This window comes from Bos taurus, chromosome 25 (genome assembly GCF_002263795.3).
Source record: "Bos taurus isolate L1 Dominette 01449 registration number 42190680 breed Hereford chromosome 25, ARS-UCD2.0, whole genome shotgun sequence".
In the NCBI taxonomy this organism is placed as follows: domain Eukaryota; kingdom Metazoa; phylum Chordata; class Mammalia; order Artiodactyla; family Bovidae; genus Bos; species Bos taurus.
Genome location: NC_037352.1, coordinates 42,237,127 through 42,309,215, shown reverse-complemented (window position 1 = coordinate 42,309,215; position 72,089 = coordinate 42,237,127). Strand labels below are relative to the sequence as shown.

Sequence of the window (72,089 nt, the reverse complement as noted above, 5' to 3'; positions counted from 1 at the left end):
CCAAGCTGTGCCCTGGAATGAGGACCGTGGTGCTTTGCTTTTTATTTTATTTATTTATTTTTTTAAGATGCCACGTGTAAGTGAGCTCACCCTTTTTCTGTGCACCTATAAGACTAGTGCAGGTCTTAGAAGGTCCTGGATCTGTTACCCTCTCAACATTCATGTGGAATCTTGGGCTGCTGTGTGAGAATGATCATTCAGTGGATGGTAAACTCGGTAAGATGGGAATGTGATCTCCTCCCAACGCCTGTCTTGGGGCAGATTCTCCCAGCTCTGGTGTCTGGCTCTGGGGCACTTCCACTCCACATCAGTAAAGTGTGTGGTCATTCAGTAATCACTCTGTTTCCAACAATCATGATAATGGACATCACCTTTGATAAATGCTTCATTAATTAGAGCAACTGCTGTTTGGCAACACAAGTCCAGACCTGAATCTCTCACTTTGAAATATCAAACATCCGGCAAGAAAACAACTCCCTAGGAGACTTTCCCCCAGATTTTAGTCACAGAGTCAGCAAACCATGAAAACTTCACATGTTCTATAGGCCTTTACAGAAGGTTGCTTTTACATTAATTAAACCACAGGAGTGGGTTTGAACCAGCCCTAATCCTAGATGATGCAGAACTGACTTCTGTAACTCAGGGAACATTAATTGTGCTCTTGGAGTCTATGGACAGATAGGAATGAGAATTCACTTGTATAAAAAGCCACATGCAAAGATCTTAACCCTTTCTCAAATTTTAATTGCAGGCATGGCTGGCAGAGTCTTGCCCCATATACTCCCCATTTCAGAGATTGTTAAAAGCTTTGATAAAGTGAAATTCCCATGGGGAGGACCCCTTGTGTTTCTAGAGTACAAGTTTCAACCTGCTTGATTAGTGCCCCCAGAGGGACCTGGGGTGAGGGAATTAAAGCCAGTTGATCATCAATCCCTTTCCAGTGTCAGTATTTACCTGAAGATAGAGACTGCCATAAGTTACCTTCTCCATTGTCCAAGCATGGCTAGTTCCTAGACCTTCAGAGATAACACTTGGTTCTTTGGCTACAGTGCTTTAGTACCCAGGAAACTATGGCCAAGTGCATGACTATGTGATTGTGGTGGCTGTTCTCTGACCTGTGTAACTGGAGAAAGATCACAGACATTATGCAGATTGTTTTATGTGTGTACCAAGCAGCTGTCACTTTTAACTCTTTCATCCACAGCCTAATCTTGAATCTCAAGTTCAGTACAACTAATGTTCAACCAAATATCTAGGAGCAAATGGAACAGGCTGGGGGTAAGCCTAGAGATTAATACATGTCAGAGCTGATGAACATTAGCGATTACCTCATCCAGTCTCTAAATCCTCCAATGATGTGTGGCATCTCCAGATCATCGCAGAGCAAGGCCCCTCCCAGCACACCCCCATCACTCATCCTTCAACCATCCAATCAACAGTGACTGAAAATCAACTCATGTCAGGAGCCAGGAGAGAACCTTGAGCAAGACACAGCCCTGCCCTCACAGAGTTTTCAGTCCAGCAGAGGTTACATAAGAACTGGCAATCTGATGAATGTTACAGAGGGTGAATGCAGGTGCTCTGGGAGCTGATGGAAGGGTTAGGGAAGACTCCCCTGAACAAGGAGTATTGGACATCAAGATGAAATGATGGGGAGCTGGTGAATCAGGGGTAGGGAGAAGAGCTCCCCAGGTGGGAGGAACAGCGTATATAAAGCAATGACTCAGGGGGAAACATATGGTGCCAGGCTCTAAAAGAAGTCCAGGGTGGCAGGGAGATTAGAGTGAGAAGAAACACCAAGGTCACTCATGGAAGGTCCTGGAATCTTGGGCCTGGTGGTAGTGAGAAACTACTGAAGGTTTTAAGGAGGATTTGGGTTTTTATTTTTTTAGTTACATTTTCTGCTGTAGGAAGGATAGGTTGGAAGGAATGCAGAGAGACTCTTTGAGGGCAGGGGGCAGGCAGAGATGAAAACTTTGACAAATCCAGGCAGAAAAGGGTGGGAGATTCAATTAAGGGGTGACATTTGAGACAGAAAGTAGAGTGAACATCACTCTAAGAGCTCGATTCAGCTTGACCATTCTCCTGGGAGGTTTTCCTGGTGGCTCAGATGGTACAGAATCCACCTGCAATGAGGGAGACCTGGGTTCGATCCCTGGGTTGGGAAGATCTCCTGGAGGAGGGCATGGCAGCCCACTCCAGTGTTCTTGGCAGGAGAATCCCCACGAACAGAAGAGCCTGCAGGGCTACAGTCCATGGGGTCACAAAGAGACACAACTTAGCAACTGAGTAGCAACTGAGTACACAGGCTCAGTGTTCACTCTGGCTGAGATCACTGAGAACAATGTAACCAGTTTTACATCTGCCTACAGAAGGTTTGTTTCAAGAACACAATTCACAATGTAATGTGAATTAACTTCACATTAATTTGTAATGTGAACAAAATTCACAATGTTTCTAAAGTATAGCTCTCAGCATATGTGTTAAAACAAACAAACAAAAAAAACCTACCATATTTCTACAGTGGAGGTGGGCAAACTTCTATAAAGATCCAGAGAGTAAGTATTTGAGCTTTGCCATATGACATCTGTTGCATCCTCTCAGTTCAGTCATTGTATCCAAGAAGCACCACAGATAAAAAGTACATTAAAGAGCCTGTTTCAAGAAAACACTACTTATAGACCAGGAAATCTGGATGAATATGAGTATAATGAATATAATTTTCATGGTGCAAATATTATCTTTAAGAATTACTTTCAACCATTTAAAGATATAAAAACCATTTAAAACCATATAAAGATATAAAAACCATATAAAAACAGCACAATCTGGGAGTGGAATTTGGTCCATGGGGCGTAAGATGCAATGGGCTATTCTATCCATTTATAGTGGACTCTCCCACCCGTAGGGACCGCCATTCCAAAACAGAGTGACTGAGCTATGTGCTGTGACTATGAAAGCTACACTCAAAACACAAAACCCAAATTACCAAAAGCTGCCTGAGGTGTGAGGGGTTCAAGTCCTATCCACCCTTCGCCCGGATGCTCCCCCACCCCACCCCCCCACCTCCTGCTCATGCATGGCCTCCTTGTTACTGCCAAAATCTTGCCTTTCTCTGCCCACCAATGCCCAATTAAAATATACGGAGACGGGATTTTGGAGGAAGTAGACGGCTTTACTCCTCAGCTGGCCGAGGGGGCACACAGCAGGCTAGCACCCCAGGAACAGTGCCCTGTCCCCACCCGGGGGACCTGAGAGACTCTACACAGCCTGGGTCTCCTGGGTCCCTCAGCCTGCCACCTTCCTTCCGAAATGCAAACAGCCCAAGGGGTGACTTGCTACAAGAGGGTTCAGGGAGAGCAAAAACGCGGTACAGGATGAAGATTACGTAGAATTAGGGGACTTCTGGTTACACACGCTACAGGTTAGTAACACTTCAAGTAAAACTAGGATCGAATAACTCTGACGACCGGTCATGTTTCTTCTCTAGTCTTCGCTGTTTACTTTCCTCGTTCTCAGGAGAGGAAACACTTCGTTTCTGTTTTTGCTGCAACAACCTCATCTGTGCGTCCCCAGCCTCCAGCAGGAGGTGAAGCTGCCCTGTCCGGTACCCCCTTTCCTGCTGCGCGCTGGCGCCCATCGAGTTTTGAGCAGCAGTTACTTGCTGGGCACAGTTCCTCACCCATCAAGTCGTCAGTACCTGCTGAGGCTCCCAGAGGGACAGAAGCCGCCTTTCCAGCCCCAGCCCTGGAGCTGGAGTCCAGCCCTGAGAGTCTGACTCTGACGGCTGATGACCAGCCCAGGCGGACAGTGTTCTGTGGTCCGCGCACCCACAGGGGGTCCCGTCCCCGCAGGAACTCCGGGCCCCTGGCCGCCGCTGGAACCCGGGAGCTGGGTGCGCCCCGAGAAGCCGGGAGGCGGCGAGGAGAGAGCGGGGCGGTCTCTGAGCCCCGGAGACGGTTCCGATCCCCCGCGGGCCGGAGATGCTTAGGACCTGGGACTCCGCCGGCGGCACAGCGGCCCCTCCGCTGGGCTAAGGGCTTCCAACCGACAGGGCTCGTCCCCGCGGGGAGAAACTGCACCCGCTCCGCGCACGCGGCCACCGACGGAGCCGCTCGTCCCCGCCCGCTCGCCTCCCCGGGCCCGACCCCAGGCCTCCGGCCGCTGCGGGGACCGGAAGCGGAGGACCGGGAGAAGGGGCGCGCGCGGCACACCCGAGCTCGGTCACGGGGCCCAGGGCTCAGACGTGCGGGCGCCCGGGCCCCTCTCCAGCAGAGGACCGGAGCGGGAAGCTCCGGGACTGGGGATCACCGACGGGGCGGGGCGGAAGGAGTCTCCCGGGGCTCCGGGCTCAGCAGCGCTGCTCTTTCTCAAGTGCTTCTTGATCTCAGCGGTCCGAACCGCCCTCTGCAGTCCTGCCACGCTGCTGTTACTACGTTGTGCTTTTGTGTTGAATGGACGCTGTAGATCAGGACATCACGGGGGAACTAGGAGTTAGAAAGGGTGGGCACTTGCACAAATAGGTGGTGAGAAGACGCGGCATCTCAGGGACCCCCACACCCGCAGCCACACCCTGCCCACCCAGCTCCCACCCTAATGTCTGGGGCTGCTCCTGCCTGAACCCTGCAGAGGCCTAGCTGTCCCTTGGATTCTGTGCCTGTGTTCACCGGGACCTCTTCCAGCTCAGCCCTGTCTGTGCAGACCCCACCCACCCTCCCCGACCTCAGGCTTCAGGAAACGACCCTGACAATCTGATCGTTGTTTCTCGCTGGTAAAAAATTAGGAAAGCATTCTTCTAGGCCTGTTTATTGTGACCCACATTATGACCCAATTGTTTTATTAGCTGTATATCATATTTTAGTAGGTGATTATACTCTGAGCTGTTCCCTGGTGGCTTAGAGAATAAAGCATCTGCCCACAATGCGGGAGACCCGGGTTCGATCCCTGGGTAGGGACAATCCCCTGGAGAAGGAAATGGCAACCCACTCCAGTACTCTTGCTTGGAAAATCCCATGGACGGAGGAGCCTGATAGGCTATAGTCCATGGGGTCGCAAACAGACACGACTGAGCGACTTCACTTCACTTCACTATACTCTGAGCTGTTGTGAAGGTACTTTGCAATTGTTTAAAGTAATTTTCTTTCAAGTTGTGCAGAAAGAGTAGTGTGATCAACAGTTTTCCTCCCTCCACAAGACGTCCGGGTCCTAATCCCCAGAACCTGTGACTGTTAACCCACACGGCAAAAGGGACTTGTGTGGGTGTGGTTAAAGAAAGGATCTACACCCGGAGGCTCTCTGGGTTACTGGTGAGGGTGCAATGTAGTCCCAAGAGTCCTCAGAAGTCAGAGAGGGAGTCAGGAGGGTCACAACTGGTGAAGGAGATGTGACAACATGAGCCACAGTGGGGCTGAAGTGGCTCCTGGGCCCACAAGCGAGCAGTGAAGCAACCCCTAGAAAGAACACCCCCAGATCCTCCAGAAGGAACACAGCCCCGCTGACACCTCGATGTCTGCACAGCGAGATTCACAATGGACTTCTCCAGATGGATAAGAAAGTGAACTTGTGCTTATTTGTTATACCAGCAGTAAAAAATGAATACAGGTAGGGAAATGTCGGAGAAGGCAATGGCACCCCATTCCAGTTCTCTTGTTTGGAAAATCCCATGGACGGAGGAGCCTGGTGGGCTGCAGTCCATGGGGTCACGAAGAGTAGGACAGGACTGAGTGACTGCCCTTTCACTTTTCACTTTCATGCATTGGAGAAGGAAATGGCAACCCACTCCAGCGTTCTTGCCTGGAGAATCCCAGGGGCGGGGGAGCCTGGTGGGCTGTCGTCTATGGGGTCACACGGAATCAGACAGGACTGAAGCGACTTTGCAGCAGCAGCAGGGAAATGCATCTTTTTTAAAGATACATGGGTCCCTACTGGTAGGAAGAATTTCTTTAAAATTTAAAATGTTTTCTTTAAAAAATGTATCTTTTTAAAAGATATGTGGCCCCCCTACTGGTAGGAAGAATGTCTTTGTATCAGGGAGTTAGAATGAGGAAAGGTAATTCAATAATATGTATCCTCTGAAAAGCAATTCAGAAGCCACTCTCCTGAGAAAGAGGGAAGGGAGGATGTGGGTAGATATGAAAGGCCCTCCCTGGGGGCAGAAAGGGACTGCTGGCAGAGAAGCCTCAGGGAAACAGCTGGGAGGGCTGTGTGCTCATGATCTTACTTAGATCTGGAGATGCTCTGGAGACAGCTGAGCTGAGAGAGGGTGATGCACAAGGGGGCTCCTGGGGCCTTGTATCTGCATCTTGACCACCAGGTGAGCGCTGTCCCTCAAAGATGAGCATCCAGAACCGGGGGTTGGGGGCCAGGGGTCGCCACTGGAGGGAAAGAGTAACCAGGGGAAAAATGACCTTATATCACAACGTGCCCCGTGTAAACTTAGCTTTGCATCTTTCTCTTTCTTCTGACACCTATCCGAAAGTGACAGCAATATGTTACCAAATGCTGAGGTAAGAAGCCAGTCATTCTCAGTGCACAAGCCTGAAGTAAACTATGCTTGTGTGAGTCGGGGTGAACACGAGCTGGCTCTGAGTCACACAAACATCCACATCCTATCGCTACCCCTGTCTACTTGTGTGACTTTGGACAGGACACCTAATGTCTTTAATCACCTGTTTCTTTACTTCTAGAGTAGAAATGACAATCCTATTTCATCAGAGAGCTGTGTGGAAAATTACATGAGATAAGACATGCATTGGCACTTAGATGAGTGTAGCTCAGTTCAGTTCAGTCACGCAGTCATGTCCAACTCTCTGTGACCCCATGGACACCAGGCCTCCCTGTCCATCACCAACTCTCGGAGCTTACACAAACTCATGTCCATCAAGCTGGTGATGCCATCCAGCCATCCCATCCTCTGTCACCCCCTTCTCCTGCTTTCAGTCTTTCTCAGCATCAGGGTCTTTTCCAGTGAGTCAGTTCTTCACATCTGTGAGGTTAGCTAGCATAGTGAGGGTAGCTAGCGATCCCCCCAGATCCCAGGGAATGACTCGTGATGCTGAGCATATGGGAATCATGCTTAGCATCCTCTGGATTCTGATCCTGCTTTGGATTCTTTCCATCCATCTGGCCTGTTTCCACTTCTGCATCCCCCTTGGTTCAAAAGACCTTATTACTCTCAACTTTAAAAATCTACTTTTCACTGTACAAGGTTGGAGGAGTTGGTGAGAAGCAGCCTGTCTCTGTGCCCACTCTGAGCCCTTTGAGTTCAGGAAACAAGGTTCTGAAGCAGCTGAGAAAACTCAGACTTTGATACTTTTAGAAACCCAGCCAAGATTAGAGCAAGTGAGAGTGACCACGATTCAAATGCAGAGGCGTCCTGTCCCTGGGTCTCAGACCCACAGGAGGTCCACTTCCCATTCTACTCAGATTGCCTCAGCAATTGCTTTTGTGTTTCTTTTGAAGTGACTTTATAGATTTCTTGGGCTTCCCTGCAGGCTCAGCTGTAATAAATCTGCCTGCAGTGCAGGAGATATGGGTTCCAGCCCTGAGTCAGGAAGATGCCCTGGAGAAGGAAATGGCAACCCACTTCAGTATTCTTGCCTGGGAAATCCATGGACAGAGGAGCCTAGCGGGCTACAGTCCATGGGTTCACAAAGAGTCAGACACAACTTACTGGCAAAACCACCACCACATTATTATCAAAGCAATCTATACTTTATTGTAGCAAACTTTGAAAAATATTGATAACTAGGAAAGAAGACATATAAATTTACCTCTATACAATTCAGAAAATCTACCCATCAGAGATGATCTTGCTTCATATTTTGGTTTGTTTCCTTTCCAATTTAAACATTTCTATGGTGTGAAAGTTGCTATACTTTTTTTAACCACATCCTTATACTGAGAGTAAAGATTACTTCTCATTTTAGAGTGCATATTCTAAGTCAAAATATTTACCTAATTACTTGGTATAAATTCCCAGAAGTAAGACTTAAATTTTCCATGCCAAACATAAATCATTTTTACCGCTCTTTGATCTGTATGTACTGTTGAAGGACCAAACAAGAAGGAATGTTGAATACTTAGATCTGCTGAGGATGATAGCTGCAATCTTTGTTAAGTGTGTATGCTATTATTTTATGAGGCACTTGTCTCTATTTAATAGAAGACAAAATAATATCTCAGCCTTAATTTGTTGAGGGAAGTTGACTTCTTTTTTTTCTGTCTTCTAACAAGCATTTGTATTTCTTTATATGAACATTTCAGTTTATGGATCTTGCCAAACTTTTTGCTAGATTACTTGTTTTATTACACACTTACAGGAGCTATGTATTGGTAATGTCAGACTTTTGTCAAGTGTATTATAGTCTTGAGTTTGTAACTTTCCTTTTCCTTTTTGACATGTAAGTGTTTAGCAATGTTGTAGTAAAACCCACGAAAACTTCTCTATGTAGTTTGGCCTTCAATGTAATGCTTATATATTAGTTTGCTGGGGCTGCCATGACAAAATCGCACATCCCCAGAAGCTTGAATGGCAGACATTTGTTTTCTTACAGCCCCAGAGGCTGGACACCCAAGATCATAGTGTGGTTGGGGTTGATTCTCCCAAGGACTTGGTCCTTGACTGGCAGACAATGGCTTTCTCTGGGTCCTCACTTGCCCCTTCCTCTGTGTGCACCCTTCCTGGGGTTTCTTTCTGTGTTCAATTTCCTTTTCTTACATGCACAAGAGTCATACTGGATTAGGGCACAACTTAAAGGCCTCAATTTATTTATCTCTTTAAAAACTCTGTCTGCAGATACAGTCACATTCTGAGTCCCTGCAGGTTAGCACTTCAACACATCTACCTGGGGGGACACAACCCAGTCCATCAGAGTTTATCAAGGTCTTCCCCATCTCAAGACTGCATACATGTTTATACTTTATTCTTAAGGTTTATGTTATCAAATTTTATATTAAATGCCACTTGGAATGTATTTTGATATGTGGCACAAATCTTACTGAGAAATAGATTCTACAAAGAAAAGCTTGTAGGTAATATAAGTACATAATTTGCAGAATAATAGTAAAGCAAATTCTCATGTTCTCAACACCCACTCTCATTTAAAAAGATTCTAATTTTTCTGTATATCTCAATTCTACATCATTCTCTGCCTTTTATTTGAGATTTGCACATGCATATGAGTTCCTAAACAGTAGACGGGTTTTTCCTCTTTTGTCCCTTTATGTGAGTAGAATCACAGTGATTATCCTTTTGTGACATAGTACTTATTTTGTGTGTGGTATCGGTTTCTGAGGTTCATTCATTCATATGCATGCCATTGAATTACTTTTACTGCTATATAGTAGTCCATACTTTAAATGTACCAAATCTACCCATTCTATTGTTGCTGGATGTTGGAGCTGTTTACAGCTCTTTGCTGTTAAGAATATCATTCACATGTATCTACTTTACGAGCTGGATGGGAATTAATGAAACCTTGGGTGTGCACTTGTGCAGCTGTGCTGTGTTACTACAGTTGCCATTCCGGTTAACATGGAATGACAGCTTCTTCTGTTCCGCATCTGAGCCAGCCTTTTCATAGTCACTCACAAATGTTTGCTCAACTGTGAGCTGTGAGATGGTGTTTTGTTGCAATTTTAACTAGTATTTAATTTATCACAAACGAAATTGATCACATTTTAAGTGTTCATTGGATTTCCATGTTTCACCTTCCGTGCAATGCCTGTTAATGTGTTTTTGACATCTACTTTAAAAAAATATTTATTGGTGAAAGATCTTTACACTCGTTGCACATGTCACTTCCCACTCCCTGGCTTTTGCTTTCCTCATTTTATGATGTCTTTTGATGAGCAGCAGTTGTTACTTGTAACATGATCATATTTATCTATCTTTTGCATACCCATTTGTCTGGCTTTTAAAGAAGTTCTTCATCCCCCAGACATCATAATAGCATTCTGTTAGGTATGCTCCAAAAGGTTTCATGCTTTTTGTCTTTCACACTTAATGTTTAATGTATTAATACCTTCAATTTAAGTTTCAACTTACCTGCAGTTTATATTCATGTCTTGTCTCTGAAGAAAAACAGCTTCTTTTCCAGCAAAGCCTGTGGAGAGAAGATAGCACCCTACCCTCTCCCCACATCTCCCTTCACCCACAGCCCCATCCCTAGAGTCTGTCAGAGATGCAAGAAATAAGAGAGAGAGAGAGAGAGCAGGACAAGTGGAAGAGAAGGATGGAGCTGATGCCTTCCATGTGTGGTGTGGGATCTCTTCCCCAGGAGGGAGCATTTAAGTAAAGGCCTGAAGCCTGGGGAAGAATCAGCTGTCTGTCGCTGGAAGAGAAGCGTGTTTCAGGGGAATCAGAGAGAAGGGAAATGCTCTGTGCCTGGAGGGGGTGTGGGGATTTCAAAGAACAGCCCGGGGTGCCATGTGGTCCAGCACCTGAGAGGAGAAGGCGGGTGGGGGGGGAGGGGGATGAGGTTCATTTTCACAAACGTTCCTGTTCACACTAGCTGCCTCCACCTCCACGTGAAAAAGTCTCACTTTTAAAGACTCACCTGAACCTCCCCTCCTCTATGAGACTGTCAGGGCCCCCAGACTCCTGGACGGAGCGACTGGACTCTCCACTGCCCTGTGATGGGGGTTACTTTCTGTATTACCAGCAGAGAATGAGCTTCTCAAAGAGAGATTTTGTTCTTCATCACTAGTGATAAAATTGTCCAGTAAATATAGGATGAATTTACAAATGAATCCAAGAAGGAATGATGCTAACATTTTCTTCCATCTTCACCTTGGCCCATTCGAATCTGGGTATAGTAGGAACCCTGGGCTTCTGTTAAAAAGAATCTAGTAACGGTCAGGTCCATCTTTAACCTTGTAGGTAGGTCCTAGAAATGAGACTCAGGCGAAAGCTTCCTGCCGCCCCCCCTCACTGAGAGTTGGTGAGCAGTCAGCCCTTCTCTCTCTGTTCCACCCAGTGGGTGACAAGGTCTGCAGGCTCCATGGGCCGATCTTCCACCTGGCTTGGCTCTCCTTGGCCATCCCAGATTCACAAGTGCCCACCTAGTACAGGGACCAAGAAGCTGATGTCATTACCTGCTGTGAGTCACAGCCCTGGGACCCTGGCTGATTCGCATTTGCTTCTGGTGACAGGGGCTCCCGCCTGTCCCTGAACAGAGGGGCTGGCCATGCTGCCCTGGTCAGCTTCCCGCACAGACAGCCTCCTGTCGTTTCACCTTGACTCTGCCTGTCCCTTTGCCTTATTGGGACGTCCTGCCTGTCACAGCCACTGCTGTTCCCCACCCTGAATGAGGAAGTAGGTAAGTTCTTATGACCCCAAGAATCCCCGGGTGGTGAGTTATGTGGCCAGCCCTGGCCTTCGCACCCCAGGATGATCAGTGACCTGGCCCGCACTGAATGCAGTTGATTCATTCTGCCTGAGAGGAGGAGGAGAGGGTGGACTTGGGGTGGGTCCTAGAGGTATTTACTGAGTCAGAGATGCTGAGATCAGGCCTGGTTTTCCTGATGGGGAGTCTGAATCATCATTGAAAGATGGCAGCCTTCCCCAGCAGTCTGGGGGCTCAGGAAGCCCGGCCAGCCTTTGGGCCCTCTGCTGCCCCCGAGTGAGCCCACACACCGCTGCTCCAGGGTCCATGGGCTGCTCTCCTCTTGGGGTTTTCTGGTGGTTTTTGTTCATTGCTCCCCTCACATCTCCGTGGACTATTCAGCACAAGTGATGTGTGCCTGTTCCCTGAGACACTGAACACACTGGGAATTCCTCCTTTTCTGTGACCTGGAGTTTTGTAAGCATCCTAAATATCTAACAGAATCAGGTGCAGAATGTCAGAAGAAGAATGAACATAAAGAGAAATTGTCTTTTTTTTTTTTTTCTGGACTCAGTCTTCTAAAAATTCAGCTAATTAATTACTTCCTTTGGCTGCACGGGGCCGTCACTGCCACACACCGCTTTCTGTACTTGGGGCCTTCGTGCTGCAGAGGCTGCTCCTCACTGTGGCGCTTGGGCTTCTCACTATGGCGGCTTCTCCTGTTGTGGAGCACCTGCTTCAGGGTGTGCACGCTTCAGTACTCGGGGTGCACAGGCTTAGTTGCTCTGTGGCATGTGGGACCTTCCCAGACCAGAAGTCAAACCTGTGTCCCCTCCACTGCACCTCCAGGGAAGTCCCTGGACTCAATCTTTTTGAAAGAACTGAATTTAGTTTCAGAAGGGAAGTATAGAAGTGGAAAACGAGGCCAATGGTGGTTGGGGAATCTTTCAAGAACTATTCTAAAGGAAGTCCTAGGATGGCTGGAAAGAGCACCCATGGTAAAACAAACAAACAAAAAAAGAAACCAGACCCAGAATTAGAGCTGCTGGGGGAGAGGATGGGGCAGTGCTGGGCCTCTGGAGACCCTCTTCTCTTTCACATCAGCTGCTGCCCACAGACATCTTTAGGATAATAACCCAGAGGGGAGGGAGGCTTGGCAGAAGATTAGTTGGGGAGAGAACCCAAGTTCTCAGCACATTAGCGACAGCTTCTCGTTCTCCTGTGGCCATTAAATCATCTGAGGTATTTATTTCCAGGGCAAACTTATGGTTGAGGCCTGAACTCTCTTATGAAGACAAGAGAGTAGGTGGGACTTGTACTCAGAGGAAGCACACCCTTCTGGGTAAATGGGAAACCTGGAGATGAGCAGGGTGAAATGAAACAAATGATTATATTTCTTATCTTTTTAGAAGATGGAAAGCATCAACTAATGTCAGAATATGCTTTGAGTGGGCACATAAATGTGTTCAATGAAGAATGTAATTCGTTTATTTTTTCTTCCTTAAAGACAAATACTTTCCTAGACAAAAATTATGAAATGATGATCGTTTCTACCAATAATAGTTAGTAGGGCAGAAATCCATGTAGTATTTCACCATGCCTCTGAAGGTGTCAACTAGATTTCACCCCAAATTAAACTTCCTCTGCATTTGATGAGTGTGTCTGCCCTGTGGGACTGTGACACCCACCAGGGGACTCATGATGTACGTGTTCCTGCTTCTTTCCTGTGCAAGGGGGCTTAAGAGCTTATCTGTGTGACCAGAGTGGCTGACCTTCCACCAAGACATGACTCCTTAGGTTGTTTCACCCACCATTGAAAAGATTCAGAGTCGCTTGGCAACATATCTGAGGCCAAGGATGATGGAACTAGGTTGAGGCTCCAAAGCTGCCTGATTCCCACATGGGAGGCAGTCAAGAAGACAGAAGGCAGTTGCAGCCAGAGGGTCAGTTGAGGGCACAGCAGGAAGGACGGGAAATTCTAAACCACTTCAGTGGGTACTGGAGAACAAAGCCTGATGCATTTGATCAAGAATTATTTATGGAAATGTTAGAGAGTGGTGTTTGTTCTGTGGAGTCAAGATTCCCCAATGATCATTGTGAGGGTTTCCTGGGGTTTGATGTAAATCATAGGAATTGAATATTAATTAAATAACTCTGAACAAGTAGGTCCAATCAGAGTATAACAGCTCATGACTTTCTTTCTTTCTTTCTTTCTTTTTTTTCTGTGTAAAATGGAAATATAACTACCTTGTTTATGTGGGGAGTAGCCCATAGTGCTTTGACCCCAGAGAAGAGTGTTCCCCATATCTCTGCATGCCTGTGGTTTGGTAGGAGGGGTCACCTAAGTGAGTGGTTGGGGACTCATGCCTGGAGTATCTAGCAGGGCTTTAGAGGCTTGGCTCTCATGACTTCTTTCGATCTCCTCAGCTTTATCTGATCAGTTTTAACCGTCCTGCATGAGGATGCAGAGGAGGACAGTGGTGGCTGAGTTCTTGACCTTGAAACAATGAGGGGGGCTTGCTCTCATTCCTGGTTTGATCTGTGTCTTGCCAAATTGTCCGGTTTCTCCTTTCAGCCTGGATTTTCTAACATCACCCAGGAAATACTAATGCCAGTAACATCCACCACTCTGTTAGGCGTATGGCAGCTCAGGGACTGATATGGAAAGAGCCTCTTTCTGTCATTCACACCACTTGTTACAGGATCTGTAAAGGTTGTGACTTTAGAGGACAGATGGGAGAGGTTTCTATTAAAAGGAAAAAAAAAAAAAAAAACCCTCAGGCTCACTAGAGAAAAATCCCCTGATTTACCATGTGAATGGCTACCATGGCCTCAGGTGTGTAGTGAGCATAGAGGATAGTGATGAGTGTGAAAGAAGTCTCCAAACTGGGAGAACAGGCATGTCGTCAGGTGAGCCCAGTGTGACAGAAGCTGGGGCAGAGGTGGTGATGGGTAAGAAGGAGTAATGAGGGATTATTTACTTTTCCTAAGTTTAAAAAATATTAAGCTTTTATAGACTATATTTGAACATTTTGGTAGCTACAAAACAGATAAAATTTTCTCACTACCTTCTTCACAATAATTCAATTTCTCTCTGTTCTTAAACTTTGTTCAAGTTTGAAAATTGAATGCAATGTGTGTTGATTCTTATTTCTTAATGGTGACTGCGCATTGAGGAGAAAGGGTAGAGTAGACTGAATAAAGCCCAGGGCGCTGGACAGCAAACTGCAGACTAGGGCGCCCCAAGCCCGCACTCCCCATGGTGAAGTCAGCAAAGCAACCAGGGTCTGCCAGCACAGAGGACCCGAGAAGCAGCAACAACGATCTCTTTTCTGGTCCCACCATTGCCAGCCCTAGCAGGAGTCCAGATTAGCTCCTGGTGTGTGTGTGTGCCTCTATGTTTGTACGTGGGTGTGTGTGCGTGCATGCATGTGTGTGTGTGTACTTCGTATTTCTTCCTGCCACGTAAGTGAGTCTGGATGCTTCAAGTAAGCAATGGCCATGCCATGCAAACAGCACAGTGAAAAGGGTAGTGTCTTTGGGAGTTGAGTGTACACACAGAGTTTGTATCATGGGTCCAGGTGCAAATTTCCAGTTGTTTCTGTGGTTCATACCTGTTTTGTGAGGGGAATGGTCTTTCCTTGGGATATTAGCTCAAAGCTTATGGAGAGAAGGACTACACAGGTGTATGTTAGAGCCAGCAGCTCTGGGCATGGATGATTGGGCAAACCAAGTGAATTGCTACAGACTTCTGATGTGAAGGAAGAGACTGTGGACATAGGGATCCCAGGCCTGCAGAGTCAGAGTTCTGATTGCCTGCAGGGGCTGTGGGTGTTAGTGGAGCAGAGAGGTGCAGGGGCTGAGATGCCAGCTGCCTTCCCAAGACTATAGTAGGAGGGAGCAGAGAAGCACGTAGTGTGGCCCATCTTTGTTTCTGGCACGTCTTTCTGTCCAGACACCAGGCTACAGGGAAGACTTGATTCTTGTTTTTTAAAACCGCTTTAGCTATTCTCTTTACTTTTCCACTTCATTTTTAAAAAAGGTAAATGCTATATATATATATATATATGCACCACTGGAAGTGCTAAAACTTTTTGTTTTCATTTAACAGTTTGCCATAGATATCTTTCCAATATCTATAGATCTAACTCATTTAAATAACAGCAATAAACCAAAAAGCAAATTGATAGTCTTGTGTTATGCGAATGCAGTGGAAGATTTACTTAACTGGTCCCTTGCCATGGTTTCTAAATATTCTGTTATTAAGTAATGCTGATATCAACATTCTTATTATACGTGTCGTTGCACAAATGTTCCCGCACACCCATTTCTTGTCATCTGACTTTGCATGGTAAAGACTAAAAGACCAATTACGTAGTCAAATTTTCAGACTTTAAAGTCTCTGAGCCTTGTTTTTTTTTAATACTTCAGTAACATCTCAACTCTGAAATTACAGAATAAAATGTCTTCTGTGCTTGCTTGCTTTCTGTTTTACTTTCACTGTTCCAGCTCACAGTTCACACAGCCCACCCCCCTGCAGAATCTCCCTTGCTCAGGTTGGCCTGGGCCTTGCAATCTCGCGGGGGAGGGCCTCTCCGCCGCGGCCTCCCGCTTTCCGCCCGCCTTGGGCCGCCTGGGCCGCTCCGCGTCGCGCTGTCCCGAGCGGGGAGCCCCCTCCGAGGCAGAGGCCCCCGGCGAGCTCGGGCGTTCGGGCGGTCGGCGCCGCTGCGGCCTGCCGGCGACGGTGCCTCGTCCCGGGGACGCTCGAACCGGTTGTCGGGCGCCCCCGGCGGCCGCTTTCAGAGCGTTCCTTTCCTTCGGCGACCTTCACAAGGGCTACGATTCAGTCGGCAAACAGGGCGCAGAGCTCCAGAGGCCGGCATCACTGGCGGCGATAACCCCGGTGCTTCGGAGATCTGGGTAAGCCTCCTCCTGCTGAAGATTGGACGTGCAGGTTTTCAAGGTGTGGGCTGGCGTGGCGAGGGTGGAGGTTTGTGGCTGCTCGCTCGGGTCGACCAGCATCTCCCCGCGCCAATTCATCCGTGGAGTTTCGGGGCGGGCGGGGAGAGGGTTTTTCTCGCCAAAGCCCCTTAGACTCGGCGGCCAAGCTCCTGGGTCACCGTTTATGGCCCTCGTTTCCCCTCCACGATACTCCTATGCTAGGCTCCGGGGCTTGGCCAGCCCGCCCGAGTCCGTGCTGCGAGGACTCGTTGCCGGGCGCGCCGGGGCCCCGTCTCCGGGCCTCGACGCGTCCTGCTCCCGCTTGGCTTGAATGGACAGGCTTGCGCGGCGAGGCCGGGCCTTGTCTCTAGGAGCTGGATGGCGTTCAGGACGTTTCCTCTGCCCCCGGGTACCGCATGGGCTATAGCTCGCGACTGAGTGATTGTGCCCCGAGCCGTGTCCTGGGCCACGTTGACCAGTTTTCCCGTCTTGGCTGGGAGTGGCCATGTGTCTCCTTGGGCCGATGGTGCTGGCTTCGGCCGGCCGTACCTGGATCCTAGCCCTTTTCCCCTGGAGTGGGGACGGTCCGAAAGCGCGGAGGAAGTTGGCGCTAGGCTGCGCGCGCGGCACCGCGGTCCCCGTGCTCGCGTCCTCGCGGCCTGGTGTTCAGATACGCACCAGGGCCGGGAAGCGGGGTACCTGCTCCCCGACGGCCACTGTTGTTTCTCCAAGCTCTGCGATCGTCCGCAGGCCGGGCTGTCTTCGCGGGGACCGCCTGTGGTCGCTTCTGTTCCCCTAGCGTCCTCGGCGGTTGTATGGACCCCACACACACGGGTCCCTTCGGCGGGGGTGACAACAGGGAACGTAGCGGGCGAGCAAGGAGGTCGCCCAATGCGCGGCACCAGCCCTGCTTGGGCTCGGCGGTCAGAAGCGCCAAATGTTTGACACAGAAAGCGTCCGGGGCCGTCCGGTGAGGGTCCTGTTGAGACGAGAGCCTGGCGCTGTCTTTAATGCGGGAGAGAAATGCAACCTACGGAGGGAGCGAGTGTGGAGTGGTGGTGTGTGCTTTCTCCGCCCTCCGATCCAGATTTGTCCCGGTGGCGTTCATGCTGTTTGTAGCTGGGCCGCCGACAGGTCGACCAGATGGTCAGACAACTTAAATTCCTTAGAATTTGCTACAGTAGGTTTAGTAGAGAGAAGATAATTGCAACCCACTCCAATACTCTTGCCTGGGAAGCCCCATGGGCGGAGGAGCCTGGTAGGCTGCAGTCCAGGGTCTCTAAGAGTCGGACACGACTGATTTCACTTTCACTTTACACTTTCATGCATTGAGTAGAAAACTGCAACCCACTCCAGTATTCTTGCCTGGAGAATCCCAGGGATGGGGGAGCCTGGTGGACTGCCGTCTATGGGGTCGCACAGAGTCGAACACAACTGAAGCGACTTAGGAGGAGCAGCAGCAGGTTTTAGATGAAAGTACCGAAATCTATAATGAAAATTACTATTATGGTTGTTAGTCAACGTTAATTACTACCGTTGTCTGTAATTATAAAGTTTATCCACAGAACAGCTGCTCATCTGCTTTGAAGATGACCAAAGAAGAGTTTCAGTATGTCTAAATATTTGTTTAAAAATAGAGGGAACTCTACAACCCACGAGGCCATACCCTGCAGCAACCATTCTGGCAATCCACACCCCCAAACTCTGCTGCAATAGGCCTCAAGGTCCGGTCTTGGTCAGTGACTGTTTCCTTCTGTATCCTTTCCAATTACAAACAAATCGGTGGGAACAGGTTCCTCTAAGCAGCCCCATGGGCGCCCCTCTTCCCCTGAGCCTGCTTCCAGCTTCCCTACATTACAAGCTCTGAGCAGGACCTGCCTTCCTGTTTTGCCACCACTCCTATGCGTACCCCTAGTCTCAGCCTAGTGCAAGTGGTGCTGGCTGACCCCTTGCAATGCAAATAGTAGCTGCTAAATTTACTTACTGGTCTGTATTTTAAAATCTTCATAAACATGGTAATGGAAGCATAATATTGTCAGGAACATGTGTGACATTGTTAACGATTTCCTTACTATTTAGACATTACATGTAGGGCTCCTTATAACTTTTCCATTCTAAAAAAGCTATTCAAAGAGAGGAGAGAGGCTCAGGAAGCAAGTGAGAGACATATATATATAAATAATTATGGCTAATTTGCATGGTTGTATGGCAGAAACAACACAAAATGGTAAAACAATTTTCCACCAATTAAAACAAATTTTAAGAAAGAATAATAAACCTATGCGAATGCCTTTTGTATGCAAAGACATATTGCCACATTTTTTCACTTGAGTAGAACTCTAAAATTGGAATGACAAGAGGCTTATTGACATCTTTAAAAAATTGCTTTCTAGAAACATATCCATTTATGTATGTGTGTACTGCGCATTAGCCTTCATTTAATTGCCATACTTTGGAAAAAAATGCGGAAGGAAGTGTTTTATTTTTTGCTTGTGAGACCAATATTTTCTGTTTTTGTGTTTTTGTTCATTATGGAATCTCAGCTGTCTGTCCTCCGGTTGATATTCGATAAAGACTCAAAGGGATCATGAGGCAGTTGTGGAACTTTTTCTCTGAGTATCTCCCTCCTCTTTGATGCCCTGCCGCACAGGGTATAGCTCCGTGGCCTCCCAGATCACCAGTGTTCTCAATTCAGATTTTTGCCAGAATGTTTATGGCTCCTCTGCCTGCAGCTGCAGCGTGAAAACCGCCTGAAGGCAGAGAGCTGCGGAGTCATCAGGTTGATGTGTGTGTTCACCCTCACTCGAGGAACCTAGTCCTGGAACCCTAACACTGTTAGCCTGCTGTTCAGGGTCTGAGAACAGTTGTTTCGTATGTTGTTCAGCTTTCTAATTCCCAATGGAAGGTAAGTCTAGACACTGTTCCTCTTATGGTTGCAGGAAGGGGAACCCTTCCCAGGGCCCTAGAGTGGCCTCACACGTGCTGACAAAGCAAGAGACTTGATTGGGAAGGGCAGGCAGGAGGACAGCAGCAGGGTGAGGAAGCCCAGGGGACTTCTCTGCCACTTGGCCTGCAGTCTCAGGATTTATGGTCATGGGGTTGGTTTCCAGGTTGCCTCTGGCCAAGCATTCTGACTCAAGGTTCATTTCATGGATTTTGTTCAGCTTTCTAATTACCAGTTAATACTGGTGAGGCAGTCCAGACACTCTTTGTATTTATTTGGAAGCAGAAATCACATTTTATTTTAAGAGAAAATTATACTTTTGCATCAATAATTTAAAATCACCTAACCACACATGCTTGAAGGTGTCTTTCATTTTATATTCTTTGTTTTGCTCATGAACATGTTGAAATAAAATGAAATATCAGGAGACACACCTAGATGGCTTTCCCCACCCCCAGAAGAACTTTATGCCAATAAATCCTGGGTAAGGTCTTAGGAGTCTCTGAATTTGAATCCTTCAGGTATTATCAAGTCACTGTGGCAATTTTTGCTCCTGTTTTCATAAGATCTGTGGGTGTAATAAGTCACACTAAATTTTCCCACAGCTTATATTGTGGAGAATTTTTTTTTTCTCCTGAATCCCAGTGTCCATCTTCTTTTTCAGCCACTAGCAGTTCATTCTGCTCTAAAGTGTGCAGTTCACTGTCTCTGGATTGGCTTGAGGTGACCACCTGTGTGACACCTGGCAGCTCACGTCTCATTTCTAATCCATGAATTAGAATTAAAGGGACTTTAAGGCTCTTACATTCATTCTACTGCTACTGCTAACTTGCTTCAGTCGTGTCCGACTCTGTGTGACCCCATAGACGGCAGCCCACCAGGCTTCCCCATCCCTGGGATTCTCCAGGCAAGAACATTGGAGTGGGTTGCCATTTCCTTCTCTAATGCATGAAAGTGAAAAGTGAAAGTGAAGTTGCTCAGTCGTGTCTGACTCTTAGCGACCCCATGGACTGCAGCCCACCAGGATCCTCCATCCATGGGATTTTCCAGGATTTTACAGTACTCTGTACTGGAGTGGGGTGCCATATTACATTCATTACTCAATAAATACTTATCAACTGAGAATTGTAATCACTGGAAGCACATTAATAAATGGAATAGATAGGGACCCTGCCCTCATGTGGCATTCTGGAGTACACAGACTCTTATAAATAAAAATTTTAATCAGGGAAAAATTTTTGATTAGCATTATAAAGAAAAAACTGAGCTTTCCAGGTGACTCAGTGGTAAAGAATCCACCTGCCCAGCAGGAGACATGGGTTCAATCTCTGGGTCAGGAAAATCCCCTAGAGAAGAAAATGGCAACCCACTCCAGGATTCCTGCCTGGGAAATCCCAGGGATCGAGGAGCCTGGCAGGCTGCAGTCCCTGGGGTCACAGGAGTCAGACATGACTTAGTGACTAAACAACAACACTGATGGAAAACATCAGGGTCACGAGGGATGGTAAAGGGGAAACACCAGCATTAGACAGGCTGGTCCAAGAATGCTTATCCGAGAGGTTAATATCTGAGCTGCCATCCAGATGAGCAGAAAACAGCAGCCACTTTAAGCTCTAGGACAATGGCATTCTAGGAGAAGGAAGAGCAGGTACAAGGGCCCTGAGATGGGCACCAACTTGGAGGGTAGAAACACATGTGGGCTGAGTTGACATGAGTGAGCGCACACGTGGTGAAGGGAAGGGGGGCGGGTCGGGGGAAGGAGGGGCGGGGGGGGGGGGGCAGAGTCAGTGCTAGCTCAGTGCTGCCAGTCCCTGATCCGGGGATTTGATCCTGCTCTGAATACTTCTCACATAAATACAGCACATTGATGCCATGTGCCCACACAGATGGATGATGCAGGGCCCTGGCAGTCAGACAGAGTGCATGCAAGTAGCCAAGGCACCAGCAAGATCACAGGATCTGAGATCAGCAGGAACCTTGACAGCACCAGAGAGCCTATTTTAAACTCAGGAGACTGAAGAGCAACTTTTGTAGTCTTGGCCAGTATGAACCAAAATGAATTTATTTCTGCAGTTTGCAGAACTGTTGCTTCAAAAAAAAAAAAAAAAGGTTGGGATTTTCATAAAGTTTATGTAGAAAAGATACATAGAACCCATGCCTAGAAATCCTACTTCCATGGGAGAAAGCCACCAGGAAAACTGCTTGGAAAGGTTAAGGAATGTGACTTTTAATTGTAAAAGAGAAAGACACTAAAATACAAGAAAAGTTCAGAGACAAAAGGGGTTGATCCAAAGCTGGCAGGCTTTGTCCTGGTGAAAAGGTGGCTACCCAGCACACAGCACACTTCCTCACATTGCTGGGTTTATTCCTACCATGCTTTCCCATGACTGTAGCCTGCCAGGCTCCTCTGTGCATGGAATTCTCCAGGCAAGAATACTGGAGTGGGTTGCCATTTTCTTCTCCAGGGGATCTTCCTGACCCAGGGATCAAACCTGTGCCTCTGGCATTGCAGGCAGATTCTTTATCACCTGAACCACCAGGGAAGCCAATGCACTTTACATGGTGCCAATTTAAAATTCAGTTTAAGTAATTTTTTTCAGGTTAATTGTTCCAAATAGCTCCCCCTTGATGTTATCTGCACAATGGCACATGTAGTCTGCAAGAATTCCCTCCTCCCTGAAGACCTCCAGTCACCAGCCTTTTCCACACGTGTCTCCTGTCACATCTGTCTGCCGGTGTCATGGGTTCTCTGCCCGACTCTGCACAGAACTGTTGCTGACAGGAGGGATCTCTTTTTAGGTAGGGAATCATTCTGTCAGCCATCACCTAAATGTCAACGTCCTCCCATTTGAGATTGTATTTCTATGTTCATTAAAAGAGCATTTTAGCAAAATCTCAATTTGAACATGAGTGGGTTTTACCTGCCAAATTTTATCTGTCTTTCATTGTATACTGTGGTCTGATTTTGCCCTTAGTCTCTCATGAAACAACTTGCCAGGACTTATGAATGACTTCTGATCCCTTTTCCATTTACCGCCACCCTTCTGTGGCACATGCTTCTTCTGTGACACGTCCTTATTGCCATGATGCTCCCCTTCCTTTTGGAATGCCTGCTGCTGCCTTCCTGCCTCTCTGCTGCGTCCTTTCCCGTGTGTGTCTCTCCCTGGCACTCACAGTAGGTTCACAGCAGACTCACTCACACGATCTTCCCTTTGGAGTCCCTGCCTCCCATTTTAGCTGTGATATTTGGAGACAAATTCCCAAGTATTTATCTCCAACCAAGACTCCTGCTCCCACGTCTGGGCTCTATAGAATCTTCACCTGAATAATTACCATGGATAAAACCTAATATACCTTTCCTTCTCCACAGTTACACCCCTTACGGACACTCCCTCTCTCCTGGGCACCAGGCTCCCTGGTTCAGATCATCCATGACCCTTTTCTCTACACTCAAGGAGTTATCTGGCCACATTGGCTCCAGCTCTAATGGAGTGAGTTGAGCAATGATGGACCCAGAGGAGAGTGGAGACAACAGGTATGTACCTGGTGAGGTTGTAACTGCACTGAGAATAAAGGGCAGTGTTGATGAAAGGGAAGATTATAGAGGGTTTCTCAAGGTTAGAAAACGTTGGAAAGCAGTTTTAAACACAGGTGGGGGAGTGGTGTGATGGAGAAATTGCAGTTTAAAGAGAAAGGCTCATTGCTGGCTCACAAGGATCTTACTGGTACCATCTTATCAAATGCTCTCTCTGTTACAAATACTCTGGGTTACAAATCCTTTGGAAATATATCCTCCACTTGCTAGCAGCAGAAGAGCACAGGTCACAGTTCTCCATTGCAGCATTGTTCGTAATATAAACAGACTGTTGCATATCAGTGTCCATCCCAATATGGACAGGCAAAGTGTATTAAATAGTACATCATCCACTCACTGCACTGCTGTGCAGGAAATTATGTCCTGATAGAGGACAACTTCCAAGGCATTGTCAAATAAACAAAAGCAACATGTAGCAAGACACCATGCTTAATACACCACTATTTGCGTTTTTAATTAGGGCATGAAGGAGAAATATATTTTCATGTTTGCTTACAAGGAACTCTAGAAGGATCTGTAAGAAACAAAATACTACCTGTGGAAGCCAGATGGCCCTGGACACACAGGCTAAATGACAGGAGGCACAGATTAAGGCAAAGTGTATTTTCAGTATCTTGAATCATGTGCCTGTATTATAACCTCTTTGGAACTTTCAATAAATTGAATTTTTTAAAACCTCCAAAGAATAAAATGCATTTTACTGTTTTTATTTTATGATATTATTTTACTGGTTTTACCAACTGAATGAATTTCTGGTTTATTTTACCACAGCTGTTGTTTGGCTTATCTAAAATGCCTATTCATGGGTTTTTTCTGGTGGTTTTGATGTTTTTATTTTAACTTTGATAAGAAACAAAGAAAAAGATTTTTCTCAACACCCTAGGTAGCTCCTCCTTTTGGATACTTTATATACTTTGTGGGTTTTGGCACTATTTTCATAACTTTTACTTGCAAGAGAGAGGATAAAGCATGCTAGTTTGCTAGGGTTGCCAGAGTAGAATGTCACAGACTGAGGCTTAAATAACAGAATTTCATCCAGGTTATCCCATCTCACAGCGCTCAGCTGCTCAGAGTTCTTCCTTACTGTGCTATTTTCTCATAGCAGCAGTTATGTTTCCTCTTTGTTACTGATTTTAGTTGTCTTTTTTCTTAGTCAATATAGCTAAAGATTTGTTACTTTTGTTGACCTGTTTGAAGTAACTTTTGTTTAAAATTGATTTCTTTGGTTTTCCTCTTCTGTATATCTGAGATCTAATCTTACTATTTTCATTCCTTTTTCTGGCTTTGAGTTTGGTCTGCTCTCCCTTTTCTGCCTAGGTGTAAGGACAGGTCGTTTATTCGAGCTTTCTTTTTAATGTATGCATTCTCAGCTTTACATTTCATTGTTGGTGATGTTTTTGCAGAATCCCATACATGTTGGTATGTTCTGTTTATATTTTGATTTGTCTCCAGGTATTTTCTAAGTTCCTTTTTTTTTTTTTTTTGCCTACTGGTTATTTAAGAGTGTGTTTAATCTTCACATACTTGTGGTTTTTCCCACTTTTCCTTCTACTATTAACTTCGTTTCATTGCATTGTGACAGGAAAAAGTTTCTTTGTACGATTTCATTCTATTTAGAGTAGACTTATTTTCTGGCCTAACGTATGGTCAGTTTTGGAGAATGTTCCCCCTGCACTTGTGGAAAGTATGGAATCTGTCTCTGCCCAGGTCACACGGTGCCCTAGCTGCACGGTTCTTAGGGGTCACCTCTCACTGTCGGGCGCGACTGTTGGGTCCCTCGGCCATTTGCATGCATTAGTCACACGGGGAGATCACTGGGGCAAAAGGGACGCTTTTCTGTCAGCCGGTGACTCTCAGTACCCCATTCTATGGCAGATAGGCTACGAGTGAGCTCTGGTACGTCCCGGGAGCCTCTCTCAGATTCACCCCTTGGCTACATTCTCAGAAACTGGAAAATTTAGCCCTGCAAAAGGCCTGGCCCAAATACAAACTCAGTTCAGTTCAGTCGCTCAGTCGTGTCCAACTCTTTGTGACCCCATGGACTGCAGCACGCCAGGCCTCCCTGTCCATCACCAACTCCCAGAGCTTACACAAATTCAAGTCTATTGAGTTGGTGATGCCATCCAATGATCTCATCCTCTGTCGTCCCCATTTCCTCCTGCCCTCAATTTCTCTCACCATCAGGGGCTTTTCAAATGAGTCAGCTCTTCACATCAGGTGGCCAAAGTATTGGAATTTCAGCTTCAACATCATTCCTTCCAATGAACACCCAGGACTGATCTCCTTTAGAATGGACTGATTGGATCTCCTTGCAGTCCAAGGGACTCTCAAGAGTCTTCTACAACATCACAGTTCAAAAGCATCAATTCTTCGGTGCTCAGCTTTCTTTATAGTCCAACTCGATGTTTGCTCTTGCCATCTCCTGTTTGACCACTTCCAATGCACCTTGATTCATGGACCTAACATTCTAGGTTCCTATGCAATATTGCTCTTTACAGCATCGAACCTTGCTTCTAAGACCATTCCCAGCCACAACGGGGTGTTGTTTTTGCCCTGGCTCCATCTCTTCATTCTTTGCGGAGTTATTTCTCCACTGATCTCCAGTAGCATATTGGGCACCTACCGACCTGGGGATTTCATCTTTCATTGTCCTATCTTTTTGCCTTTTCATACTGTTCATGGGGTTCTCGAGGCAAGAATACTGAAGTGGTTTGCCATTCCCTTCTCCAGTGGACCACATTCTGTCAGACATCTCCACCATGACCCGTCCATCTTGGGTGGCCCCACAGGGCATGGCTTAGTTTCATTGAGTTAGACAAGCTGTGGTCCGTGTGATCAGATTGGCTAGCTGTCTGTGACTGTGGTTTCCGTCTGTCTGCCCCCTGATGCCCTCTCTCAGTGCCTGCCATCTTTCTTGGGTTTCTCTTACCTTGGAAATGGGGTGTCTCTTCACGGCAGCTCCAGCAAAGCAGAGCCGCTGCTCCTTACCTCGGACGTGAGGTAGTGCCTCTCAGCTGCCGCCCCTGATCTTGGACATGCAAATAGCTCCTCCCAGCCACACTCCTGCGCCGTGGGGGGCCCCAAAAAATGGCCTCTGAAAGGCACACTAGCTTTTGCCAAAAGCAGTGAGGGAACTTAATCTCTTTACATTCAGTCCTTCAGGGCCCTCAGTTGGAATCCGGGTCTCAGGGACTCATGCCACATGTCTTCCTGTTGCCTTCCTGTCCCCCTCTGTCTCCCTCCATCAGGTTTCCTAGACGACCCCTACTCAACCTTTCATGCCCACATGATCTCTTGGAGAGGATTCTGAGGTTCCCTTTGGTCCGGGTCTTTCTCCTATATTCAAAAGCCTGAAGGATCAAAAGCTCTCCTAACATTCTGAAGCTCCCCTTCTAACTATGCTTCTCTCTCAGGTCGGAAGAGAACCAAGCTTCCCCCACCCCTGAACATCCTAAAGAATTCCCTTGTAACTACTCCTGTTTCTCAGGGTGGGGAAGGACCAAGCTTCCCCACTCTTGCAAATTCCCTTAACCCTTCAGATCCTTCTGACGGGACAAAGACCTCCCTTCCCACCAGAGGGACAGTCCACGATTTCTACCAGCTGATCTGCCCCTGACATCAGAGTCAATTTGAGCACCATTTGGCCTATAATTCAGGTATAAACCTATGACTACAGAAAGGAAAGGTGACTTTCTGGCACAGGATGGCCATGATGTTCTTTAGACTCCGGAGAAAACTGGTTAAACTGAAAGTTTTTTTTCTTGGAAACTGCAAAACCAGTTCTTTTTGCATATGCAATTAAAAACAAGTTTGTTAAAAAGACTGCCTAGGGAAAAGCTTGAAGTTAACCCTTTTCGTGTCCCTGAAATACACAGCCCACTTTGCCTGAGACCTCAGCCTTGGGCAAATTAGAACTTCAAAAAAATGGGGGCGGGGGGGGGGGCATCAAAGAGACATTTTAAATGTCAAGTGGAAAACTATGAGATTTCTGTCTGTCTGTCTCAATTTATGTGTGTCTCAGTGTGTGTCTTGTGTTTGTTTGTTTGTTTTAATAATATTGCCAAAATGGTAAATGAGTTCTAATTTAATTGGCCTAAAGAAAAGTTGAAGAATAAAAATTCTTAAAGGAAGTGTTGGGGGGAGTCGGTGGTTGGTTTCACTTAACGGCTCTCTAGTTGTTCCACCACCACTTGTTGAAAAGACTGTCCTTTCAGGATGCTGGTTGAAAGTCAGCTGGCCATACATTTGAGGGTCACATTTCCCTGGTGGCTCAGATGGTAAAGCATCTGCCTACAATGCAGGAGACCTGGGTTCAATCCCTGGGTCGAGAAGATCTCCTGGAGAAGGAAATGGCAACCCACTCCAGTATTCTTGCCTGGAAAATCCCATGGACAGAGGAGCCTGTTAGACTACAGTCCATGGGGTCGAAAAGAGTTGGACATGACTGAGCGACTTACTTCACTTCACTTCTAAGAAAAATAAGTACTTACAAATCAGACAATTCTAAATAGAAGAGAAATTAACCTAAATGAATATCAGATTCACGTGAACTGGGAAATATTCAATATGAAATATCTAGTATTGATTTTTTTTTGCTAATCTAATATAGAAATGTCTAAGAGTCATTAACATTAAGCATAATATTTTCATTGTGCCTAGGTTTATTATAAGTTAAATATTGTTATATTGTTATATCTGTTACAAGTTTGCCAACAAGGAAAGTACTTCTAGAAGAAAAAAACTCATAAAAAATGTAAGTGAGATATTAACTTTTAGATAAACTATTAAGAATAATTATATTTTAGGAATGCCTGTCTAAAGTAGTCTTTCCAGATTGGGGTAACTTGAATTTCTAGGGGGATGCTAAACTAAGTGACAGAAGCTTATTGAATAGCTAGGTCATTTCCAAATAAGAATCTGAAATATTGATTACTGAACACTAACTTCCTCTTAGAGAGAAACTAGAGATTTTGGACTATTAATGAATAATGTTTGATGCCATCTTGAGATGTTCTCTAGAATTTTCTTTAGAAATTATCACTGGTAATTATGCTCACCAATCTATAGAATGCTAATATAAAGGTCAGTTCTTGGTTGCTTAAGGAAAGTAGGATGTGTGTTTTCAGTAAAAAAAAGATATGATACATGAAATTACATTTTACAGAGGGAGAAGGAAGTGGGTCTGACTTACAGGTGGCTGTTTCAGATGGGAGAACCAAGCAATGGGTACAGAACGTGATGAGGTTTTATGGGAAGTGGACCCCAAGGGAAGAGTTTTGTGCATAAATACAAGTTTTCTTGAGATGTTCAACTGCCTTTGATACTGGATTTTAAGTTTCTTCATCTCTGAAGTGATCTATGTTTACCTTTGAAATCTTTTGTTACCTTTGGCTAAGTGAGTAACTATTGTTTCATAGTGACTTATATGATCCTATCTGACTGAGTGTTATAAACCCGTTTGATATTTATTGAAAACATTTCCTAAATCATTTGACTTCTGGCTAACTTTGGGGTGCTTCAGAGGGCCCCTGAGACATCCCAAAGAGAGATGTTAAACTACCTGAGTTCATTTGCCATGTTAAATTACATGGGAAGTATTGTTGGAGGAGTGGTGAATCTTGTCAGGTTATAGTGTATGATTGATGTTACTAATATAGACATCCTAGAAATATGTGAAATTCATGAGAATATGATATGTCCTGGTAAAATGTTGTCAGTTATAATTCTAGTTATCATATTAAAGTGTTACATATCACAGCAATGACCAGGCTACTTTGTCAATTGCAATTTAATCAGATTTTAAACCAGCCTTCTATGGTCTCATTCTGATGCCTTTGCAAGAATACTGCTACTTGAAGATTTATGGAAAAGACTTCTAAGATTCACAGATAAACACATTTTGTTTGTTTGTTATCTGGTAAGCTAGTACCAGATTGGGATTTAGTCTACTTTCTATCACGATGGTGTGATCACTCATCTAGAGCCAGACATCCTGGAATGTGAAGTCAAGTGGGCCTTAGAAATCATCACTACGAACAAAGTTAGTGGAGGTGATGGAATTCCAGTTGAGCCATTTCAATCCTGAAAGATGATGCTGTGAAAGTGCTGCACTCAATATGCCAGCAAATTTGGAAAACTCAGCAGTGGCCACAGGACTGGAAAAGGTCCGTTTTCATTCCAATCCCAAAGAAAGGCAATGCCAAAGAATGCTCAAACTACCACACAATTGCACTCATCTCACACGCTAGTAAAGTAATGCTCAAAATTCTCCAAGCCAGGCTTCAGCAATATGTGAACTGTGAACTTCCTAATGTTCAAGCTGGTTTTAGAAAAGGCAGAGGAACCAGAGATCAAATTGCCAACATCCGCTGGATCATGGAAAAAGCAAGAGAGTTCCAGAAAAACATCTATTTCTGCTTTATTGACTATGCCAAAGCCTTTGACTGTGTGGATCACAATAAACTGTGGAAAATTCTGAAAGAGATGGGAATACCAGACCACCTGACCTGCCTTTTGAGATATCTGTATGCAGGTCAGGAAGCAACAGTTAGAACTGGACATGGAACAACAGACTGGTTCCAAATAGGAAAAGGAGTATGTCAAGGCTGTATATTGTCACCCTGCTTATTTAACTTATATGCAGAGTACATCATGAGAAAACGCTGGACTGGAAGAAGCACAAGCTGGAATCAAGATTGCTGGGAGAAATATCAATAACCTCAGACATGCAGATGACACCACCCTTATGGCAGAAAGTGAAGAGGAACTCAAAAGCCTCTTGATGAAAGAGAAAATGGAGAGTGAAAAAGTTGGCTTAAAGCTCAACATTCAGAAAAGGAAGATCATGGCATCTGGTCCCATCACTTCATGGGAAATAGATGGGGAACCAGTGGAAACAGTGTCAGACTTTATTTCAGCGGGCTCCAAAATCACTGCAGATGGTAACTGCAGCCATGAAATTAAAAGACACTTACCCCTTGGAAGGAAAGTTATGACCAACCTAGATAGCATATTGAAAAGCAGAGACATTACTTTGCCAACAAAGTTTCATCTAGTCAAGGCTATGGTTTTTCCAGTGGTCATGTATGGATGTGAGAGTTGGACTGTGAAGAAGGCTGAGCGCAGAAGAATTGATGCCTTTGAACTGTGGTGTTGGAGAAGACTCTTGAGAGTCCCTTGGACTGCAAGGAGATCCAACCAGTCCATTCTGAAGGAGATCAGTCCTGGGTGTTCTTTGGAAGGAATGATGCTAAAGCTGAAACTCCAGTACTTTGGCCACCTCATGTGAAGAGTTGACTCATTGGAAAAGACTCTGATGCTGGGAGGGTTTGGGGGCAGGAGGAGAAGGGGATGACAGAGGATGAGATGGCTGGATGGCATCACTGAGTCGATGGACGTGAGTCTGAGTGAACTCCGGGAGTTGGTGATGAACAGGGAGGCCTGGCGTGCTTCGATTCATGGGGTCGCAAAGAGTCGGACACGACTGAGCGACTGATCTGACTGAACTGACTATGTTAAGAGAACAAAGTTTTCTTAGAATGAAGCTTTCAAAAACAGATTATGAATTTCTTTGCCTTTAAGTCATGTATATTTGTTTTTAAAATATTTTGTTACTTTGGTAAAGTAAATAAGCGTTATTTAAGATTATGGAACATGTAAAAGCTCATTCTGCCTCCACAAAAAAATAACCCCTCACTGTTAGACTTTTGCTATTCTGATGTCCTTAAAACATGGCAACAGTCTACTCCTAAAATGGGGCATTAAAAATGCATGAACAGTAGCTGTAAATCAAGGAGTCAGGGCTATGGGAAATCCAAGGCAGCCACGTGGCTTTTCCCAGCTCCCTGACAAACCTCATTTTTATTTGATGGGTTAAAGCCTTCCCTGGCTTCAGGGCTAATGCCCTCACAATGATATATATATATTTCACTTAATATTAAGTTCTAGTTTTGTTAGTTAAGGATTGTGTTAACCAAGACTCACTTCTGAGATCATTCCTTGTTGTTACGTTATATTGCTAAAAGGTTTAATTAATTAAGTTATTTAAAAGGGTGCTCTAAGTTTGTTTCTAGAGCTATCTCAGTAACCAATCTTTGGATAAAGGTCAGATCCTCCATGATGTACAACCAGGAGATTAACATCTGGCTATAATCACTTAACTGTGTCAGATGACCTGGGGTATACTGGGCTCTACCTAATGAAAGTTCTTGACTTAAATTCTTGCTTGTGACCTTACTAATACCTGCTAGCTATATTATTTTCCATGTTGCTTGTTTCAGAAGATTTTTTCTTACATTACTAAATGTGTGGCTGACGTGATAAAATGCTGATATGCAGTTCCTTATGCTTTTGAACTGTGGTGTTGGAGAAGACTCTTGAGAGTCCCTTGGACTGCAAGAAGATCCAATCAGTCCATTCTAAACGAGATCAGTCCTGGGTATTCTTTGGAAGGAATGATGCTAAAGCTGAAACTCCAGTACTTTGGCCACCTCATGCAAAGAGTTGACTCATTGGAAAAGACTCTGATGCTGGGAGGGTTTGGGGGCAGGAGGAGAAGGGGACGACAGAGGATGAGGTGGCTGGATGGCATCACTGACTCAATGGATGTGAGTCTGAGTGAACTCCGGGAGTTGGTGATGGACAGGGAGGCCTGGTGTGCTGCAATTCATGGGGTCACAAAGAGTCGGACACGACTGAGCAACTGAACTGAACTGATGAGATCAATGAATGTAATAATGTGACTCTAGATATGGAAAGAAGCAACAAGAGGGAATATTCTCCTGGGCCAAGAGGCTAGTAAGACAAGTATGGTCCTGAGACTTTTGCTACTTGCAAGCTCTGGTCTAGTAACAGCACACAATGGCCTGTCAATGGAATCTTCATTAGACCTGGGACACCAGGGCCCTGAAATGCCCCCAAAGCATGGTCAAACATGTGGTTATGAAGGGACCCTGCTGACTGGAAGTTGGCACTTGCCAACTGTCTCTACAAAGATTACATCGTGACCACTGCAAGCTGCTGACCTTGAAAGGAGTTCAGGGTGGAGATCAGAAATAAGGCACTCTGTGCTCTGGGAAAAACCCAGAAGAACTGACCTTCAGAGAGTCCAATATTTTCAGGTAAAGGTTTTTAGGAGCCCAACTTTTCACCTCTTCTTGCACCTAGAGAAACACTAATGTCACGACCCAATGTCTAGTCCTGGTTCTCCTGGCTAGCTCCTCAGGAGCTTTTCTGCTTCTCTCAATCTTTGGGCCATGTCTCTTTAACTTTCTTGTTAAGTTTGTTTCTTCTAGAATACAACAAACCTCCAAGTGATAGTTTGACAAGAATATTCCCTGGCCAACACCCAGACAACGCTGAAACAAGCTGCCTTATAGTTCCATGGACTCTCATCTCCCTCCGTAAATGCATCCTGGCAGAGAGCAGGCAAAGGGAACCTAGAGCCCCACGACGCCCCTGCAGCCTGAAGAAGCCAAAGCGGTCATCGCCTCTTTTCCCCTGAGACCGGGTTTCCAAATGCCTGAGAAGGGAAATAGGTAGATCGTTAGACGGGAGCAGCATATCAAAAGGGGCCAAAGAATTGGCCCTAAAAATAAAGAGAGGGAGGAAGGTGGAGACCCAAGGATGGAAGAGCAGAGAAAACCAAGGAGGAAGGGAATACAGGAACGGAGAACCAGACCCTGGTCGTCCTTCCCTCCCCCATGGTGTAACTACTAACGGATTTCAGGTCCTTCTGAGCAGTACAACCTGTCTCCCCTCCTAGCCCATAGGGAGAAGGTCTTTGCCTTACTCTCCGCCCCACCCCCCTTCTCATCCAATCAGCAATGACCCGCAAGACCCGTATCCTGCTCCCTGTACCCTGGGTATAAAATTGGACTAAGGGCCCCTGTTCAAAGACGGTTCTCTCTTGAGCTGGCCCGCTGTTCTAATAGCGTCTCCCACGCTAATAAACTTTATTTCCCTCTCACTCTGTCTCATGTCAGGAAATTCTTTTCCAACCAGCGCCCAGACCACGACAGTTTTCCTTACTGTTGTTACAAAATACTGATTATATTTTCCTGTCTAAAATAGGAATGTCTGATTTACTTACAGGGATGACTATAACTGACACAGGAAACCCCATGAGGCTATCAGGGGATTTCTCAGAAGAAAACTACAGGCCAGGAGAGAGTAAAATGACATATTCAGAGGGCAGAGCAATAAAAATTGCCAACCAGGAAAACTCTTTTCACCAAACTTATCCTTCAAATATGAAGGGAAAATAAAGGTTTTCCTAAAGAAACGCTGAGGGAGTTCATCACCACCAGACCTGCCTTGCAAAGAAAGCTGAAGAAGTTCAAGCAGAATAAAAAAGACGAAAGTAACACATGAACACACACAAAAGTATATAACACACTAGGTCAGGTAAAAATGTATAGTCAGATTTAGTTAATTCCAGTTACTTAGAAGAATGGTATATTAACGACTTCAAGTACAAAGGCTCAAGGAAAGGATGACTAAAAGTAACTACAGCTAATACACCTTATCACCAAACACACAGCATCAGAGAGAGCCGGAACCTCAGAGCATTGCAGAGGAAGAGTTACATGGCAGAGCCACTTCAGTGGCTAAAAAAGCCAGGTTGCAATCAGCACAAGACAAACTGTTTTAGGTATAAGATTTTAATGTAAGCTCCATGGTAACCACAGTAAAAATCTAGAGTAGATGCAAGAAATATAGAACGGGGAAACAATACCCCAATGAAAAGCCACCAGTTTACAAAAGTAGGCAGAAACAAAGGGAAAGGGAATCAATGGAGACAAAAAAACAACCAGAAAGCAATCACTCAGATGGCAGGTGTCAGCTCTTACAATCAATACCCAGTCTACATGCAAATAGAGTGGGTTCACCAATAAGAAGACACAGATGTTTAAAAAAAAAAAAAAAAAGACCCAACTATATGCTGTCTACAAGAAACTCACTTCAGCTTTAAGGATACACAAAGGCTCAAAGTGAGGGGATAGATAAACATATTTGAAAGGAATGAAAACAGAAAGAAAGGGGGCATAGTAATTCTTATATCAGACAAAATAGACTTTAAGAAAAAACGATAACAAACATCAAAGGAGGCCATTGTATGACAAAGGGTTAATACATCAAAAAGTATACATACACACATACATATGCAAAGATATAAAATGACATTGGATCACCTAAGTATTTTAAGCAAATAATAACAGATCTATAGGAAAAAAAAAATAGACAACATTACAACCAGAAAAGACTCATGAATAGACATTTTAGAGAAGCCAACCCATGTGTGACCAGATGACAGAGACTCAGCGGGCTCATTAGGCACTTGGAATCATTCTTTCTGTCTGAGTAGCTCTATTTTTGATGCCATGCCCCACACATATCACCTACTGTGCCTCCCTGGCTCATCTGTGTTCTCAGATCAGGGCTTTGCTGGGCTGCATCTGGGTTCCCCTCCCTGTACCTGCAGCATGGGAATTGCCTAAAGGCAGACAGCCGGGAGCCTTTAGATGGATCTGTGAATCCATCTTCACTCTAGGAACTTAGTCCTGCATGGCTTGCTGTCCAGGACCTGAAAACAGTTGTTCCGAGTATTTTGTTCAGCTTTCTAATTACCAGTGCCAGGTGAGGACGTTCAGATACTGTTCCTCTTAAAGCTGGAAGTAGAAGTCACATTTTATTTTTACAGACACTCTTTGAATCAGTAATTCTAAATCAGGTAACCATATATGTTTGAAAGTACCTTTTGCTTCATTTTCTGTGTTTTGCTCTTGCAAATGTAAAAACAAAACCAAATATCAAGAGACACACTAAAACAGGTTTTGTTTTCTGTTTTTCCTGGTTGAACTTTATGCCAACAAATCCTAGGTAAGGACTTAGGAAGCTGCAACTCCAGGGTGGCAAGAATAAAGCAGCAGCATGCACTTCCTGCAGCATGGCAAAAAAAGGCTCTCTGGTACCATTAAGATCCCTGTTGATTGCAGATCCTGTGATCTTGCTGGTGCCTTGACTTACTGTATATTGTCACCCTGCTTATTTAACTTATATGCAGAGTACATCATGAGAAATGCTGGGCTGGAGGAACCAGAGATCAAATTGCCAACATCCGCTGGATCATCAAAAAAGCAAGAGAGTTCCAGAAAAACATCTATTTCTCCTTTATTGACTATGCCAAAGACTTTGACTCTGTGGATCACAACAAACTGTGGAAAATTCTGAAAGAGGTGGGAATACCAGGCCACCTGACCTGCCTCTTGAGAAACCTGTAGGAAGCAACAGTTAAAACTGGACATGGAACAACAATACATGGTTCCAAATAGGAAAAGGAGTACATCAAGGCTGGTGGTTTGGATGTTTTTATTTTAACTTTGGTAAGAAACAAAGAAAAACTACTCCCGCCTTTGACTCACAGCTGCCAGGTAGACGAGACCCCGGCCAGCACCCTGTGAAGCACTCACACAGCTCACACTGCCTCCCTACCAGGCCAGGGCCTGTGGTGCAGGCTGGGCGGTCGCCTCTGGTTGTGTTCCCAGCCCCTGGTGAGGCTTCTGGTGCCCAGGAGGGGCTCAGGGCACATCAGCAGAGAGGACAGGGGCAGGCTGAAGGCCATGCGGGTCGGTGTCCAAGGAAAGTCAACAGTGGCTGTGACAGGGCCACCTCTGCAGACCTTTGTCCCCACCCAGCGACCACGGCCAGTGTTTACTGAGTTGAGGAAGGGGAATAAACTGCAGCTAAAGCAGACAGTCTTGGCCACTGGGCACCACGTCCGCTCCCACTACAACCATCTCTGTCTCAAGCACTTGGCCTGGGCCCGGCACTGCCCGATGGTCAGCACTGCCCGACGGTCAGCAGAACATACCAACGCCCTAGGTAGTTCGTCCTTTTCTTTTTCCTCCTTTCGGATACTTTATATGCTTTGTGGGTTTGGCACTATTTTCGTAACTTTTATTTGCAAGAAAGAGGATAAAGCTATGCTAGTTTGCTAGGGTTGCCAGAATAAAATACCACAGACTGAGGCTTAAATAACAGAATTTCATCAGGTTATCCCATCTCACAGCACTCAGCTGCTCAGAGGTCTCCCTTACTGTGCTGTTTTCTCATATCAGCAGTTATGTTTCCTCTTTTTTGCTGATTTTAGTTGTCTTTTTTCTTAGTCAGTATAGCTAAAGATTTGTTACTTTTGTTGACCTGTTTGAAGTAACTTTTGTTTAAAGTTGAATCTTGTCAGGTTATAGTGTATGGTTAATGTTACTAATATAGATATCCTAGAAATTATGTGACAACATTTTACCAGGACATATCAGATTTTCATGAATTTCACATTTCCTGGTTGAACTTTATGCCAACAAATCCTAGGTGTGGGCTTAGGAAGCTGCAGTAATGTGTGGGATTCTGGAAGAGCGTCACCAACAGTGAAATGCTGAGCTGAGAACACAAACATTAGAAAGACAGCTCAATAAGCAGCCTATCTTTACCCTAGGCAGAAAGGGGGCGCAGACCGAACTCAAAGCTAGAAGGAGGAGTGAAAATAGTAAAGATTAGATCTCAGGAAAACATACAGAAGAGGAAAACCAAAGAAGTCATTTGACGTCGAGCTAACTTTGGGGTGCTTCAGAGGGCCCCTGAGACATCCCAAAGAGAGATATTAAACTACCTGAGTTCACTGGACGTGTTAAATTACATGGGAAGTGTTGTCAGAAAGAGTGATGAATCTTCTCAAGTTATATTGTATGGTTGACGATACTAATATAGATATCCTAGAAATTATGTGACATTCATGAAAGCCTGATATGTTCTGGTAAAATGCTGTCAGTTATAATCCTAGTTATCATATTCAAGTGTTTCAGGTTATAGCAGTGACCAGATTACTTTGTCAATTTCAATTCAATCAGGTTTTAAATATGCCTTCTATGGTTTCACACTGATGCCTTTGCAAAAATACTGCTCCTTCAAGATATATGGAAAAGACTTTTCTAAGCTTACCCATAAACAATTTTTTTGTTTGTTTGTTATCTGGTAAGCTGGTCAGACTGGAATTTAGTCTACTCTCTCGGTTAAGAGAACACAGTTTGCTTAGAATGAAGCTTTCGATCACAGATTATGAATTTCTTTACCTTTCAGTGATTTATATTTGTTTTTATATATATATTTTTTTTTACTTCAGTAAAGTAAATAAGCATTATTTAAGATTATGGTACATGTAGGTTGGACCAAGCTTTCCCCACTCCTGCAAATTCCCTTAACCCCTCAGATTCTTCTGATGGGACCAAGGTCTCAGATTGTCCAGAGGGACAATCCAAGCTTTTTATCAGCTGATCTGCCCCTGATATCAGAGTCAATTTGAGCATTATTTGGTCTATAATTTAGGCATGAAACTATGACTACATAAAGGAAAGATGACTTTTTGATGCAGGATGGCCATGATATTCCTTGGATTTCAGAGAAAATTGGTTAAAATGAAACATTTTTTTTTCTTGGAAACTGCAAAGCTGATTCTTTTAGCATTTGCAATTGAAAACCTCTAGGTTGTAAGGTCAGTTTTCATTCCAGTCCCAAAAAAGGGCAATGACAAAGAATGTTCAAACTGCCTCACACTTGCACTCATCTCACACGCTAGTAAAGTAATGCTCAAAATTCTCCAAGCCAGGCTTCAGCAATACATGAACCGTGAACTTCCAGATGTTCAAGCTGGATTTAGAAAAGGCAGAGGAACCAGAGATCAAATTGCCAACATCTACTGGATCAAGGAAAAAGCAGGAGAGTTGCAGAGAAACATCTATTTCTGCTTTATTGACTATGCCAAAGCCTTTGACTGTGTGGATCACAATAAACTGTGGAAAATTTTGAAAGAGGTGGGAATACCAGACCACCTGACCTGCCTCTTGAGAAATCTGTATGCAGGTCAGGAAGCAACAGTTAGAACTGGACATGGAACAACAGACTGGTTCCAAATAGGAAAAGAAGTACGTCGAGGCTGTATATTGTCACCCTGCTTATTTAACTTATATGCAGAGTACGTCATGAGAAACACTGGGTTGAATGAAGCACGAGCTGGAATCAAGATTGCCGGGAGAAATATCAATAACCTCAGATATACAGATGACACCACCCTTATGGCAGAAAGGGAAGAACTAAAGAGCCTCTTGATAAAAGTGAAAAAGGAGAGTGTAAGAGCTACCTTAAAGCTCAGCATTCAGAAAACTAAGATCATGGCATCTGGCCTCATCAGTTCATGGCAAATAGATGGGAAAACAGTGGAAACAGCGGCAGACTTTATTTTGGGGGCTCAGAAATCACGGCAGATGGTGACTGCAGCCATGAAGTTAAAAGAGGCTTGCTCCTGCTGCTGCTAAGTCACTTCCGTCGTGTCTGACTCTGTGCGACCCCATAGACGGCAGCCCACCAGGCTTCCCTGTCCCTGGGATTCTCCAGACAAGAACACTGGAGTGGGTTTCCACGTCCTTCTCCAATGCATGAAAGGGAAAAGTGAAAGTGAAGTCACTCAGTTGTGTTCGACTCTTAGCGACCCCATGGACTGCAACTTACCAGGCTCCTCCGTCCATGGGATTTTCCAGGCAAGAGTACTGGAGTGGGTTGGCATTGCCTTCTCCGAAAAGACACTTACGACTTGGAAAGAAAGTGATGACCAAACTAGAGAGCATGCTAAAAAGCAGAGATGTTACTTTGCCAACAAAGATCTGTCTAGTCAAGGCTATGGTTTATCCATGTGTCATGTATGGATGTGAAAGTTGGACTATAAAGAAAGTTGACTGCTGAAGATTTGATGCTTTTGAACTGTGGAGACCCAACCACTCCATCCTAAAGGAAATCAGGCCTGAATATACATTGGAAGGACAAATATGAACCTGAAACTCCAATACTTTGGCCACTTGATGCAACGAGCTTACTCATTTGGAGGTCACTTTGATTTGCCTGTGAGTGTGGGAGCCCAACCCAGGTGCAGGGCCTCAGGGGCAACTGCTACTGAATAATGACGTTGAAGCAAGTGCATTCCAGTCCTGTGTGACTCGCAGCACACAAGAGACTGGGAGAGCTATCTATCTTGGAGGAAGGGAAGGCAGGCCAGAAAATGTGTTTTCAGGGCTCTCCTCACACCTGGGGTTTGGCTCCTCAGAGGTCAGACCACCAAGCCTGCTCCAAGGGCCTCAATTCCCAAGTCAGGGCCGTGTGTCACCCTACACTTTCCGAGCCTTGCAAACACATTTCTACTGCCCATGGGGAAGGAGGCTTAAGGAGTGTATCAACACCACAGCGGGGTGCCATGCTGGGGTCACCCAGCTGAGGGCACCTGGCACCTCCCATGGGCCCCTGCGAAGAGTGGCAGGCAGAGCCCTGGCTTGAAAAAAACCGAAGCGGAGAGCACAGCTAGCTCTGGTAGAAGGAAGCAAACAGCCACGGGAGGCCTTTGCAGGCAGTTGCTGGGCCTCCCCGCGTTAGGGCTCCCCGGGCAAAAAATCACTAAAAATTGGTAACGCCAATAATGCTACACCAATAATTTAGGAAGTATCCCTGATTATGTGTTGAAAACAATTCCTGTAAAACCATTTGTTGCTGTTCACTCACTCAGTCGCGTCTGCCTCTTTGTGACTCCATGTGCTGCAGCATGCCAGCCTTCCCTGTCCTTCACTGTCCCCCGGAGATGGCTCAAACTCAAGTCCATTGAGTAAATGACTATAAAGGACTCTACTTTTTAACAGATGTGTATTCTAACTCTAACTACAAGTGTGCTTTTTCACATTTAGAAAGTAGTATTTGAAAATGAATAAATTACATATGAATCCAAAATTTGCGTAATTCACAAATAGAATATTTAATTTCCTCCACTTTTCTATCCATGGAATATCCTGTTTAGCTTTGTATTATATTTAGCATAATGAACATTTGTTAAAATAAATGTCTATTAAAACAAATAAAATGTTACATATTAAAGTTTTACTCCACTGAGAAGTACATATGGGAGCAGGGTATTTTAAAATGTCTTCATTGTATTATTTAATATGACTAAAAATAATCTAAACTTAAAATATTACATATATTTAAGCACTAACGCATATATACGGAATTTAGAAAGATGGTAACGATAACCCTGTATACAAGACAGCAAAAGAGACATTGATGTATAGAACAGTCTTATGGACTCTGTGGGAGAGGGAGAGGGTGGGAAGATTTGGGAGAATGGCATTGAAACATGTAAAATATCATGTATGAAATGAGATGCCAGTCCAGGTTCAATGCACGATACTGGATGCTTGGGGCTGGTGCACTGGGACGACCCAGAGGGATGGTATGGGGAGGGAGGAAGAAGGAGGGTTCAGGATGGGGAACACATGTATACCTGTGGTGGATTCATTTTGATATTTGGCAAAACTAATACAATTATGTAAAGTTTAAAAATAAAATAAAATTAATTTAAAAAATATTACATATATTTATAAACATTATTTTTATTAAACCTCAATTTTTGGCTTCAGAAAATTAAAAATAGTCAGGAGAGTTTGAGAGGGGATATATTTATTTGTTCTGATATTCTGCTTCAGAACTTCTGGGGAACTTCCCTGGTGGCTCAGATAGTGAAGCGTCTGCCTGCAATGCGGGAGACCTGGGTTCAATCCCTGGGTCAGGAAGATCCCTGGCGAAGGAAATGGCACCCCACTCCAGTACTCTTGCCTGGAAAATTCCATGGATGGACGAGCCTGGTAGGCTACAGTCCATGGGGTCGCAAAGGGTCGCACACGACTGAGCGACTTATTCTGCTTCAATGAGCAATACTTTCTCAAGTTAACACACACACGTTTTCGCATCTGATGACAATTCCTTACTCCTGATAACTTATCTGTCTTTAACTTGTCTCTTTTCAGCAGTTCAGAGACTAGAACAAATGACTGAAGAGAATATTACCAGGTGATGGAACTCGTTCTTTTGGGTTTTTCAGTCCAGAGAGAGAGTGAAATCCTTCTCTTTCTTCTCATTCTAGTGGTATATTCTCTAACTCTGGTGGGAAACGTTGGCATCGCTTCCTTAATCCGGTTGGATCCTCACCTTCACACACCCATGTACTTTTTTTCTCAGAATCTGGCCTTTGTAGACTTCTGTTACTCCTCATCAATAGCCCCAAAGTTCCTGACCAAGCACAGGTCCATATCTCTCTATGCATGTGCGCACAGCTGGGCTTTTTCCTGAACTTCTTGATTTTGGAGACGTTCCTTCTTGCAGTCATGGCTTATGACCGCTATGTGGCCATCTGCGATCCTCTTCTCTACATCGTGATCATGTCCCAAAAGGTGTGCATGCAACTGGTAGCAGGCCCTTACTGATACAGCTTTTCTGTTGCTTTCCTCCACACAGCTGTTACTTTTCAATTGATCTACTATGGCCCCAATGCTATTAATCACTTCTATTGTGATGATGTCCCTTTGCTGGCTCTTGCCTGCTCAGACACCAGCCTCAAAGAGATCTTGATTTTTATCTTTGTTGGATTCAACATAATCAGCTCTTTGACCATGGTCCTTATTTCTTCCCTATACATTGTGGCCGCCATCCTGAGAATCCAATCTGCAGAAGGGAGGCACAAAGCATCCTCATCCTGTGGTTCTCATCTGACTGCTGTCACTATATTCCAAGGGACTCTGATCTTCATGTATCTGCAGCCCAAATCAAACCATTCCTTTGACACAGACAAATGGCCTCTGTCTTCTACACAATAGTCATTCCTTTGTTGAATCCCATGACCTACAGCCTGCGGAACCAAGAGGTAAAAATGCCTTGAGGAAAGTCTTTGAAAAATGTTATTTCCTGTCTCTAGTAAACATTAAAATGTATCTTGTAACACTGTCTTGGAACTATGCCACACACAGATGTGTTGTTTTTATTATCTTTGATAGGTTAATTTTATTTCTACCATTTTTATATGAGCAAAATGACTTTGCACATGTGTTCTATTTTTCATATAATTTATAAGTAAAAGGTTTAAAAAATTCTAATGCACATTTTTAACAAATTGCTACTATTTGCATCTGTGACACTTGATAGTTTTGATCTGGATAGTTTCTGTTTAACTGATAATAAGACTTAGCCACTGCTTTCAAAAATGCTTCTATTTTATACATTGTGGAGACAGAACAAGGGAGGTGGTAAAGTAAATTTCTTGTCCATCCCCATGTCATTCCAGGCAGTAGCTGTTCCTCAGCTGCACCCTGTCTGCTAAAAATCATTCCTCTCTGCTTCTGATTCCCACTAGACTCTCTGTCGGTCACTATCTGTAATTCCATGGTTCTCATGTTGTTTGAAAAGATGTCATTTTTTGACATGCAGATCTGGAAATCAGGGTCAGCTTTTGGAAAGTCATACTCTCTTTTTCTGTATCAAAACAAAAATTCAGACATACCCCTATATTCCCTCAGCAAAGCTTAAGATCTTTTTATATTTTAGGGATTTGAAGGAATTACAATGGTTTGACAGGAAGCGGTAGTTTAAAACCAAGTTATAAACGCGGTTGCTGTCAGATGTCAGGAATATTGTTCTATGTTGGGGTGGTTATACAGTGATGCAATTTAAGACCACTTAAACCATCAACTGGAAGTCTTTTTTTTTTTTTTAATTCAGATTCAAATGTTTGCTGTCTACCATGTGGGTGATATTGTGAGCTATTCTCATAGGGCAAAATAAAAAACATTCCTGAATATGCTGAATAGTCTGCTATTTTGGAAAATACTGGCAAAAACTTGATTGTATAAGTTATTTAGAAACAGTTTAGCTTATTTTATCCAAGTTATCTTAGTAAACATTTCATTGTTAAATTAGATTTCACATTTATGTGAAGACATCAATATTGCCATTTTAACTTATTTATATTAAACTTTATTTTAATATTTGCCAACAAAGGTTCATCCAGTCAAGGCTATGGTTTTTCCTGTGGTCATGTATGGATGTGAGAGTTGGACTGTGAAGAAAGCTGAGCACAGAAGAATTGATGCTTTTGAACTGTGGTGTTGGAGAAGACTCTTGAGAGTCCCTTGGACTGCAAGGAGATCCAACCAGTCTATTCTGAAGGAGATCAGCCCTGGGATTTCTTTGGAAGGAATGATGCTAAAGCTGAAACTCCAGGACTTTGGCCACCTCATGCGAAGAGTTGACTCATTGGAAAAGACTGTGATGCTGGGAGGGATTGGGGGCAGGAGGAGAAGGGGACGAGAGAGGATGAGATGGCTGGATGGCATCACTGACTCGATGGACGTGAGTCTGAGTGAACTCCGAGAGTTGGTGATGGACAGGGAGGCCTGGTGTGCTGCACTTCATGGGGTCGCAAAGAGTCGGACACGACTGAGCGACTGATTTGATCTGATCTGATGCCTCACCTAACCTCAACACCATTATTAAAGCAGCAACAAGGTGTTCTAAGTGGATGTAAACTGTAAAAATTCTGAGGAGAAGCAATGAATTGCAATCCTGATTTTCATGTTCTTAAATCAACTTCTTTTGGGGTCAGGGAGCACAGTTGCAGAGCAATTAATCTTGGAAATCATGACTGTCAATTGCCAAAGATAAAACTCAAGAGAGGAGAACATCTTTGTTGTTGCTATTTTTTAAATAATTCCAAAAGTATAATTTAAATAGTTAAAAGCACAGCAGCAAGCTTATATAGTAAACTGCAGAGTAAAGGCTGAACCTGAGATTGGCTATGTGAGAAGGGTTAGTGAATCTTTTGAAAGGAACCCGGTGCCCCTTCTGGGTAGCACACTGGATTCAGGGGAGGTTGCTGCAAAACCACAGGTTTACCAAAGAAACTTCAGATACATTTGAAGAGCTCCTAGAGCAGAAAGGATGATAGCCTGGGACACTAAGAAAAACTAAAGTGAAACCCAAGTTCTAACTTTTAAAAATTACTGTAAAGAAATATATTAGTTTCATCAGTCTGCGTTAACAAAGGACCACACACTCATTGACTTAGAACAACAAAAATTTATTTTCTCACAGTTCTGGAGCCTACAAGTCTGAAGTCAAGGTATTGGTGGAACCAGGCTCTCTATGAAGCTCTAGGGGAGCTTCCTTCCATGTTTTTTCCAGCTGCTCATGGTCCCAGGCATTCCTTGTCTTGTAAGCATCTTTCCACTCTCTGCTGTCTTCTCATGGTCATCTTCCCTCTACATCTGTGTCCAAATTTCTTCATTCTTGTAAGGAGATCACTCACACTGGATTAACAGTCCACCTTACTTCAGTATGACTTCATATTAACAATTGCATCTTCAACAACCCTATATCCAAATAATGACCCTATAACCCAATGATCCTATAACCAAACTCTGAAGTTCTTCAGGTTAGGAACTTAACACATCTTCTGGGGGAACAATTTCACTCATAATAAGTGCATGTAAGTGTGTGCATGCTCAGTTGTGTTTGACTGTGTGTGACCCTATGGACTGTAACCTGCCAGGCTCCTCTGTCCATGGGGTTTTCCAGGCAAGAATACTGGAGTGGGTTGCCATTTCCTTCTCCAGGGTATGTTCCCCCAGGGATTGAAATCATGTCTCTTGCCTTGCAGGTGATTCTTTGCTGCTGACCCATTGGGGAAGCCCCACTAATAAGTAAGGACAGTTAAAGATGTGCTGGCTCAAACGTATGGTGAAAACACACCTTATCTACACCTGCAAGCACAATGCAGACAAAAAATAGCTGAGGTTTCCTAAGCTTAAGAAAGAGACTTGTAAGTACCTAAAAAGGCTAGCAAAAAGGCCTAGATGATGGGTCAAAAGGGATCCAAAACCAGTTAATGTGACAACTGGACTCTTAAAGGTCATAACAAGCCCAAGGACTCATCAAGTAGTTCGGACAAAGGGATATATAACCTAATATCTAATATAGATCAGAAGCTTGAGTTTTTCTCCTTCTGGTTAAGACAGAAGACTGTCAGGAAGCATTTAACAGGAGGTTTCCTGTGTGCTGTTTTGGATCTGTCAGGAATTCTCTGCTCCTTATTAATTCCTGAATATTCAGGAATTAAAAGGAGAGGCAAGCCTCTCCTGGGACTGAGGAATCCAGGCATTTCCTTCAGTAGCATTTCTATATGGTGATAAGTACCCTCTTCCTTCTTGTGAACCATACGGTAAAAGTGATTGTTTACAAATCTCTCTAATATGGATTGCCTATGTTTTGTAAGTCAGGAATTTTAATCTTTATCTTTGCTGAGAATAACTACTTTGTAAGATGGTATATATGCCCACACCATGTTGATTAAAACACCTTTGCTCCATCAGAGCTCTGGTCCCTGTGTCTTTGTCCCTTTCTCTCTCTCTCTCTCCCCCCCCCCCTCTTTCAGGCTGATACCCTGGAGCGCAGAGGCTCTCCGAGTTCACGTTCCTGCCTGAGCTTCTAAGACCCTCTCAAGAAGGTGCTCTGTGCCTTCACCCCATTGAGAGGGCGCCTGAAGCCTTTGTGAACAGAGCAAGCCCCATGCAGGGGCTTTATTGGCTTTCTGTGTAAACCAAGGAATATCAGCCCCTTTCTCTCCTTTACTTTCTTATCATCGACTCTGGACCACCAAGTTCCAGTTCATTAAAGGACCTCAACAGAAGACAAGATGCCCTTCTCTCAATACCAGAATAGTCTCTGAAGAGACTTGATCATTCTCAGGTGAAAATTGTCCTAGTGAGTGGTAAGATGCAGAGGTGAAGTGCCAAAGATATGTTTATGGAAAGTATTATAAGAGCAAATATAGCACTATAGCTAAGTGAACTCCCAAGAGGCAGTGACTTAATAAATTATTGCTTTCTCAGGCAGCAGTATGAGTTAAGGGGTTTGGGAAAGGCAATTAGACCCTCAATATGTGGTTTCCATCTTTGTCTAAAAAGTGATCATTTCACTGGCAACATTTTCAAGTGGGAAGGAAGAGAAAAAAGTCCGTATCTAGTGGCTTTAACATAGAGAAGGTGATCTTTAGGTTTCAGGCACCACTTTCTACTGATGGCTCATTGCCAAGACTTGAAACATTATGTATCCCACTGACAAGGAGCAATGGGAACGGTGGTGAACAGCTGGATGACAAATGTTTTACTAATAAAATAAAACATAAAATAGTGGACACTGAGGAATATGTCTGCCATAAGGATCACAGAAAATGTGATCTTAAAGGGTCAAGTTATAATGATCTCTGTCAGTACGATTGTTTCTTGAGCAGCCTATCGTTTCATACTTGACATCAACTTGTTAGAAGCAAACTTGGGTGAAACTTGAAAACTTTAAAAAACATTAAAACTTGAAAACATTAAAAAAAAAAAAAAAACAACTTTGTTAATGTAGTTTCCAATACTAATCAAATGGTACTCTTTCTTCCTGCTCAGAACCTAAAGTTATGAAAAAGAACTCTCCTCCCACCATCTGCTTTTTCTCTGAACCAATCTGAGGGAATGTGGCTTGTGGCAATTAGTACGTTAGCCTGAGTAACAATACTTTGTGTGCTTAAATGAATCCATCTTTCCAGTGATACTACCACAAGTAAATGTTACTTCTCAGAGTCTTTCTACACATGTTCAATTGTACACCCCTTTTAATTGGATTAGCCCTTAAACAAGAATAAACTCATTCATGAGAAATTACTTCTGCTTCTGATTTGCTTTTATGCTGGTATTATTAACAAGAGTCAACAAGGACAAAAAATGTATTCCACTTATATTAAGAATGAAGGTAGATTAAGTGGACACCAATCAACATAAATTGAATGGTAAACGTGTAATCAGATTGGCCACCTCATGCGAAGAGTTGACTCATTGGAAAAGACTGATGCTGGGAGGGATTGGGGGCAGGAGAAGGGAACGACAGAGGATGAGATGGTTGGATGGCATCACGGATTAAATGGACATGAGTTTGAGTAAGCTCCGGGAGTTGGTGATGTACAGGGAGGCCTGGTGTGCTGTGGTTCATGGGGTCGCACACAGTCGGACGCGACTGACCTCAACTGAACCACGTGACCGCCAACGACGCTCCAGCATCGGGGGCGCGAGCAGCCGGGGGTCAAACAGACGCGCCTGGAACTTCAGGAAACCGTTGGTGGGTGGAGAGGGGGCTCCGTACGGCAGCTCCTTTCTGATCTGCCGTGCTGAGAACGTGGGCTTTCCTTCCTGGAAATGAGCCTTAATCCCTCGAAGGTTGCGCCTGAGCCAGAGCCGGAGCGGGAGGCAGGACAAGGGCCTGGGTCCGAGGCCCAGGGGCCGGGGCCGGAGGCAGAGAGCGGGCCGCCCGCAGGGCCTGGCCCTGAGCCGGAGCCGCCCTCTGCGGAGGGTCAGGACTGGGAGCCCGAGCGCGGCCGGAAGCCGGGGCTGAGCGCAGAGCCCTCTCCGGGGCCGGAGGCTCCGCCGCCCCCGCCGGCCTCGCGGTCTGAGAACCTTCGGGCCCCGCGGCCCCGCTGCCACACCAACTGCCTGGAGGCGCCGCTGTCGCGGGCCTTCCAGCGGCTGGGCAGGAAGGTGGGCGCTCATCCCTGGATCTTCCTGCTGCTGCCGTTGGCGCTAACGGCCGTCCTGGGCACCGGCCTGATGTACCTGCCCCGGGATGGAGAAGAAGACCTGGAGGAGCAGTACACCCCCATCGGGAGCCCTGCCAAGGCCGAGCGGCGCTTCGTGCAGACACATTTCACCGCCAACGACTCTCTCATCTTCTCCATCTCCAGGAAGAGCACCGAGGTCCCTTATGCCTCCGTCCTCGTGGTCTCCAACACCGAGACCCTGCTGGAGCCGGACATCCTAGAGGAAATTAGCAAGGTGGACGACGCGGTGCAGGCTCTGACTGTGACCCAGGACAACGGAACCCAGATCCCCTACAGCGAGGTGTGCACTAAGAACCAGGGCTCCTGTGTACCCCCCAACCCACTCTTGTTCGCCTGGAAAAGGAACAAGGGCCTCAACCTGAGAACCATCACCTTCCCCATCTACAGCCTAGCCGGTCAGATCGTCTCCCTGGCCAACATCCTGGGAGGAACTGTCCTGGGCGAGAGTATGGGGCCGAGCCAGTTACTCCTCCAGGCCAAAGCCATGCGGCTGCAGTACTACCTGGAGACAGGTGAAGGAGAGGAAAATGAACGTAGCAAGGCGTGGATGATCCATTTCCTGATGAAGGTTGGCAGCCTTGAAGAGAGTCTGGCCTTGAAGAAGATCCAGGTACCTAGTGGCTGGGGTTTATGGGAGGCCAGGAGAAGGCGGGAGGGATAAGAGCCCTCGTTCCAAGGACCATGGCAGCAGCGCTCCCGGATTATCAGATAGAGCCCTTGACTGGAAGCTAGGTGTGCTCTGCTTTATTTGATCCATAATCCAACTTGCTTAAAATAGCACACTGAAGAAAGCCACAGCAGATTCTAAAAAAGAGTGGATATGAGTATAACTGGCTCACTTCGCTGTACACGTGAGACTAACACAACACTGTAACTCAACTATACTCCAATAATTCTGTTCAATAAAGGAAAAAGAGGACTTTTAAAAAAAGGAGAAGAATGCCACAAATCTTAAATCCCTGGTAACATTCTGGTCAAAAACACAAATGGTACATTCTCAGGGTAGGTCTGTTCAGTACAGACGTTGATCTTCAGGTTTAGTTTGGTTTATCTGGTCAAATTACTCTGTAATTCTTGCTTTCAGTTTAAGCCTTTGCTGTTTCTGGGAGCCCCCTAAACTCTGGAGTTCACTGGAATAAAAAAGCAAAACTTTAAACAAAAGTTCCATGATGTTTTTGAGAAAGATGAGCATTTTAAAAGTAAATTGTAGCATAGTGCCAGGCACATATTAGCTGTTCAGTGATTTGGGGGCTGGCAAACCTAATACTCTGAATAAAACTGGTGAAAATGAGAAGATATCTTCTGGGAAACGCCTTTTAATGCCCAAGCCTCTCTGAAATGATGTTTGTACAATTAAAATAGTAAAAGATAAGGACTGAATAGAAGTTTAGAAAAAGTTATCATGTCTATAGTTCTTAACACTTTCACATTTTTATATGAGATTCAGATTTTGTGTATTCAGGAATTTTAAACTTTAGATTTTTTTAAAGAAACTTTGAAAAGCATGCAGAGATTTGTGGGAAGAAGCAAATCTTTATTACCTTCTTTATTTTAAAATCATAATCCATGTATTTTGATTTTTCACTGAATTTTAATGTTTAAATTAATAAGCTGTAGTTTTCAGTATCATAGGTAACTCACATGCAATATCAGAATTGAAAGTCATTTACCTGAATATATTTTTGTGGCAGGTTGTCTACTTTTCATCACTTTCTAGACAACTGGAATTTGAGGCAACTTCTATGACCGTGGTCCCCTTGTTTCACTTGGCCTACCTTCTAATCATATTATTTGCAATTGTATCATGCTACAGGTAAAGCTATTGTATTAGTTTTTTAAACTCTAAAAAATTTTATTGTAATAATGTGTATAATGTGTATGTAACATTTATAACATAAAATGTGTCACTTCAAAAGCCATTTTTAAGTGTACAGATCAGTGGCATTAATTACATTATCAGTGTTGTGCAACCATCACAACTATCCCTTTACGAATATTTTCCATCACCCCAAACAAACACCGTAACCATTAAGTAATAACTCCCCACTGTCTCCCCCAAGTCTTGGCTAATTTTTAATCTAGTTTCTGTTTCCATGAATTTGCCTATTCTAGAGACTTCATATAACTGGAATCATACAGTATTTGTCCTTTTGTGACTGACTTATTTCACTTACCATGTTTCCCACATTTATCCATGTTGTAGCATGAGTTCCTTTACATGGCTGAATAATATTCCATTTTATGTATATACCACATTCGTTTAGCTACCTGTCTGTTGATGGGCACTTGAAATATTTTTACCTTTGGACTATAGTGAATAATGGTGCAGTGAACCATGCTGTCCAGATCTGTGTTTAAGCTCCTGTTTTCAGTTCTTTTCAGTATATACCTAGGAGTGGAATCAGTGGGTTGTGTGATAATTCCCTGGTTAGCTTTTTGAAGAGCCACCACACCATTTTTCACAGAGGCTACACCGCTTTATATCCCACCAGCAATGCATAAGTTTTCCAATTTCTCTACCTTCTAAGCATGACTATCTTTTTAATGTGGTTGTCGGTTATCTGTGTATCTTCTTTGGAGCTCCCCAGGTGGCGCGGTGGTAAAGCACCTGCCTGCCAGTGCAGGAAATGCAAGACACTTGGTTTGGATCCCTGTGTTGGGAGATGCCCTGGAGAAGGAAACGGTAACCCACTCTGGTATTCTTGCCTGGACAATTTCATGAACAGAAGAGCTTGGTGGCTAGGGGTCACAAGAAGTCAGACAACTGAGCTACTGCACACACACGCATATCCTCTACGGAGAAATATCTATTCAAGTCCTTTGCCCTTTTTTTGGCTGTGCCCCAAGGCTTGAAGAATCTTCTTTCCCTGACTGGAGGTTGAACTTGGGCCGAGGCCCTTGGCAGCGAAAGTTTGGAGTTCTGACCACGGGACTGCCAGGGAATTCCCACCTTTGTTCATTTTTAGTGAAACTGTTTGTCCTTTTGTTGTTGAATTCTGTTGTTGTTGAGAATATGTTTTGGCTATTAAATCCTTATCAAGTTATATAATTTGCAAACATTTTCTCTCGCTCTGTAGACTCTCTCTTCACTCGCTGATGATGTGCTTTATGCACACAGGCTTTAATGCTCGCTCTGTAGACTCTCTCTTCACTCGCTGATGATGTCCTTTATGCACACAGGCTTTAATGCTCGCTCTGTAGACTCTCTCTTCACTGGCTGATGATGTCCTTTATGCACACAGGCTTCAATGCTCGCTCTGTAGACTCTCTCCTCACTCGCTGATGATGTCCTTTATGCACACAGGCTTCAATGCTCGCTCTGTAGACTCTCTCTTCACTGGCTGATGATGTCCTTTATGCACACAGGCTCTGGTGCAGACGAAACTCAGCTTGTTATTCCCATTGTCTCTGCCTGTGCCTTTGGTGTTGCCTCTACGCTTCCAGTGACAAGCCAGGTCGGCTGCAATTGCTCTATGTTTCCTTCAAGAGTTTTATGGTTTTAGCTGCGATATTCAGGTGGTTACAATTTGTAATCATAGTTGTACATGAAGTAGGGGCCCAACGTCATTCTTGTTCCCGTGGAAATGCAGTCATCCAAGTGCCATTTGTTGAAAAGACCGCTCTCTCCCAGTTGATTGGATTTGGCATCCTTGTCATAAATCAATGGGCTGTAGATACATGGATTTATTTCTAGGTGCTCAGTTCTACTCCATTGGTCTATATGTCTGTCCATGTACTGGTACCAATTTGATTTAAATACTGTAGCTATAAGTTTTAAAATCTGGAAATCTCAGTTGTCCGTTTATTTTCTCTTTTTAAGGTTATTCTGGAATATCCGGGGCTCCTTGTAATTCCATATGAATTTGAGTACTGACCTATACATTTCTGAATAAAAGCTGTTTGAATTTTGATAGAGATTGTGTTTAATGTGTAGATCGCCTTAGGCGAGATTGTCGTTTTGACAATATTGTCTTCCCCCACCATGGACTGTGAAAGTCTTTCCATTAATTTAGGTCTTTTTTAGTTTCTTTTACCAGTCTTTCACTTCTTTGGTTAAATGTATTCCTAAGTATTTCATTATTTTAAACGGTAAATGGAGTCACTTTCTTTGTTTCTCTTTGGGATTGTCCATTGCACATGGACAGAAACAACTAATCCTGCGTGTTGATCTTGTATCTTGCAGCTTTACTGGATTTGTTTCCTAACTTTAGTAGCTTCCTTTGGATTCATTGGAGTTTTCATGTGTAGGATCATATAATCTGTGAAAAGAGAGTTACAATTCTTCCTTTCTATGTTGAATTCCTTTAATTTGTCTAATTGATCTGATCAGCACTTCTAGTACATCTTTGAATATCACTGATGGAAGTGGGCATCCTTATCTTGTTCCTGATCTTAGAGGGAAAGCTTTCTTTTTTTCACAGTTGAGTATAATGTTAGCTGTGCAGTTTTCATAATTGCCTTTATAATTTTGAGGAACTTTCCTTCCGTTCCTTGTTTTTGAGAGTTTTTATCATGAAAAGACATTGGGTTTTGTCAAGTGCCTTTTCTGTACCTTTTGAGAGATTCGTGTGGTTTTTTATCCTCTGTTCTGTTAGTGTGCTGTGTTACATTGATGCTCTCGTGTTGAACCGCTCTTCCATTCCTGGGGTAAATCCCATGTGGTCATGATGTATACTTCTTTTAATATGCTTACTGAATTGTGTTTGCTAGAATTTTATTGAAGATTTTTGTATCTATATTAATAAGAGGTATTATTTGTAGCTTCCTTGTGGTATCTTAGTCTGACATTGATGTCAGTGTAATAATGGCCTCATCAAAAGAGTTAGGAAGTGTTCCTTTCCTTTCAGTTTTTTTTGGAAGGGTTTGAAAAGGATTGGTGTTAATTCTTCTTTACATATTTGATAAAATTCACTGTTGAAGCCATCAAGCCTGGACTTTATTTTGGAGGTGAGGGGGGGTTTTTGACTATGGATCAGTCCTTTTACATGTTCTGTTGAGAGTTTCATCGTGAGTCAATTTAGGTCTTTGTGTATTTCTAGGAATTTGTGTATTTTATCTAGGTTATCCAGTTTTTTGGCATAGGTTGCTTATAGTAATGTCTTAAATCCTTTCTATTTCTGTAAATTCAGTAGTGATGTTCCCATTTTTATGTCTCATTTAGTTATTTGTATTTTTCCCCTTTATCACTCTAAATAAATATCTTTCAATTTTGTTGGGTTTTTGTGTTTTGTGTTTTTTGTTTTTTTTTTTTTTTGATAACCAACTTCTGGCTTTGTTGGTTTTCTCTATTGTTTTTCTATTCTCAATTATATTTATCACCGTTCTTATTTTATTCCTTCTGTTAGCTTTGTGTTAGGTCTTCTCTTCTTTTTCTGGTTCCACAAGGTGTCTAAATCCACAAAGTGGTTCGAGATCTTTGCTCTTTTTTTAATGCAGTATAAATTTGCCTCTGGGCACTGGTGTCACTACATCTCATGAGTTTTATGGTATTTTGTATGTTTTCATTTTCCTTATAGGTTATCTGCATAGATGTTTTATCCATTATTGAAAGGGAGGCGTTGAACTTTCCAACTGTTACTGTAGAGCTATGTATTTATAATACTGTTAATATTTGCTTCATATATATTGGGTCCCTGTTATGAGGTCCATTTATGTTTATAGTTGTTACATCTTCTTGATTACTTGTCCCTTTTATAAATATATAACGGTTTTGAAACAGTCTATTTCGTCTGTTATCAGTATAGGCACTCCTAGTCTCTTGGTTCCTATTCATTGGAGAATCTATTTCAGTATCTTATCAATCTGTTTATGTCTTTGGATCTAAAGTGAATTCTTATAAATAACATATAGTTGAATCATGCTGTTTTATACATTCTGACAATATCTGCTTTTTGATTGGAAAGTTTAATCTGTTTAGATTTAAAATAATTGCTGACAAGGAAGGACTTACTTCTATTGTTTGGGTATTTAATATTCTGTATATGTTAGAGCTACTGCTGCTGCTAAGTCACTTCAGTCGCGTCCAACTCTGTGTGATCCCAGAGACAGCAGCCCACCAGGCTCCGCCGTCCCCAGGATTCTCCAGGCAAGAACACTGGAGTGGGTTGCCATTTCCTTCTCCAATGCATGAAAGTGAAAAGTGAAAGTGAAGTTGCTCAGTCGTGCCTGACTCTTAGCAACGCCATGGACTGCAGCCCACCAGGCTCCTCCATCCATGGGATTTTCCAGGCAAGAGTATTGGAGTGGAGTGTCATTGCCTTCTCCAATATTAGAGCTATTATCCTTCATTTCATCCATTTATACCTTTTTTTTTTTTTTTTGGCCAAACCCAGGCCCTAGCAATGAAAGTGCTGAGGAGTCCTAACCATTGGACCACCAGGGAACTCCTGCTCCATGCCTTCTTTAGGGTTAGGGCCTTCTTTAATGTGTAGTTAGTGAGCTGTTTTGATTGGTCATTTTGCTGCCAGTGATTCCCAAGTCAGCCTGAGCACTGGAATCACATGAAATTTTTAGACACACGGATTCTGCAACTTCCCTACAAACTGTAGATGAGAGTCTGCAGAGCTGTGTTCCAGGACTGCAGGAATCTAAAGTTCTGAGACTCTCCTAAGTCATCCTGATAAACTGCTTAACCGGAGTCCTTCTTGGGGACTAGAAAAGCTGCGAGTGTGTTCACCGGTGTTCTGCATTCACATCATTCCTTCTATTGCCTATCAAACACTAAAATAAGGATCACTTAGAGAGCCAGCACAGCGACTAGTCGAAGTCAAAGGACTCTAGCCAATACTATACTTCACTCCCTCCATCCTCTGAAAAATTTATACCAACAGTCCAGAAACCTGAAAGAGGGAATGGGGTTAAGCATGTCCTACGCAGCTTTTATCCTGTTCATCTTTCTGGTTTCAAGGTTCATGTGTGTTACTTTCACCTTAAACTCTTGTAAACCAGTATTGTTGCTTTAAGAAAGTGTTGTGTGCACGTGTTAGTCACTTAATCGAGTCCGACTCTTTGTGACCCCAGGGTCTGTGCCCACCAGGCCTTTCTGTTCCTGGGATTCTCCAGGCAAGAATACTGGAGTGGATTGCCATTTCCTTCTCCAGGAGATCTTCCTGACCCAGGGATTGCATTGCAGGCAGATTCTTTACCATCTGAGCTCTAGGGAAGCCCACAAGCAAGTATTGGTTGTGATCAAATTTTGTTTTGGAATCAAGCAAAACCCTTTTGTTTTGGTGTGTGTGTGTGTTGATTTGGGGCCCTGAGTTTAACAGATAGCACCAGCAGTTTGAGAAAAAGTGAAATTCAGGCACATAGAGTTGTTTTAATAAGAAAGTTTGGTTATTTTAGTGTGGCCTTGCATCAATAAGGTCTTTAGTTATAGTCTTGCTTTTGGGAGTCAGCAGCTCCATTTCCATAGTTGACTTTCCTAGTCTTCAAACCAGACTGTTTCTCTCTCCTCCTGAAGTTTCAAGAGGCAGCCGTCAGTCATTTGTTTTGACGCAGTTGGCAATGAAGTAAAACAGAAACCTAGAGATTGTCATCAATACTTTAAAATGTAAAGTTGTGGTTGTTGGGGAGTTAAAGTATTAAATCCAATCTTTTTAAAATGCTGTATATATATTCCCATTTTTGTTGGTTCAACCAAGAAATAGACATAACTTCTGTTATTCAAAATGGAGTATATATTACTTTTTTTTTTTTTTTTTTGCAATTAGTAGCCACTTTTCTCGAAGAAGACAATGGCAACCCACTCCAGTACTCTAACCTGGAGAATCCCATGGATGGAGGAGCCTCATGGGCTGCCGTCTATGGGGTCGCACAGAGTCGGACACGACTGACGCGACTCAGCAGCAGCAGCAGCCACTTTTCCTGGGCTTCCCTGGTCGCTCATTAGTAAAGAATCTGCCTGCAGTGCAGGAGACACAGGAGATGCGGGTTTGACCCCTGGGCGGGGAAGATCCCCTTGAGGGAAGGCATGGCAACCTACTCCACTATTCCTGCCTGGAGACTCCCGTGGACAGAGGAGCCTAGTGGGCTACAGTCCATAGGGTCACAAGCAGTCAGACACAACTGAATTGACTGAGCGCACACATACACACACACAGAGCCTCTTTTCTAGAAACATACTTCTTTAGCAGAGGACAACCATGAAAAACTTTTAGGAGGAGGCTTTCATTCTTTTTGTTAACCACAATATATATTAAACCAGCTTTGACATACAGGAGGTATTTGGGATTGTGTTTATGGCTGATGGGAGTCATAAGTGGGTGAGAAGTTACCTCGACGTGGGCACTTTCATACTGCTTGCTTCTATTCACACTCCTTTGGAGATCAGAGTGGAATTAGCTTTTTGCAATGTTTTAGTATCTTTTTGTGGTTCTGAAAGGCCAGCCGGTGGATTCATGCTTGGCTCACTGCATAAGAATCAACGAGTATAGTTTGGTAAAAGTACAGATTCCCAATTTTCTGTTCCCACCCCATCCCCCGCCCCGCACCGCCCTTTTTTTTGTTCAGTTGGTCTGGGCTAGTGCCTGGAAATTAAAGTTTTCTGGCAGACAGATATGGGGATTATTGCCCAAGAGGCTCTGAAGAGGTGTCCGAGTCAAGAATGTTAGGAATGGCTGGAATTTCAGTATGGAAGCTACCACCACAAGTTCCATGACTTTTCCCTCCAAATTTACAGGTGTGACTGTGTGCGGAACAAAATGTGGGTCGCGGTCTTCGGAGTCATCTCCACCGCCCTGGCCGTGGTGAGTGGCTTCGGCCTGATGCTCTATGTCGGGGTGCCCTTTGTGCTCATAGTCGCGAATTCACCGTTTCTTATCCTCGGTGAGTAAAACGAAGCACAAGGCTGCATGCTGCGCATGGGGGTGTGGGGTGGGCAGAGGACGGGCACTGTGTTAGATCAGGCAGAACAGTTATATGGAGGTGGCTACAGACCCAAAATGAGGGATCAGGAGAAAAAGGAAATCAAATGGAATCATGCCTTTAGAGTTGGAAAAATCTGGTACCCCAAATGGAAAAACACAGACCAGGGACATGAACAGGTATTTCACACACACACACACACACACAGAATCCAAAATACTAATCCTTGAAAATGTAAGAAAGAAATATTTGACCTTTCGATTAATCAAGAGATGCAAGTTAAACCAAAACTGAGATCCTTTGTCTTCTTATAAGATTAACGAATATTATAGAAGATAGAAGGTTTGGGGAAGATTGTATGCAAGTGAACACTCTTATATTCTGCTGAGGGAGATTTGTAAATTGGTGCACTTCTAAGATATAACTTTGCAATGAATCAAAAGACTTAAAAATTTTAAATGGATTACCTTTGACCTGCCAACTCCACTTCTGGGAATTTGTCCTAGTTATTGGACAGGTTTTCACAAAATAAAATAAGCATGTTCATTATAGTGTGATTTAGAATAGGAAAAAACAAAAACAAGCTAATCCTATATCAACATGGGATTGGTCTGCTCAGATCACATTAAAGTTTTGGAATCCTATTCAGTCTTTCAAAAGAGGTAGATATAAAGTGTTAAATGAAAAATGCTGGTTATGAAACAAAATGTTTAAAACAGAGAGATATACAGAGAGATGTTTAAAGCAGAGAGATATATAAATATGCATATGCTGCTGCTGCTAAGTCGCTTCAGTCGTGTCGAACTCTGTGCGACCCCATAGACGGCAGCCCACCAGGCTCCCCCTTCCCTGGGATTCTCCAGGCAAGAACACTGGAGTGGGTTGCCATTTCCTTCTCCAATGCATGAAAGTGAAAAGTTAAAGTGAAATTGCTCAGTCGTGTCCAACTCCTAGCAACCCCATGGACTGCAGCCCACCAGGCTCCTCCGTCCATGGGATTTTCCAGGCAAGAGTTCTGGAGTGGGGTGCATTGCCTTCATATATATTTGTATATATACACACACATATATTTGTACATATATACATATATATACACATATATACATATATATATGTATTTTTTTTTGCAAAGTCACTTCAGTCGTATTCAACTCTGTGTGACCCCAGAGACGGCAGCCCACCAGGCTCCCCAGTCCCTGGGATTCTCCAGGCAAGAACACTGGAGTGGGTTGCCATTTCCTTCTCCAATGCATGAAAGTGAAAAGTGAAAGTGAAGTCGCTCAGTCGTATCTGACTCTTGGTGACTCCATGGACTGCAGTCCACCAGGCCCCTCCATCCATGGGATTTTCCAGGCAAGAGTACTGGAGTGGGGTGCCATTGCCTTCTCCGATATATATGTATGTATATATATACAAATATGCATATATATTTGTATAGAGCAAATTCTGGATAGATAATACTTAAAAGATTAGCAAGGATTATCCTTGACAGGTAGAATTACAGTTGTTTAAAGGTTTTCTTTGTATTTGCCTGTACTTTCAGGATTTATTTTACAATAAGCATAAGAAGGCAAAAATGTTTCTGTTCTGGATGGTAAGCAACTTGGAAGAATTAATAATTAGTTTCCCAGGGGAAATAGGAGAGGACCTGTGCACTGGATGTGTGCCTTCCTAGCACACTCAAGCTTACACATTCAGTGTTCCCACAGCCATAAACAACTGATGTGTAGACAACTTCATCTTCGTATTGTCTGTATACACATAGATATGTGAGTGTAGGGCTGCATGTGTGTGGCGGGGCTGTGATTTCAGTAGCTCAAGAAATGTGTGAGGACAGTTTCTGAACCAAGTCCCATAAATACTAAAACCGGTTTTAAATACCTGTTCCGTATCAATGAGCTTATTTGTGGTCCTTAGTACTTCAGATTCTTGCCCTTCGTCCAGCTGAATGCGAGCGAAATCCAGACAGCTGGCTGCGGGGGGGCATGTCAGGATGCAGATGTGCCAGACCACACAAGCCTGTGCCGCCGCAGGCCTTCTGCCAGACCACACGCACCGAGCAGCCCAATTAGAGGCCAAGTGCAGTGCCCAGTACCTTCCCGTGTCATCCATGGAGAGGATCTTCCAAGGTTGATATTAAAATCAATCAGCATTCAGTTCCAAGTGTTGACACACAGAAACAGGTGTATAGGAGTGAAAGCACAGGAAGCTTGAGGGAAGTGAAGTCTATCTGCACCGTGCTCAGGCTGTCCTTGGTCATCCCCTTTCTTCTCTGTAGTCCTCCTCTCCTAACCTTCAGTGACCACTTCAGAGTCCTCAAATGTCCTCCTGGCCTCTTTATTCCAAATCAGTCAGGAAGCGTCACTGTGGAAGAGACTGGTTACTTTAGTATTCACTTATTATGTAAAGGATTCTTAAGGTTCACTTTGGTACATGTTTCTGATGTCAAGAGTACCTGCATTTTACTGACATAATGCCTTAACCCGGGCAAGTGAAGCTTGAATGACAGCGTCTGGGTGTCAGAACCAGACCAACTGAAAACTACATGTGTGTGTACATCTGTGTGTGTGTGTGTGTGTGTGTGTATCTGTGTGTGTGTGCATGTACATACCACATTGATAGCTAGGTGCTAACTGGAGAACAGACAAATCCAGCTCATATTTTAAACAACAGAGTGCTAACTCAGTATTAGTGTCTTAGAGTAAAATGGTTTATAAGAGAAAATGGTCTCTCAAATGTTCTGGTGGAATCCGAGGTACATGGCTAATAACACCCAGTCAGCCAGGTTTCCTGACTCTTCACTGAAACCCCCTGAATGAGGACTAGGAGTAGAGTGTAGTGTGCTGTGTACAAAGCGCAGAGTTATACAGAGCAAGGAGTGAAGAGTTGTGGATTCAGAGGCAACCAGAGAAGGCATCAGAGAAAGCCGTATCCAAACACAGACTCCGCAAGATCAGTGAGCCGTTGAGAGACGGGCAAAGAAAACGGTTTGAGTTGATCTGGTTAATTTTTGATGGATGTTAAAAAGTACGAAGACTCTGTTTCTTTCTCTAACAGGTGTTGGGGTCGATGACATGTTTATCATGATTTCTGCCTGGCAGAAGACCAGCCTCACGGATAGCATAAGCGAGCGGATGTCCGATGTCTACTCAAAAGTGGCAGTGTCCATTACGATCACCACCGTGACCAACGTCCTGGCCTTCTATACAGGCATTATGACCTCTTTCAGGTCCGTACAATACTTCTGCATCTACACAGGAACAACCCTGCTCTTCTGTTATTTTTACAGCATCACCTGTTTTGGGGCATGTATGGCCCTGGATGGGAAAAGAGAAGGAGTCTGTCTGCGCTGGCTGAAGAAGCCAGAAACGCCCAACCAAGAATGTTCTTCACTGAAAAAGTCCTGCTGCCTCCCAGGGAGTTCTCTCCAAGACGAGTGTGAAGCCGACATCCACCCAATGAATCTGTTCTTTAGAGACTATTTTGGTCCTTTTCTCACGAGCACCAAGGCCAAGATTTGTGTAGTGCTCCTGTATGCGTCGTACATCATAACTAGTTTATACGGGTGTTTCCGAGTGGAGGAAGGCTTAGACCTCCGAAATTTGGCAAGTGACGACTCCTACATCACACCATATTTTAATGTAGAAGAAGAACATTTTTCTACGTATGGTCCCAGGGTTATGGTAATCATTACTGAGGCTCTTGACTACTGGGATAAAGATGCTAGGCAAAAACTGGAAAAATGTCTGGCAGATTTTGAAAACAGTGAGTATGTAGATGAAAACCTTACAGAGTTTTGGTTACGAGAATATGTAAAATATATGGAAAACCTCCGTCAAGATATAAATGATAAGACAGCGTTTCTAAGCAATATTCCCACTTTTTTAATGGATTTTCCACTTTTTGCATATGATATTAATATAACATCATCACAAGAAATCGTTTGTTCCCGGGCCTTCGTTCAAACCATGGGTATTTCTTCTTCAACCAGTAGGAAGCTGATGTTGCTCCAGTTCCGAGACATGGCTGAGAAGTGCGAGGTTCCCCTGATGGTGTACAACTCGGCTTTCATATATTTTGATCAGTTTTCTGCAATAGTAGAGAACACTGTTCGAAATGTGATTGTTGCCTCCGCAGCTATGTTCATTGTTTCCTTATTATTAATTCCTCATCCCCTGTGTTCTCTGTGGGTAACTTTTGCTATTGCTTCTGTGATTGTGGGCGTCACGGGTTTTATGGCCTTCTGGAACGTCAACCTTGACTCCATATCCATGATTAATCTTGTCATTTGCATAGGGTTTTCTTTTGACTTTTCTGCTCACATTTCCTATGCCTTTGTGTCCAGCTCAGAGCCCTCAGGAAACAGAAAAGCCATCGAGGCCCTGTACCTGCTGGGCTACCCCGTGTTACAGAGTGCAGTTTCAACAATAATAGGGGTGTGTGTCCTGTCCGCAGCTAAAGCATACATCTTCAGGACATTTTTCAAGATTATGTTTCTTGTGATGGTATTTGGAGCTGCTCATGGTCTAATTTTTATCCCAGTATTCTTAACCTTTTTTTGAAAGTTGCTTTGAATAGTCACTAACAAATCAAAGACCAACTATAGAATTCCTGATTGGCCCAATCCAATCTGATGAAAATGCACTGTTAAGAACAGTCAATAAACTAAAAACAAAGGCATGTTTCCTTGGCTTGTAAATACCGTTTTAAAATGTTATTTAAAATATCCTGAGAAAAATTAATGTCTCACATTAAAATATTTTTACTAAATTAAGAAGTGTTTTCATCTTTATTATGGTCTATACAATCAAGCATAACTTTCCAATTATTTGTCCTTTTATTTCATCATTAGTATTTTATGCCTGGAATTCAAATATTTTATGTATTATACTCTAAAATGGAATATTATTTTCATTGTACTTCTCATATATATTATTGTGTAAAAGTGTAACTGACTATTATTTATTCTCCTAGTCCGGGGTTTTTCTGTGCATTTTCTTAATGGTGTATTTTGATGAGCAGAAGTTTTTAAAGTTTTGGAATCAAATGTATCTTTATTTTTTATGGTTAGTGTTTTCGGAGAGATCTTTGCCTAATCCAGGATTACAAAAAAGCATCTGTATTTTCTTCTCAAAGCTAATAGTTTTATATTTGCATTTTATATCATATTACAGATGAATCACAAACCCGTGTTTGTGGGGAGTTGGGTAGAGGCTCGCTTTCTTCCTATTATAGCTATCCAGTCGTCCCAGCGTCTTCAGTGAAAAGACTGTCCTCTCACCAGAGCGACTAACTTGGCACCTCTTTCAGAGACCCAAGTGACAATTTATGTGTGGCTCTATTATCTGTTTTTCTGTAATAAAGTGGATACCACACTGTATTGATTACTGAAGCTTTATGTTAATTATGGAAGTTAAGTTAGGTAAGTTATCCAGCATTTTCCCTCTTTTCCAAATTATTTTAGCTGTTATAGATTATTTACATTTAGATACTAATTTTAGACTCACTTGTCCTTATATCAAAAAAATAAAGTTTTCTGGGATCGTAATTGGGTCATGTTGTCTACAGATCAGTTTGGGGAAAACAGATATATTAGCAACATGAAATCCTCCAATCTGTGAACATGGTTTGTCTCTTACCTATTAACTTATTTCGTGTTTTTCAGAAGTGTCTTATACATGGATTTACTTTCTAAACATCATCATTTCTTAGCACTGTAAATACTTTGAACCCCTTTTTCATTTTTTTCCCTAGTACATGAGAACGCAATTGGTTTCGGTGTACCTGCCCTACTATGTGTAACCTTTTTAGGTTCACTTATTCGTGTAGACTTTTGTACTTTTTTTAGTAGTTTTTAATCTATGCAGTTATGTCAAGATCACATAAAGACCATTTTATTTCTCCCTACATAAACTTTTTCTCTTACTTACCTTACTGCACAGGCTTAAAACAGCCCAGGAAAATATAGGGCAGCATACTGGCCTCATTGCCTGCTGTCAGCCTCGTACGGAATGGAATCAGTGTTTCATCAAATATGATGATGGCCTGGAAGCTTTCATCGCCACCTTCTGTGAGACTGTGGAAGCCCCTTCTACTTCTAGTTTTCTGGCGTGTTTTAACCTGAATGGGTATTAAATTTTGTCAGATTCCTGTCTGTCATCTGAGATCGTCACATCTGTTTTTCTATTGTAGTCTGTGCAATGTGACAGCTTACACCGAATGATTTTTTTAAATCAACTTATATGGAATCATTTTATGCTAACCTTGCATTCCTAGAATAATTTACATTTGGTCATGGCATGTCATTATCTTCATATATTGCCGTTTTTGTTAATATTTTGTCAGTGATATTTGTCCCTGTGTTCACGAGGCATATTGGTCTACAATTCCTTTTTTTGTGATGCCTTTCTCAGGTTGTTGTATCAGGGTTATACTGCCCTCAGGAAACAAGCCAATAAATATTCTTCCTCTTCTGTTTTCTGAAATATATGATGTATGCTGCTGCTGCTGCTAAGTCACTTCAGTCGTGTCCGACTCTGTGCAACCCCATAGACGGCAGCCCACCAGGCTCCCCTGTCCCTGGGATTCTCCAGGCAAGAACACTGGAGTGGGTTGCCATTTCCTTCTCCAATGCATGAAAGTGAAAAGTGAAAGTGAAGTCGCTCAGTCGTGTCCGACTCTGTGCGACCCAATGGACTGCAACCTACCAGGCTCCTCCGTCCATGGGATTTTCCAGGCAAGAGTCCTGGAGTGGGGTGCCATCGCCTTCTCCAATATGATATATGGTTGACATCATTTTTTCATTTCTTATCAAATGTTTGATAGAATTCACTAGTGAAGTCTTTGGGTGTGGAGTTTTTCTGAGAATGGCTTTTATTTCAGGTTCACTTTCTTCAGCAAACAGAAGGCCATTAAAATGTTCTTTTTCTTCCTGGGTCAATTTTGGTATGTTTGTTTTGTATGGAATTTGCCATTTTTCCAATTGGCTATAAATTTCCTTCTAGCTACTATTTTAACTGTATCCACAAAAAAAATTTTTTTATGAGATGTTCATTATCATTCAGTCCAAAATAAGCCCCTATTTCCCTTGTGATTTCTTCTTTGACCATGAATTAAACAATACCTTTATTTTCTCTTCATTTTTGAAGAATAGTTTAAACAGATATAGATTTCTAAGTTGAGAATTTTTTTCTTTCAACACCTTAAAAATGTCATTGCATTGTCTTCTGGGTGCAGTGCTGTTGAATTGTCTTCACTTTCACATTGATCTTCTCTATGGAATATGCCTTTTTTCCCTCTATATTCATTTAATATTTTTTTATTACTGGTTTTCAGCAATTTGACTATGATGAGATTATATGTGTTTTTTTTTCTATTCAATCTTCTTAGATATCTTTAAGCACTTAGGACCTGTGGCTTGATATTTTCCATCATATTTGGAAATATTTTAGCCTTTATTTGTTCAAATGTTTTTCTGCCACATTGTCTCTCCCCTTTCCTTCAGTGACTTTAATTATAAATATGTTCTCATTATTTTCAGTTGTCATAAAAAGGTAATAGTCCCCAAGATTGTGTTTTATCATTAATAAATTGAAATTTATTGACACTTTCAAAAAAACTCTTCTCTGTAGCCCATATTTTGTTGAAAAAATTAACTCTTTCTACATATGTTGAGATTCCTGGTAAGCTCAGGAAAATTCTCAGTGAAGGTACATAATTATGCTTTTATGTATGGAAATGTTTAAATATTTTAGTCCGAATATTTTCATCATATCATTTTTATTTCATTAAGACTCATTCTTAGACAAGTATTTTATAACACAAAACCCCTCAACAGTATTTCTCCATTTCTAATTATCTTGAATACTTTGCCAAACAAAACAGAGATGTCACAAAACAATAGGGCTTTTCAATTGCATTCTATTCATTACAGAATGTAAATTTACCCCCAAATGGAAGCTCATTCAAAACTTGTTCTCACGAGTTATGAAATCACAAACCACAGCTGTGAAGGCTCAGTCAAGTACACTGCGCTCCTCTTACTTGACTTTGTCATTTTGCTGCTCACTTTCGCAGTGACAACTTCAATTCCCTCCTGTTTATATTCCGCGTTTTCAGGAATTCCATTCTGCTAAAGTCTCAATTCCCTCCTGTTTATATTCCGCGTTTTCAGGAATTCCATTCTGCTAAAGTCTCAATTCCCTCCTGTTTATATTCCGCGTTTTCAAGAATTCCATTCTGCTAAAGTCTCAATTCCCTCCTGTTTATATTCCGCATTTTCAGGAATTCCATTCTGCTAAAGTCTTCCAAACTTTACATTTCTATGGTGTTCCCTTCACTGAACATTTTGATTATTCACACTGATTCTGAACAAGTTGCAACAAAAAAGAGGACTCTATTCAGAAACTAGTCACAGTTTTACAAACTAGCTCAATAGCTTTGCAGGGCAACAGCTTGATTTTCAAAGCAGTTCCACAAAGAATCAAGCATTTGCAAACTCTGTCTGATACTGGGCAGCTAAGAGAAACAGCTGTGTACTATCATGCCTGAATGTTTTTAATTCAGTCTCAACTTAATTGCCAAATATTTGTTGTTCAGTCACTTTAGGTGTTTTATTAGCTCATCTCCTCCTCCTCCATGTAGTCCTCCAGATGCAATCTTGGGTTATCCATTCACATTTACAGATGAAGCCTATTTTGCTTAATACAGGTCATTGATAAATTTCCTACAGAATTGTGAATTCTGTCTCCAGCAGCCAAAATTGGTTCCTGCTGTCATCCTGGTATACCACCTATTTTAAGTTTGTACTGGATGCCTTGTTTTAAATGAAGTCTTATTATTAAGAGATGAATTAAAATAAGCCTGGACTGGTTTGATATACCTCGCTTTTTATGTTCAGATTTTTCCATGGTCCAGTCTAGTGATGTAGATGACACATGTGCACTGAATAGAATTTTCACTTTAACGTGTAGTTAAATGTGAAAGTCGCCCACTGACACACCACCCCCTTCCCCATCCTTTATGAACATTATGTAACCAACATCTCCTGTTCATTGACAGTAGGCAGAGCGCTCACTGAATACAATGAAGTGTGCTCAGACACGGGTGCTCAGGGAACGTTAGCTCCTCTCTGGATCCTGTATTGCTGAAGCCGTACTGGCCACTTCAATAAATAAACCCCAACCGTGTAGTGGCTCACCACAGTGCGAGTCTGATTCTCACTCGTGTAACAGTCACCGCTGGTGTTCCTGGTCAGTGAGTGGCTGTCTTGAGCCCTGTAAATCAGGGACCCAGGTTCCTGCCAACTTCTGGTGCCACAATCCAAATGGCCCCTTCTGTTGCCTGTGTCCAGATGGCAGATGGGACAGAGAACTTCTTAAGGTCTTGACCTACAGGTGACACACACCACCCCCTCGCACATTTTGCAGTGAGTACTGGTCACACGGCCACACGTAAGTCAAAGGAGTTAGAAGATGCAGTCCTTGATTGGGCAGCCGTGTTTCAATTAAATTCCATATTATGGAAAGGGGGCACAATTTTTATTTGAAGCAAGCATTCAATATCATTGATTCTTAACCTCTTTACATTACTTTAAGATAAGTTTCCAGATGGATCAATATTTAAGTGTAAAAATGTAGATAATTATAATCTCAGAAAGAAAGATATCTGCCTACTGTGACACAAAGTCCCGAATTCATTAAGAAGGAAAAAAAAAAAAAGCATTAGTTGATTCAATCACAAACTTAAACCATAGCAACCAGAATAAAGGGGTTAGGCAAGGGAGTCCTCATGACTCAACACACAGGAAAAAGTCAAGAAGAAAATTGTACATGTCCAAAAATGGAAACCAGAAAAAGATGTAGGATTGTAGTTCACCCAAAGAGACATATGGTTAGTCTAAGCAACAAGTTAAAAGAATTAAGTCAGAATAAGATACCGATGGCAGGAATCACTCTAATGGCCTTCTGAGATAGGCTGCGGCAAAACAGAACACCATACACTACTTGTGAGGGTGTAAATTGATACAACCTCTATCGATTTTAATTTTCAATAGTTCTAAAATTTTTAATGAGGCTATCCTTTGGCATACTAAGTCCTTAAGAAAAATCTCACAAATACAGTTCTGATGTTCTAAGTAAAGACACTGATTCACTCAGCACGGCTTATACCAGCAGAACACTACACAACCTACACGTCTGTCAACAGCCCTCAGTCGCTCAGTCGTGTCTGCCTCTCTGTGACCCCATGGACTGCACGTGCCGGGCTTCCGTGTCCTTCACCGTCTCCTGGAGTTTGTTCAAATTCATGTCTATCGAGTCGGTGATGGCATCCAACCATCTCATCCTCTGTTGCTCCCTTTTCCTCCTGCTTTCAATCTTTCCCAGCATCAGGGTCTCTTCCAATGAATTGGTTCTTCATATTAGGTGGCCAAAGTATTGGAGCTTCAGCTTCAGCAGGGTTATGGTTAATTAATTTATGTTTCAGCCATACACTGGAAAATTATGTGTGTGTGTATGTTAGTCACTCAGTCGTGTCTGACTCTTTGCAACCCCATGGACTGTAGCCCACCAGGATCCTTTGTCCATGGGATTCTCCAGGCAAGAGTACTTGGCAGGGGGGGGGGGGGGGGGGGGGGGGATGAAATATAGAGCAATTCAAAAGAATAAGATAAATCTACATACAGAAGTCTACATGCAGACGTTAAGATCCTTTGACATATTTGGTGAAAACTGTGTTCTGCATACTGAGATAGTGCAGCAATATTTATGAGAAAGATATACTTGCATATATTTTGATGTGCCTGCAAATGCAAAGAAAACAGTTTGTAATGATAAACACCCACTTTTTAAATTTATGTAGAAGAGGAATGAGACAGAATGAAGTTTTAGGGTTGAGTTTTGGGTTCTTTTCTTTTTTTTTTCACTATTCATTCTATGCATTTACTTCTAAGTTTTTACAAGGAGAATGTTATATCTATTGTTAAAGAATAAAAATTAGAAACTAAATTTTTTAATAACTAAATGAAGTCTACCAGGTTTCCCAAAGCCTTACCTGAGAACCATGCTTCTGGGTTACCTCCCCAAAGGTAAAAGCTGCCACTTAGAACACACGAAATAGCTATGCCTTGGGTGTGAGGGGTGTGTGTGTGTGTCCGTGAACAAGCCAAATTCTCCCAGTAAACTGTGAGCCGTGCAGGACAGCATTCATTTCATTTGCCTTGAAGAAGTGTGTCTTGTATTAAGTGTATCCTGAAAGGGTGAGAACCAGGGACAAATTTGGGGTGAGTTAGGCTGATCTCGGGTGGCCTCGGCCTGCAGTGGCTTGAAGCAGGGCTTGGGTTCCCAACCAGAGACTGAGGCCAGGCCACAGCAGTGAGAGCACCAAGCTCTGACCACGAGATCAGTGGGCAGTGACAAGAGCCCTGGCCCTTCTGCTTTGCAGGAAAGAACCTCCACGAAGATGGAAAGTAGTAAAGCAAGGAACGTGTCTATTTGGAGGAAAAACAGTACATTGCATGTGGATAGACACACGGATGGACTCAGAAAGAGGGCTGAGTTCTACCCTTGTGGCAACTTGAACTACTTCTATGGGGGATGTCTCTGGATTTCCTTTGGCCAATCATTTCCCTGGTTCACAGCCTATACTTGGTGTATCTCAGGATCCTCCCGTGTGTGCGCACGCTTCTCTTAGCCAAGACGGATTCTACTGCCGAGGCCTGTGGGTAGAGCATCCCTTGACATCTCTCCCCTTTTGACTTCCTGGGAGCCTTTCTGCACATGTGTGGTCGGCGAGGTCTCCTGAGAATGAGAAAGATGTGGTCTGGGCAGGGCCCAGCCTCCTCCCTTAATTGTCCTGCTATTCTCATCTTGAAGTTTTAGTCCATGTGGAGTTAATCTCAAGTTGCTTTACTCCATCTCCTGCCTCAAGGTTACTTACATGCCCACCAACGAAACCGCAGCCCAGGTTCAAACAGACTCACTTCGAATTTCTCCAGGGAACTGTTGGGTAGGCAGAGATGGGTGCTCTATCCAACAGCTCCTTTCTGATCTGCTCTGTTTGAAAACAGGGCCTTTCCTTCCTGAAAATGAGGCTTGTGTCTCCAGAGGTGGTCCTGAGGGGACCCTGAGCCAAGTGGAAACCCTAACCAGAACGGAACCCAGAGCAGGGAGTGAAGCTGAACTGGAAGAGAAGCTGCAGCCCCAGAAGTGGAATCAGAGGCGGGGCAAGGAAGTGACTGTCAGCCTGAGAGGCTTCTCTGCAGTCAGCCATCAGCACTGGGGTCACAGCATCTGGGGCCTCAAGGAGAGGGTTGGGACGGCTCTAGAAATGAAGGAGGAAACAGAACAGGCTCTATCTTGAAAGCAGGACTCCATCTCGGGCCGGACTGTGGACTTGGGGCTAAATGCCCAGCATCTATGGAAACAACATACCATCCGGAAAACCAGGCCCCAAGAAGGAAAAGCCCCAGGGCTCTCCACCGCCTAAAAGAATACCCTAATTTTCTGTGTAACTGAATAGAATCATACATTCTATTGTGCTTATTGGGGTTTGACCACAGGCCTATTGATAATTGTCCACTGTTAACTACCTGGGCTTGATTGTCAGGGAATTTGGGGAGGTGGGTTTGTGCACATACACTTAGGGTATATAAGGTTTTCACCAAAACGGGTCGGGGTCCTTGGCTATGAGGAGACTGCCTTGGGCCCGCCGGTGCAATAAACTGCACTCCACGATCTGCATTGTCCTTCTGAGTGAGTTTGCTTCCCGGAACGCGCAGCTACAGCACTTTGTTCTCAGGAAAGAAAAGAAAAAACTCACTCCTCTTGTTTTTTTTTTCCTTTTCACTGCAACAAATTCCCCCTTCATTTTATTTCCTCCATATCAATGGAGAAAGGGAAATAGGTGTCATTCTTGTTCCTGTCTGGCTGAGGACAAAACCTCAGTTTTGCTGTTTGACAATCACTGGCTATTCCACCCAGGGGCCCATCTATCTCCTGCTTCAAATTGTCCTTGAGAGACGTGAACCCCAAGTAATCTTTACTGGGGTGATGAGGGACAGGAGGTCAATCTTTCATTACTTCTTCAATGCTGACATGGTGTTGTAGCCACGCGGGCCCAAGGCAGAGTCTCCTCTTAGCCAAGGACCCCGACCAGCATTTGTGAAAATCTTTTATAGCCCGTGTGTACGTGTCTGAACCCACCACTCCAAATTCCTTGAGACTTACATAAACAAAGGAACAGTAATACAATCCCAATAACCCCGTCACTCACGTGTTATGTGCTCAAACAGTTAAGCAATTGGCCAATAATCAATAACCCCGAGGTTACTCTCTGATAGGTACGGAAAAATTTATGGCCTGTCCAGAAGGGGTCTTATCCTTCTGTTGGCATTTCCACAGGCACTAAACATAGAGTTCAGAGTCCATTGGAGAGGTGGCCGAGCATGATCCGCATGAACTGGTCTAAGATGGAGTCCAGGCCCTATGAATTCCCTCTTCAATGGGACTCACAGACCCTATCTAATCAGGGTCACGGAGCTCGCGCCTTGTTTTATTAAGGGGCCCCAGAGTGACTTTTGTGGTTATTCCCACAGGATCTGTTTGCAGGAGTGGCTGTCATCTCTTTGGGGGCGTGGGTTTTCTCTCTGCATCATTATTATCTTGACGTAACTCTGTTGTCATCAGGAGGAGACAAGTCTTAACAGGCAATTTAAGAAAACAGAGGCCATAGGTCAGTGAGAGAGTTACTGTAACCTGGGATCAGAGAAGGAGCAGGAACCAGGGTGCACCGCTGATGGTTTTGACTGTGGTTCAGACAGGGTCAGTGCTTGGGTCATCTTGTCCAAGGGATGGAGCCATTCGGACCCGGAAATAGTTGGAGGAATGACAACCTGAACGTTAGACAAAGTAGAAAAACTTAAGCCTGAAATTGAGCCTGAATCCTAATGTAGACTTAACACTTTGAGGGAACTTGTAGCCGGATAGGCAGTTGTCTAGGTTTATCTACGTAGGTCTTAACCTTTAATGTGGCTGTTGGTCATTACACATTTTTTTTTCTTGTCAGCATATGATCCAGAGCAAATTCCTTGTCTAAACATACAACAGTTACAAGAAGAGACCTTTAAAAAGTAAGGCTGCCGTCACCTGCTCGCAGACTCGGTTTTCAGAAGGGCTGATGGCAACCTAAGTCTGACGCTCAGAAAACTCAAGCTCTCAGCAATCCCAGGACTTGTCTGGAATCACACTGTCGTGTTGCCTAGTTGTTTCCATAGCTACTCTATTTTGACTTTAATTGCAATTTTTTTCTTAATAGCCAAAACGACTGTCAGTGTCAGGATGTTAGTGTTTCTCTAGGTTTGAGAAGATACAAGAATCGGGGGTCATTAAAATCTCCCAAGAATGTCTATCTGAAGGCCTCTTCTGCAGTTTTTTTGGAGCACAGAGTGCTCACTCCCAATTTCCACCCTGGAGTCCTTTCAGGGGGTGTTGAAGGTCAGCGGCTTCAGTGGCCATGATCCAATCTTTGTAGAGGTAGATGGCAGAGCCCCTTCAGGGTCATGAATCTGACCATCGTTTGGGGGCGCTACATACCCATCGTGTCACACACTTGATGATGTAAGAGACAACACTTTTTATAACTTTTTAAAGTTATCAATTGGAGTATAATTACTTTACAATACTGTGCTGGGTTTTGCCAAACATGGACATGAATCAGCCGTGGGTGCACATGTGTCCCCCACCCTGAACCCCCTCCCACCTCCCTCCCCATCCCACCCCTCTGGGTTGTCCCCGAGCACTGGCTTTGAGTGCCCTGCTTCATGCATCAAACTTGCACTGGTGACCTATTTCACATATGATAATACACATGCTTCAGTGCTATTCTCTCAAACCATCCCGCCCTCGCCTTCTCCCAGAGTCCAAAAGTCTGTTTTTACGTCTGGTTCTCTTACGCGGCCTTGCATATAGCGTCATCGTTACCGCCTTTCTAAATTCCATGCATATGTGTTACTATACTGTATCGGTATTTCTCTTTCTGACTTACTTCAGTCTGTATAATAGGCTCGGGACAACACTTTAGAAACAGGCAATATAGAAAACTATACAGCTAGCAATAATAATAAGGTCATCAGTCAGAACTTAAGTCAAGAACTCCCATTATGTGTAGCCCAGCACATACCTAAGTCATCTGGTCTAGCTTGTTCCATGCCAACCCTGATTTTTCAGGGAAACCATCTACTGGCATTGCCCTTAGGGCACCCAGCCCAGTGTTCTAGTGTTATTAGACTGATTATGCTTAGAATGATTTAATTGTTCCCAGTACAGAGGGGACTTTAAATAGGTGTAAAGTGTAGCTTCTGCAGAGTTAGGGGGGCAGGAAAGCAAACTTAGTTATAGACATCGGAGCTAGGAGTGGCTAAAGTGAAAAAAGCAAGGAATCCTCAGGCCTGCTCACTATTATCGTTATCTTCTTTGTTCTCAGGAAGGGAAAAAAGAAAAACTCATTTATCTCTCTTTTTCTTTCTTTTTTTTTTTTTCTTCTTTTTCCTGCAATAAATTCCTCTTTTTTTCCCTTTTCACTGCAACACAAGTACCTGAGGACCCAGCAGCCCCAAACCTGGGCATAAACCCAGAGAAAATAAAAAATTTAAAAGACATGGGGAACCCCTGTTCAGCCCAACAAGGAACGAAAGCAAGCTAAATGTAGAAATTACAAATGAATGGAAACAATGAGGCACATGTACGCAGTGCGATATTTCTCAACAATAAGGACGCAGGAGATAGTGGTAAGTACGGCCGCAGCAGAGAAAGTAGAGACGATCACTCCCAGTGAAGCAGGGGGACAGGGAGA

General features: G+C 43.7%; 1 protein-coding gene and 1 pseudogene across 1 annotated transcript; both read left to right on the top strand.

Annotated features, from left to right (window-relative positions):
* Nucleotides 40,719-41,606, top strand: OR8U42P (olfactory receptor family 8 subfamily U member 42, pseudogene; annotated as a pseudogene).
* LOC516442 (patched domain-containing protein 3) lies at nucleotides 46,472-62,169 on the top strand. The gene is made up of 4 exons (XM_002698176.6): nucleotides 46,472-47,985; nucleotides 49,067-49,188; nucleotides 56,056-56,201; nucleotides 59,298-62,169. Exons 1-4 carry the CDS (start codon nucleotides 46,957-46,959, stop codon nucleotides 60,800-60,802), a joined length of 2,802 nt encoding a protein of 933 aa, XP_002698222.1. The 5' UTR covers nucleotides 46,472-46,956; the 3' UTR covers nucleotides 60,803-62,169.
* The last annotated feature ends 9,920 nt before the right edge of the window (nucleotides 62,170-72,089 follow it).

Bases quoted from the DNA above. Each gene is read 5' to 3' on its own strand.
- LOC516442 (XM_002698176.6), top strand. From the start codon at position 46,957: ATGAGCCTTAATCCCTCGAAGGTTGCGCCTGAGCCAGAGCCGGAGCGG. The intron at 49,189-56,055 runs GTAAAGCTATTG...CCAAATTTACAG, and splicing joins GCAATTGTATCATGCTACAG to GTGTGACTGTGTGCGGAACA. The intron at 56,202-59,297 runs GTGAGTAAAACG...TTTCTCTAACAG, and splicing joins TTCACCGTTTCTTATCCTCG to GTGTTGGGGTCGATGACATG.